The sequence below is a fragment of the Aethalodelphis obliquidens genome, unplaced genomic scaffold, assembly GCF_003676395.1.
Source record: "Aethalodelphis obliquidens isolate GAN/ISIS:26980383/991018 unplaced genomic scaffold, ASM367639v1 scaffold34, whole genome shotgun sequence".
Taxonomy (NCBI): domain Eukaryota; kingdom Metazoa; phylum Chordata; class Mammalia; order Artiodactyla; family Delphinidae; genus Aethalodelphis; species Aethalodelphis obliquidens.
This window is the reverse complement of record NW_020837978.1, coordinates 20,571,205-20,626,722: the sequence shown is the minus strand read 5'-3', so window position 1 is coordinate 20,626,722 and position 55,518 is coordinate 20,571,205. Positions and strand designations below refer to the sequence as shown.

At 40.0% G+C, this 55,518-nt stretch overlaps 3 protein-coding genes and 1 pseudogene across 3 annotated transcripts; 2 read left to right on the top strand and 2 right to left on the bottom strand.

Annotated features, from left to right (window-relative positions):
• Window positions 1–19,303: 19,303 nt before the first annotated feature.
• Window positions 19,304–19,686, bottom strand: LOC113631819 (histone H2A type 1-A-like; annotated as a pseudogene).
• Window positions 19,687–19,972: 286 nt separating this feature from the next.
• Window positions 19,973–20,356, top strand: LOC113631820 (histone H2B type 1-A-like). The gene has a single exon (XM_027128543.1). The coding sequence runs from the start codon at window positions 19,973–19,975 to the stop codon at window positions 20,354–20,356; it is 384 nt and encodes a 127-aa protein (XP_026984344.1).
• A 9,231-nt stretch (window positions 20,357–29,587) lies between these two features.
• On the bottom strand, window positions 29,588–29,971 carry LOC113631618 (histone H2B type 1-A). Its single transcript, XM_027128184.1, has one exon. It carries the CDS (start codon window positions 29,969–29,971, stop codon window positions 29,588–29,590), a length of 384 nt encoding a protein of 127 aa, XP_026983985.1.
• A 313-nt stretch (window positions 29,972–30,284) lies between these two features.
• Window positions 30,285–30,668, top strand: H2AC1 (H2A clustered histone 1). Its single transcript, XM_027128183.1, has one exon. The coding sequence runs from the start codon at window positions 30,285–30,287 to the stop codon at window positions 30,666–30,668; it is 384 nt and encodes a 127-aa protein (XP_026983984.1).
• Window positions 30,669–55,518: the final 24,850 nt, after the last annotated feature.

Here is a 55,518-nt window from a genome sequence, read left to right as displayed (position 1 = left end):
GTACCGAAAAAAAAAAAAAAAAAAAATTTTCAGAAAATTGGGCAAATTTGAAAATAGACTAGGTATTAGGGAATTATTGTTAATTTTCCTAGATATGAGAATGATACTGAGAATATCCTCTCTTAGGAGAGGCATACTGAAATTGAAGTTGCCATAATGTGTCAATGTGGGTGTTCATCACACTATTCTCTCAAATTTATATTTGCAAAATATAACAATAAATAGTTGAGAAAATTAATAAAATAACAAAAAGTGAATGACAGGGTTGGGAAGGAGATATTATTGAAAATAACATATTCAGGCTATATGTAATTTTTGTGGTCTACTCCTATTTAAAATTTCTGTGTAAATTTTATATGTTATATATACACAATTTTGTTTCCTGGAAAAAAATAGACTAACTGCTATCAAGTCAATATTAAAATGACTGGTGTTAAAAAATATAGTACCCCTTTACTGAATAATGGGCTTCAGGAACTTGTATTGGAAGACAGTGAAGTAAAGAAATGATTTTTTATGTGCAACTTAAGACGATAAAATGACTTGTAAAGGTAAGAAGGGTATTCTGAGGAACTATAGCACTGGTGTGAAAAAAGTGAGCAAATACTTTTAGGCACAATTTGTTAAAGCAAAGCAAACACAAAATCTATAAATACATTTGTATAAAATATTAGTTCTAAGAGAAGAATTGAGAAGTCTTTGTGCCTGCTGGGGTTTTTTGAGGAGGGATGATAATATATCAATCTCACCCCTACTTCACAGCTCTCTCATCACTTCCCTCTCAAATGAGGTTATGTCAGAGACATCAATAAATTATGTTTATTTTAAGTAAAAAGGATATCAAGTTTTTAAGAAAATGGCTGCTTTCAAAAAAGCAAAAAAGACAATTTCATTATCAGTTATGTGGCATGTGTTCTATAAATCTGACTTTACTCTCACTTTAGTTTTAGAACCTCGTGTGATAAACCATGATCCCGCTGCAGTTACCTGTGACTTCACTACAGCTCTTAGTGAAGGGCTTTGCTGTAGAGCTTTGCTTTTTCCATAGTTAGGCTTCTTTTCAAATCGTGGATCTTTTATATTTGCCCTCTCAGTGGAATAAGAAAATTTTATTTTCATAAATTTAAAACCATTTAAATATAAATTATCTCTCAAACTTGAAAATTGACGACCAATATATCAAAATTACAAGACCAAGTTGTTACAGTCTAATATTTACCCAAAGCAAAATGTTCGTATAATTCACTTGTCTGCTGTCTCAAGAGCCATAAGCCAGAGCAGAGTTAATTTTTATGGAGAAGAAAAATGAATCAAATGGGGATGAGGACCAGCTCTGGGTTCTCAATACTGTTGTTGAATTGGAAAAAAGGCGTTTAACACAATTTTTGGAATCTTTTTGGCTTGGTATTGTGGATCCCATATTATAGATGCTCTAATGTTAATACATGCTAAGTTTCTTGGAAGAATAGTCCTAACTAGATGTATGAAGAATGTACACAGCCTTGGAGGTGTGGTGTTATCTGCCGATATCCTGTGGGCATACACTCCCATCAGACAGTTGAGCTGAGAGCTGAAAGTTTACATGCCTCCTTCCGCCTCTTCTAATCCCATCGGCATTTAAGCCTAGCTCCTTACATCATTGAAATATAAGCCCTAAAATAAGATTTACCCACTCATCCACTATGATCTGTGTATTTATTCTCCTTTCTGAAGAGCTACGCTGCTGTCACAATGCATAAGCAATTGTACTTTACTCCAGTACCCTAGCATAGCTCCATGAGTGCCCTAACCAAGACCCAAATGGTAATATTGCTGCCAGATCCCGCTGGGCCCAGCTGCTCGGCCTACCCGCAGGAGGTGCTAAGATAGATCCACTTCCATACCCGCATCCCCTCTGAAGCCAGAGGCATCAAGGGTTCCTCTGTTGGTGATATTCTTGGTGAATACCTTCGGGAGGCCCCCTGTCATTCAAATCAAAGATTCTTTTTAGGTTACTGTGAATGTGTAAAAGACAAGTTGTGATAAAGTATCTCTTTATTGGCAGTCTATGGCTGGGAATCAATCAATTGCTCCCTCGATTCTCTTTCCTACTTTGTGACTAAAAGAAAATGCGTTATCTATTATAACCTAATCTCCACAGTGACATATTCTAACTTCTGCTGTATTGTATTTTCTGGGTCCCACAGACTAACCCTCGTACAACGTGGGAAGGGGGCTGCTCAAGGGTGCCAATACCAGGAGGTAGGGGTAATGGAGTGCCGTCTTAGAAACTGGCTACCACACTAGGTCTGCAATGAAGTCATCCAAAAGTATGAAATTGGCTTAGAGTTGACCATGGTTAAATTCCGTGCCTACTATCTTTGTCTAATATTTCACAATAAGACATGTGGTGGTGATAGGGACTTTTGGGGGCAGGTTCCTGACTCTAATGACAGTAAAATTATTACTGGACATACGATGCTGGGTTTTCTTTGGGGACGTATCCAATTCAACACCTTCTAGAATTTATGCCATTATCTTCAGTTTACCAAAAGTTTTTAACCGTACAGTAACTATAGAGAGTATTTTCAAATGCATGTTTAGTAACCATTGTTGTGAATATAATGCTTTATCAGTATTGACTTGCTAATGTGCTGAATCACCTTTATGGATGTGCCAGTACTGAATCATCCTTGGATTCTGGAGAGGAACTCTATGAGGCAGTCATCAAGGACGCCAGCTGCAGATAAGCCAATTAAAGATCATCAGAAACCAAAGTATTTTCAGAGCAGTTAAGTTTCCATAATAATAGCTGTAATTAACTGTGTTTTTCTTGTTTATATGCTCGTGGCTCTGAATCACATAGTTCATTGGATAATACATGATATATTTTTTTGGTTGAGTTTATTATTTGCAGATGTGGTAAACATTCAAGCTCACCAGGTAGATGACATTTAATTCTACTTATTATTAAGGTTGCAAAATCTTCTCATGAGTGATCCTCTCTGTCATTAAGTCAAACATGCGAATTTATTTCCAAGCGTGTCTTCTAATACTTCTGAAACGGTCTCGTGCAATAGGACCGTTTTTAGAAAGCCTCTGAGGATTTGTTTATTGGATGGAGTATAGGAGAGGCAATGTTTCAAATAGAGGAGGAGCTCTAGAGAGACAAACTAATGCCTCCATAGTGCCCATTTGTTTTGGCCTTTAGTACTTTCCCAGATATTCTGGAAAGAGGCCAGAGCATCTGTTTTTGTTATTTTGATGACTGTTATTCTATAAATCTGAGATAGAAGGATCAGGAGCCTGAGAACAAGCCTCCAACTTCGGAATGGGAATAATAAGCACCCATTTTCTTTAGTATAGGAAAAAGGAGTTTTTCCCATGATCTGGCCTCCCTCCCCTCAGGAAACATGGCGGGGTTTGAGGCTACAGAACAAGTGAGTGTTAAAAGTATTCCTTTGCCTCTCATTGCCCTCTGTACCTTTGTTTCATTTCGGGGCCTCTCTCAAATGTCTGGAGTGAGGGTTATAGACAGTGATGTGCTGGTAAATGTTAAACAACGGGCTCTAACAGAAAAACAAATACACACACACACACACACACACACACACGCATACATATACATGTTAATAAAACCCTTGATACCGCTCAAGGGTTAAGGTAAAAAAACTCTGTTAAATATTTTCATACAGTTTTAGAAATAGATTTTAGCTAAAACCTCCTTGATTTTCAGATTAGACCAATAATTTCAAAGGAATTGCTATTTCTTACAAAATCTACTTACCGCTTTATAATTTTATTGCCCACAATAGTGTCATAAAATCAGACTGCAAATAACTGCTTGATTACTATCCATTTCATCACAGAAGTCACTCACACCATTGACCAATGAATATAGTCCTGACATAAATGTTGATTCTTTTTTTAAAAATTTCACCACGTAAGAAAAAACTATGTCAGAGCATTGCTCAGATGTCATTGACATGAGGGACTCCTTTGCTGAATCAGATAATAGTTTCTGAATACTAGAAAAATATTTCCTTAATATTTGGGGTTATTCACAGTGTAACAGCTGCAGATACACCACACTTTTAAGTTTAATGCACATTTTCTCCAAGATGTTTTAAAATCTAGATAATCACCAAACTTAAATCTAGATAATCACCAAAACAATAAGTTAAGTCCTGCCTATATAGCATTTGTTGATTTCCATGGCGTAAAAAAATCCTATCGGGCTGATTTCCAGCTACCAGCACTTCTCTGAAATCAGAACTGGGAAGAAAGCACAATAGGAAGCCGTTAAATGGCATGTCTATCATTTAGACAGAATTAACGAAAATAACCTCAAGGGCATAGGTAATAGTAAACACTGGCAAAAATTAGAAGGTGATGTATATTTTTACCTGTTCTAAATTTATTTAATTGTAGTTTTATACGATTTAATTTTTAGTAATGGTCTTATTTAACACCAAAATTCCCCCAAATTTAATGATTGACCCTTGCAAGCAGGTTTGCTCTCACTGGAACCTAATCCGTCACAGCACTGGCTCCGTGAGTGACAATTTGTAGGGATTAGGGACAGAGTTCAATGCTTAAGAGAATCCCAAGTATCTGGCTGAAGCAAACGCATTAGATGTGTTTCTTCAAACCTCCCTGCCTCCCCATTACAATCCATCCGCATTGGTGCCAACAGTCTCTCAGTAACTCGCACATCTGACCATTTCACTCTCATACTCAGAAGCTTTGAACACCTACCCTTTTGATTAGCGGTTCCAATCTCTTTAGCATCCCCCACAAAAGTTTGCGTCAACCATCCCCAAGCTGCCATCCAGTCAAGTCTTCCTGCTGTGTGCCTGTGTTGTCTAGTCATACTGGACTCTTTATTACTCAAAGAGGCCATTCTCGCCACACCTCAGGGCCTTTGACGATGCTCTTCTATATCCCTCAGTCGGTCTTGCCCTTTCCTCCGCATGGCATTTAGTAACTCCCTCATCCGGGTCTGGCTCACATAACCTTCTCCTTGGAAAGCTTTTCTTTACCTTCCTCTCCCGAATGAACCAGACTTTCAATCCAGTAGCTCTCGTACACTTTTGTACATATTATCTGCTATACGATACGTTTTTTTCTTAAGCACTTATGATTTTTCTAAAATTATCTGGCTCATTTATTTGTTCATTTGCACATCCATAAGTTCTTTGAAACATTGTCTGGTTTGCCACCAATTCCCCGGGGCCAAGAGCAGTTATCATTGGCATGTGCATGCTCCGTAACCCTTGTTTAATGAGTGGGTGGAAGACACTTTAAGCCCTTAAGTATACTGGCGCTCCAAGGTCCAACCATCTAGCTTCACAAGGTATTTTTCCTTAATAAAATTCTTGCTTAGATTTTTTATTATTCTGTTTAGGACTTTTGCATCTACTCGAGTAATTGAGATTAGCTTTGAGTTTTCCTGTGCTACCTTTGTCTAATTCTGGTTTCAGAGTAATGTTAACTCATAGAACCCCACAGAAGTTGCTTCATTTTTCTGTTAGTTTACAAAAACTGGGATTAAAAATTTTAATTTATTTTCTTCTTATTATTTTCTTTTTAATTTCTGACAGACATAGAAGGCATCCCAATAAGAATATACCATCAGAGAACTGTGTTCAGAAGTCACTGGAAATAATCCATTCTTTGTGGATTCATGTTACCAATATGATATACAGTCACCTTCATTCATGTCAGTCTGTTTTCAGAATTTGCTTATTTTCCTTTTGATGTAATTTTATTTCTTGAACCTGTGAAGTATGAACATGGTTCAAAATTTCCATCCTTTACCCAAAAGTATCACTCAAGATGCATTTTTTCTGCATTCTTTCTTCACCTCATAGTATATCATGGAGCGCTTTCCCTACCGGCACATGAAGATGATTCTCATTCATTTTCATGGCTTCCCAGGTGCTCCAGTGTGAATCTGTCCTGGAGATGATTCAACCTTTCCCCTACGGATGGACATTAACATTATTTCCATTTTATAATATATCACAAATAATGCTGCCTGAGCAACTTCGTACATTTTTGTTAATTCATATATGTAGAATCATATCTTTCAGGTAGATTCTTAGAAGTGGAATTCCTGAGTCCAAGGTTAAGGCATATGTTACTTTGTTAGATATTACTAAACTTTCCCACCATATGTATTATATCATCTTACACTCCCACCAGCAATGTACATGTATGCCCATTTCTCCTTAGCATTGTCAGCTGGGAGGGTTGTAGGACTTTTGACTATCAGATAGGCAAGAATTGATATCCCAGTGTAGTTTTAACGTGCCCTTCATTTTGATTATAAATGAATATCTTTTCATGTATTTAAGGGTCATTTGCCTTTTTCTCCACTGTGAACTTTCTTTTCATCTTGTTAAATAAATAGGACTACACTGAATTTGACATCTTTAGGATGTTATATCATCCTGTCCACAAGTATAAGATGCTTTCTTGTTTATTTAAATCTCCTTTTGATTCTTTTAGGAATATTTAAAGTTTTTCTTATATAGGATTTACATTTCTTATTAAGTTTACTCCTAGATATTTCACATATTTTGCTTCTTTTGAAAATTTGGTCTTTTCCTTTTTTATAACTTCTAACTGGTTATAGTTTATAATTAATGCTATTGACTTTTGTCTTAGTTTCATATCCTGCCACTTTACTGAATTATCTTGCTTTTCATTGGTTCTCTTGGGTTACCTTCAAGAAAGTTCTGTTAGCCTGTTGCCTACAGATAGAGTGTGTCCTTTACTAATCTGATTCTTGGGCTCCCATTTGCTCCCTTTCCAATGCTCCTTATGAGAGCACTTATACAACACTTTCTATGTGTTGGTCAATGTTTGAAGCACTTTACACACATTTATACTTTTAATACTCACAACAAATCTACAAAATACTGTCATTATCCTTATTTCACAGAGAGGTTAAGTAACTTGCTTGTATGGAATGGAGTCAGGATACCAGCCCTTGACCCTGGCTATAGGGTCTGTCCTCTTACCCTCCACCTATTACAAAATAAAATCGTTTCCCTTAAATTTTCCTTTTAGTTCAACCACCTTGGAATTCTTAGATGGGAGGAGACAAAAGCAAGAGGAGTTTCTTTTCTTTCTTTTTTTCTTCGTTTTCTTTTTCTCATACCCACTGTTCTCCTTAAGAATGTCAGGCATCCCTTCAGACTCTACTTGAATACTTTCCACTACAACCGTTTACTTTAAAGCTTTTGAGTGGGTTTAATGCCATCAGGCTCCTCTCTCTCTCACTCTAATTTTCACTTCCCTTTCAATGAAAGATAAGAATTAAGAGCAAAAAACATCGGGGATTCCCTGGTGGCGCAGTGGTTGAGAGTTCGCCTGTCGATGCAGGGGACGCGGGTTCGTGTCCCGGTCCGGGAAGATCCCACATGCCGCGGAGCGGCTGGGCCCGTGAGCCATGGCCGCTGAGCCTGCGCGTCCGGAGCCTGTGCTCCGCAACGAGAGAGGCCACAGCAGTAAGAGGCCCGTGTACCGCCAAAAAAAAAAAAAAAAGAGCAAAGACATCAGTATTGTTGCTACAGAAAAAGGGCAGAATGCACTTATTTGTTCAATATGCTAGTAAGTGTGGAATTCTTATTGTGTTGAGTTAGTTTTGGCTTGGGTTTGTCACACAATCTCTTGTTAGTGACAGAAGTCAAATTGAAATAGCATTTTAAAAAGAGAGACAGACAAAAGTGGAGGGTGGTGGTTTGTGCTAAGTAGACTGAGACACCTCACATTATAAGAGCCTTTGGAACAAGCACACCTGTTGAGACTGGATATAAATGTATCTCTCCGTTCCTCATCCCAAACTTCCAAACTCATTTTTGTTGTTCCCCTTCACTTCACCTTTCTTCTCAATCTTTCCCAAGAGGCCGGAGACACTTCCTCAGCCCCTCCAGTCTCATTCACACCCTCATAAAAAGAAAGAAAAATTATGTTCAAGCCGCTGAAAATCTCAGAAAGCTCTTTCACTGGCTCAGCTCAGGCCACTTCCCTACTTTTGGGCCAATCACTGTGGCCCAGGAGAGCAGTTCTATTGGCAATAAGCCTGTGTAATTCTCCCAGCATTTTTCAAACGGCAGTGTCCTACCCTGCCTTGAAATCAATTTCGTGAGCACCCAGAGCATGGTTATGAAGAAATGTAAAAGGTTAGAACAGGATTAAAAATCTAATGACAATCTAAATTTCAAGAAAAACTAACTTTCACAGAGTAGTTACAAACAGAATTTACAAGGAAGGTGTCAAGATAACATTTTTAACTGGACTGTTTTATTGAAAGATTGTATATTGTTCTTTGGAATCTAGCCACAGCTCTTTCTCAGAAACTATGTGCTTAGCCTTTGGTTTTTGGTTTGTTGTTTCCGTTCCCCAGAAATACATATGACTTACTGGGCTTTGCTAACTGGAGACTTTACTGGCACTTGCCTCTGTGGTGGTGGCCCTTGGTTTCCCTTAATATCGGACTGGGCTTCCCTGGTGGCGCAGTGGTTGAGGGTCCGCCTGCCGATGCAGGGAACACGGGTTCGTGCCCCGGTCCGGGAAGATCCCCCATGCCGCCGAGCGGCTAGGCCCGTGAGCCGTGGCCGCTGAGCCTGCGCGTCCGGAGCCTGTGCTCCGCAACGGGAGAGGCCACAACAGTGAGAGGCCCGCGTACCGCAAAAAAAACACAAAAAAACCCAAATATCGGACTGAACGCCCGCCCTGGGCGATGGTTGTGCAGTGTCAGGCAGGATGATGCCTGACTTGTAGCTGCCATGTTGTCTGCCAGGCCTTGCATCGACCCTCGCTCCGAGCAGACTTACTCCTTGCCAGCCAGGGAGAAGACACGATAAACTTCTGCCTACCTGCTCCCCACCTCCAAAAGAGAGAAAGCTGAAAAACAAGAGTTAACACACGATTGAGGGAAATACCCGCAGGCTATTTTAGCTACTTGACTAAGGTATAAGGTGTGGTTAGTGTTCTGATTGGCTGATGTCAGGGAGGCATTTATCCAATCAGAGAGTTGAATTGGCAGTCCTACTTTTACTTTTATTCTACTATAATCATCCTCCAATCAGACCTGGTTGTTTCAAAGCTTAATTTGAATATATGGACTATAAATGAATCCCTCCCACGGCATCCATGTAAATCATCAGTCTTTCTTAGAGAGCAAGTTGCGTTACAATGACTGATTTTCTGAGGGGTTTTTGTGAGTCTCTAAGAAAGGCGATTGAAAAGCAAGGACTGCAAATGTTGACATTACAACAGGAGTTGTGTTTGTTTGGCGAGTTCCTAAAGCAAGTTTGCTTCAAAATCCAGCTGTGGTAGTAGGATCAAGTTTTCTGGGAAACACCGCAAGTTAGAATTCGGTGCCTCTAGTACTGCCCAGAGAACTGCAAGGCTATTGGGCTGTTTTACTAGAACCCAAAGGGTTTATTCAGAGCCATTTCAAGTTCTTCCGTCAAAGGAGTGTTTCCTGTTTACTGACCATCTAGGACATCAGCAAGAAGTGAGTAATAATTTATAATTTATCTCTATAATTTCGTTATTTTGGAATGTTATATGAATGAGATCATACAGTATATAACCTTTTGAGATTGACTTTATTTTCACACAGCATAATTCCCCAGAGATCCGTCCAAGGTGTTGCATGTATCAGTAGCTTGTTCCTTTTTATTGTCGAATAGTATTCCACGGTATGGATAAACAACCGCATATTTAACATTCGCCTATTAAAGGACATATTAGTGTTTTTCCAAGCTTTGACCACTACAAAATAAACAAATCAAAAACAAATAAACAAAACCCTGGTGTAAACATTCACCCGCAGGTTTTTGTGTCAATGTAAATTTTCATTTCTCTGGGATGGACGCTCAGTAGTGGGAGTGCTGGATCACACAGTAAGCATGTTTAGATTTTTAAGAAACTACCAAAATATTTTCCTCCACCTTCATGCCAGCATTTCATTTTTGTCACTAGTTTTAATTTTAGTTGCCTAATGGGTATATATTAACATTTCGTCATAGTCTTAATCTCATTTCTCTAATGGTTATTAATGTTAAACAGCTTTTCATGTGCTTTGCTTGCCATCTCTATGTCTTCTGTGAAATGTCTCTGACTTTCGCCCATTTTTTAATGGGATAATTTGGGTTTGGGGTTTTTTTTGTTGTTGTTGTTTTTAACTATTGAGCTTGGAAAGCTCTTTATATACTCTAAAAATAAGGCTTTTGTCATATATGAAGTTTGCATATATTTCTTTTATGTCTATAGTTTGTCTTTTTATCCTTTCCACAGGGACTTTCACAAAACAAAAGTTTTTACTTTTGATGAGATTTACCAACTTTTTCTTTTCTGGATCGTTTGGGTTTCATTTTTGCCTAGCTCTAGATCCCCATATTTTTATATCTTTTTTTCTAAAAGGTTCATAGATTTATATTTTACATTTAAATCTACCATCCATTTTGAGTTACTTTTTGTAAGTGGTTTGAGGCTTAAGTGGAGGTTCTTATTTTTGCCTATTGCTCCATCATCATTTGTTGAAAAAACTATTCTTCTTCATTGTATTTGTCTTCATCATTGTCTAAAATCGGTTGGCCACACTTACGTGGGACAATCTGTGGGTTCTCTGTTCTGGTCCACTGATACATTTATCTATCCCTTTCCTGTTACTACACAGCCTTGATTACTGTAATACATAATAAATCTTGAAATTGGGGAGAGTGATTCTTCCCACTTTATTCTTCTTTTTCAAAATTATTTTAGACATTGTACCTGGCAGCTATTAGTTTTAGGAGGTTTTTTGTTTGTTTTGTTTTGTTTTGTTTGTAGATTCTTTGTTTTCTTCTACACAGACCATCATGTCATCTTTGAACAGAAGGAATTTTGTTTCCGTCTTTCAGATCCATATGCCTTTAGCTTCTTTTTCTTGCCTGATTGTGCAATGGAGGACTTCAATGTGAAGTTGAATTTAATGGTGAGGATGGATATCTTTGCCTTGTTCTTGACCTTATGGGGAGGCATTGCGTCTCTTCATTAGTTATGGTGTTACCTGTAGGATATCTGTAGATGCCCTTCATTAGACACAGAGACTTCTCTTCTACTAATCTGTTGAGTTTTTAATCAGATAAGGTTGATGAATTTTGTCAAATGTTTTTTCTGCATTCACTGATATGATCATGTTGTTTTTCTTTATACTGTTAATATGGTGGGTTACACTGATCGATTTTGAATATTGATCCAGTCTTACATTCTTTGATCTACATTGCTGGACTTGATTTGCTAATATTGTATCAATGTTCATAAGGAATATTGGTCTAGTTTTTGTTTGTACTGTTTTTGTCTGATTTTAGTATTAGGGTAATTTTGGACTCATAAAATGAGTTGGGAAGTATTTTATCTTCTTTTATATTCTGGAAGAAATTGTGTGAAATCAGTGTTATTTCTTCTTTAAAGATTTGGTAGAATTCTCCAGTGAAACCATCTAGATCTAGTGGTTTCATTTCCTGAAGGGTTTTAATTACTATTTCAGTTTCTTTAAGATATAAGAATATTTAATTTCTATAATTTACCTTAGATGAATTCTGCTAGTTTCTTTTCCCTTATTATCATTTTAATAGTCTGTTATTTTATCCCCTGTTTTGAGATTGGTAGTTTGTGTCTTCTCTCTTTTATTATCAGTCTTGATACAGCTTTTTCAATTGTATTGGTCTTTTTAAAAGACTTTTTGTTTCAATGATTTTTCTGTTGTTTTTCTGTTTTAATCTCATTGAGTTCTCCTCTTGCTTTTATTTTCTTTATGTTTAATTGAACTTACTTTGCTCTTCTTTTTCCATGTCTTAACATTGAAACTTAGATTAATGATTTGAGAACGTTTACCTTCTCTGATATAAACATTTAGTGCTAAATTTCCCACTAAGCATGGCTTTCACTGCATTCTACAAATTTTTTAAATTAAACTTTTTTATTTTGAGATCATGGTAGATTCACATGCAGTTGTAAGAAATAATGCAGAGAGATACCATGCACCCTTTGCTCAGTTTCCCCCAAAGGTAACATCTTGCAAAACTTAGTACAATATCACAACCAGGATATTGCTGATGCTTTAATCAGGATATAGAATATTGCCATCACCGCAAGGATCCCTCATGTTGCCTTTTTATAGCCACAGATACTTCTCTGCTACCACCTCCTCAACTCTTGGGCCACTAATATATTCTCTGTTTCTTATGTCGTTTCAAGAATGTACCATAAATTGAATTTATAGTAGGTAATCTTTTGGAGTTGGCTTTTTTTTTAATAGACTTTATTTTTTAAAGCAGTTTTAGGTTTAAAGCAGAAAAATTGTGCAGAAAGTACAGCGACTTCTCATGTACCTCCTCTTCTTCTACATTAGTGTGGTACACTTGTTACAATTAATGAACCACTATTGATATGTTATTATTAAAGTCTAGTTTGTGTTAGGATTCACTCTTTGTGCTGTAAAGTTCTGTGGGTTTTGACAAATGCATAATGTCGTGTATCTACCTTATAGTATCATACAGAGTGGTTTCCCTGCCCTAAAAATCCTGTGTGCTCCACTCGTTCATCCCTGCTCCCTCCCACCACCAAACCCTGGCAGCTGCTGGCCTTTTTACTATCTCTGTCGTTTTACCTTTTCCATGATATGATTAGTTGGACTCATACAGTATGTAGTCTTTTCAGACTGGCTTCTTTCACTTAGCAGTATGCATTTAAGATTCCTCTATGCCTTTCCTTGGCTTGATAGTTCATTTGTTTTTATCACTGAATGATACTCCATTGTATGGGTGTAACATAGTTTATTTATCCATTCACCTGTTGAACAACATCTTGGTTGTTTCCAGTTTTTGGCAATTGTGCATAAAGCTGCTATAAACATTTTGTGTGTATGTGTGTGAATGTACATATAAACTCACTTGGATAAATACCTACGAGCGCTATTACTGGATCAAATAGCCAATGTTTACTATTGTAAGAAACTCTGTCTTCCAAAGTGGCCATACCATTTTGTGTCACAAACAGCAATGAATGGGTGTTCCTGTTGCTTTATTTCCTACTTAGCATTTCATATTGTCAGTGTTTTGGATTTTGGTCATTCTAATAGGTGTGAGATAATAGTGGTATCTCATTGTGGTTTTAATTTGCAGTTCCCTAATAAAATATGGTATTGAATACCTTTTCATGTGCTTATTTGCTGTCTGTATACCCTTTTTGGTGAAATGTCCCTTCATGCTTTTGCCCATTTTCTGATTGGATTCTTTAACATTTTCTAACTATTGGATTTTGGAAGTTCTTTATATATTCTAGATACTAGCCCTTTATCAAATATGTATTTTGCAACTATTTTCTTTGAACCTGTATCTCGTCTTTTCATCCTCTTAACAGAGTGTATTTCTTATGGTCACCGTAACAGATTTTCACAAACTGGGTAGTTTAAAACAACAGAAATTTGTTCTCATGTAATATTGGCAGGACGAAGTCCAAAATCAGGTGCTGGCAGAATTGGTTCTTTCTGGATGCTCTGAGAGATAATTTGTCCCATGCTTCCCTTCTAGTTTCTGGTGGCTTCTAGGAATCTTTTGTGTTGCCTGATTTGTAGCTGCATCTCTTCAATCTCTGCTTTCATCTTCCACGCAATCTTCTCTTCTGTGTGTCTTCTCTTCTGTCTCTTATAAGAATACTTGTTACTGGATTTAGGCCCTACTGGGGTCCTTGAGATGATCTGAGATCCTGGATAACCCAGAATGAACACAGATACCAACTAGAATCCAAGCAGAACCTGAAAGGTTGGGATTAAGGAGAATCAGAAGAAAGGTATCAGGAATGAAATGACTTATATCACACAGGGTTTATTTTTTATATTTCTTTATGGTAACAAGGGGAGAGACTATTCATTTGGGAAAACCTAAATTTTGCTGCCAGATATTTTTAAGCGGAAAACTGTGATCTAATATCACTATTATATTTCAGTGAATGCAGCAAGCTTAGCTCTTATTTCCAGCATCATGTTATTTGGGTGGCATTAGTATATGATGGTCATATACTATTGGTTGATTAACACACTGATGAGTTTAGTTGGACCATGTAAGAAAGTAAAGTTCAAGATGGAAAAGACAAGAGGGTGTCACTTTTATTTCTACTGGGTAGAAAGGGCTTGGAGGCAAACTTAGTTAAATGTGATCCAGGTCTGATAAAATTTCAAGATTTTAGATGACTCATTGGGTAAGAGAAGGAACCATGAGTAACAGACTGACGTTATCTCACTGCCCTCATATGGATTCTGGCAGTAGAGGTAAGGATTGAAAAGATGACTCCATGGAATGGATCCCCACCCAGAAAGGATGACCCCATCAGAATGTTCTGATGATCCACAAATACTCTCAAAGGGCCAGCCATACTCCTTTTTTGGTGTTAAATTTGTCTTTTAATTGCCTTATATCATTAGAAAAAGGAGGAAAATTCCATCCTTTAACTAAATTTCATCCTCCTCTGCCTCTCTCTCCCTTATTCTGTATTTATCTCTCAGTGGTACACCATGATTAAAAACAAGGCCATTTTCATTTCAGTACTAAAAAAAGTACTGAGATGAAGGACCCAGATTAATGACCAAACACATTTCATTGACAGTGGTGCTGGACAGAGGGTTTTCGTTGTGCCAAGTTGAAAGCTGTCCCTTGAATTTGCCAGACAAATGTGCTTGCAAGTGAAACACGTAGTTGAAATATATTAAGGAAAGATAGGGGAGACATTAAAAGTAACCTGAATAACCCTGAGAACAGAAAGAAAAGCTACTGGGACTAAGTCCTTAGAGCGTGGAATCTCAGCAGCCACAGAATTTTTTTCTGATGTTGCCTTCATTTGCTTAATTTGTTCTAAGAACAAGAGATTAGTCACTGACGGCTCTAGATTAATTTTCTAAAGTCTTCAGATTGCCCTGCACCTATACAAATGCGTCCCTTCAATTTCCAGGTCTGAGAATCCCAGGAAAGATTGGGTGGCATTCCCACTCTTTGAATGAATATTTTGGCCCAGAGAGTGCAGTTTCTTTATTGGCTAAACCTGTGTGCCTCATGAGCTGCTTGGATCAGCCATTCCTATCATTTCAGCGTTCCAAACAGCAAATCATGAACCATTTGTGAAGTAGGATACTCAAGAGAACAGTTGAACAAAACGGAATAATTAAGAACAGTAATCTCAGAATCCTTCCACAGTGGCATATTGTTTATGAAAACTTTTAAGTTATTTGTATGCATGTGTATTTCTGAGTGTGATTTTGCTCATATAGTAAAACGGATTTCTTAATGTGTTGTAGGAAAAAAAAAGAAAAACTCAGTGTACTGCATTGAATATAAATTTGTGTATTTGAATTCTGTCAGTGCTGCTGCTTGTGTAACTCATTACTCACAGCAGCAAGGCAGTTTCCCCTGTTTTGCGTAACAGACTGCATTAGAGCATGATTGCTCACTTAACCCCTGGGCTCCTCATTTACCCATTTAGATAGTAATCAGATGTACTTATTTCCCCTTCTGGGCTTCAGCATCAAGCCTCATTTATCCTTGTTTCTCCTGATTTCATATGTCTTTAACCCCCCTTCTTCTCCCCAATTTTTCCATAGTCTGATTCCAGTGGAATATTACAATTCTTTTACTAAGTGTTTGGTATGGCTTTCTGAAATTATAAATGAAAAACTGCTATCAATCACCAAAAAGCACGATTTTATTTTACTTATTAAAATGGCTTCTCGTATAACAGTTTGCATGAACTGAGGATAAAAGATTAACACCAGCATTTTAAAAAATTCTTTTTTAATTTTTATTCTATTTTGGAGTGTAGTTGATTAACAAATGCTATGTTAGTTTTCGGTGTACAGCATAGTGATTGAGTTATACGTGTATCTATTCTTTTTCAAGTTCTTTTCCCATTTAGGTTATTACAGAATATTGAGCAGAGTTCCCTGTGACATACAGTAGGTCCTTGCTGGTTACCTATTTTAAATATAGCAGTGTGTATATGTCAGTCTCCAACTCCCAATCTATCCCTCTCCCCTACTCTCCCCCCTCTCCCCCCTCCCCCGTAACCATAACTTCATTCTCTAATTCTGTGAGTCTGTTTCTGTTTTGTAAATAAGTTCATTTATATCATTTTCTTCTGGATTTCACATGTAAGAGATATCATATGATGTTCGTCTTTCTCTGTCCTACTTACTGCACTTAGTATGATTATCTCCAGGTCCATCCATGTTGCTGCATATGGCATGATTTCATCTTTTTAATGGCTAATATTCCATTGTATATATGTACCACATCTTCTTTATCCATTCATCTGTTGATGGACATTTAGGTTGCCTCCATGTCTTGGCTATTGTGAATAGTGCTTCAGTGAACACTGGGGTGCATGTATCTTTTTGAATTATGGTTTCCTCCAGATATATGCCCAGGACTGGGATTGCTGGATCATACAGTAGCTCTATTTTTAGTTTTTTAAGGAACCTCCATACTGTTCTCCTTAGTGGCTGTATCAATTTACATTCCCACCAACAGTGTAGAATGTACTGTTGGTGGGAATGTAAACCAACCTTTTCTCCACACCCTCTCCAGCACTGATTATTTCTAGACTTTCTGATGATGGCCATTCTGACTGATGTAAGGTGATATCTCATTGTAGTTTTGATTTGTATTTCTCTAGTAATTAGCGATGTTGAGCATATTTGCATGTACCTCTTGGCCATCGGTATGTCTTCTTTGGAGAAATGTCTAGGTCTTCTCATTTTTTGCTTGGGTTGTTTGGGTTTTTGATATTGAGCAGCGTGAGCTGTTTGTAAATTATGGAGATTAATCCCTTGTCGGTCGTATTGTTTGCAAATATTTTCTCCCATTCTGTGGGTTGTTTCTTCGTTTTGTTTATGGTTTCCTTTGCTGTGCAAAAGCTTTTGAGTTTAATTGGGTCCCATTTATTTATGTTTTTATTTCCATTACTCTAGGAGGTGGATCAAAAAAGATATTGCTGCGATTTATGTCAAACAGTGTTCTGCCTATGTTTTCCTCTAAGTTCTTTAGTAATCCGGTCCTACATTTAAGGCCTTTAATCCATTTTGAGTTTATTTTTGTGTATGGTGTTAAAGACTGTTCTAATTTCAACACCAGCATTTTGAAGTAGCCATAATTAATATTACATTGAATATAAATGACTCATTGAAATGTTTTTTTTGAAACTTGGTCACAGCTCCTTTTCTGAAAGATGGCTCTGAAGAGAACTGTTGATTTCCAATATAATTATTTCCCAGTTAATTGTGAAGCATTACCCTGCAGGTGTTACTTGCACCTAATTTTATTTCCCTTTTGTTACAGCAGAATCCTTTTAATATTTCTAAATGATTTGTCTAACGTAGTCCAGAATAGTATTAAAATATGATAAAGGGCTTCCCTGGTGGCGCAGTGGTTGAGGGTCCGCCTGCCCATACAGTGGACAAGGGTTCGTGACCCGGTCCGGGAGGATCCCACATGCCGCGGAGCGGCTGGGCCCGTGAGCCATGGCCGCTGAGCCTGCGCGTCCGGAGCCTGTGCTCCGCAACGGGAGAGGCCACAACAGTGAGAGGCCCGCGTACCAAAAAAAAAAAAAAAAAAAAAAAAAGATAAAAAGTCTGCTAACAGTAACTACTATTATTCTACTAAGAAACAAAAACTATCCAACTAAACATACTAGCAAATGTTAAGCATCTTCTGAGTTTAACAAGACTATTTTTCCCTTCGGCTTTATAAAGTGAATTGTTTGCTTTCACTCAACATTGAAACAACCTCACATTCTTAGATCCCCATTTGTCATTGTTTGGTAATTTTTTAATGGGCTGCCAAAGTTAGTTCACATTTAATGGAGATTTATGGGTTATTTAAAACATATTGCACTGCACTTAGTAGCATGCTTTTTTCATTAAATTTTATATTTCTTCAAAAATATTTTTTCATAATCTGGACCACTTCCTTAGCTATAGATTTCTCTTTTCCTTAAATATCTAAGAGGATGGTAGCTCATCGACTTTTTTTCCCATTTATCTTAGTCCTCACTGCTTTCTAGGTTCAATTTAAGCAATTTATATTTTTCCGGAAACTCTTACATTTCATCAGTATTTTTAAATGTTTTTTTTAAACTATGTTTTTGTAATTTTAGAACACTTCGATTCTATATATAGGTTTGGGTATACGTTTATAGACAAGAGTAGTGTTCAAATTTTAACTTGGCAACTGTTTAAGGAATTTTTAAATTATAAACATGTAGATTTTTGTTTTGTGTTTGGAAATTTTTGATGCTTTCATTTTCGTACAAAAATTTTGTATTTGGCTGCTTTCTTATTTGTCAGTTGTCTCTGTGGGTGTTTACTCCTAGGCAGTGCTAAAAGATCAACAAAATATTTTGCTTCATTTTCAGTGGTTAAATCTGTTGAATTCAGTGCCTACTATTCCTGAATAATTTGGTGGTAGAAAGCTGCCTTGTCACATTACTTACCCACTCTAATACTGATAGTATTTTACCATTAAAATGGTACGTTTTGTTTGAGATTTATCCTACACACTATCAACCTGTTTGCTGTTTTTCATGTAATTAGCTGTCAAGTATGTCTTTTATCTTTTGGCTTAACATGTCATGCTTAGAGATTTCAGGATATGGAACCACCCTAGAACTCTTGGAAATCCCTTGCTAGAAAGCACTTGAGAGAACAAGCCGCGATGCATACTGACTTGCTAGCTGCTTGGCTGACATTCTGTTGACATGCTCTCCAAACATGAGTTAAGCCAAAAGCTGCAACTTCACAAGTCTTTCTTTGCTTTTAATCCACTCATTTAGTCTAACTTTATCCTCCCTAAAGATCATGCGTCTTAATTCTTTCTTGGGAATTGTGTTCATTGTCAGAACAATCCTAAACTTGCTTCTTTCCCCAAGGAGAATGGCATCTCCTCCAACCCCACCCCCATCCCGCCAGGAGCCCGCTAGGATGTTTGCTTTATCTACTCTGAAATGTAAAAAATTTACACCCAAGTTCACGAGTTTTGTTGGGAAAATTTTTATGAAGTTAAACTGTTTCAGGGGTGTCACCGGAGCTACATACTTTTCAGGGTCTAGAGATTAGCGTTAGTTGTGGTGAGTTCTTTTTTGGTACCAATTACTGCTCTGTAGTCTCTTTCTAAACCTAAGCTGTTTCTCAGTAATTGTGAGTGGCTTTGGTTTCAGCTTGGGGCTTTTCTCCTTTAGACATTCAAGTTACTCACTTGGCTTTGCAACTTGTGAAGTGTTACTTGCACTGAACCTTGTGGTGGTGGCTCTCGGTCTTCCTGGGCAGCAGCACTGCCTGAATGCTGGGTAGGACACCGCCCTGAGCGATGGTCACACCGCCCAGCAGCTTGTTGAGCTCTTCGTCATTACGGATGGCCAATTGCAGGTGACACGGGATCATGCGCATCTTCTTGTTGTCATGGGTCGCATTGCCCGCCAGCTCCAGGACCTCGGCCGTCAGGTACTCCAGCACCGCTGCCAGGTAAACCAGTGTGCCGGCCCCAATATGCTCGACGTAATTGCCCTTGCGGAGAAGGTGGTGGACTCGGCCCGCAGGGAACTGCAGGCCGGCTCTGTACGAACGAGATTTGGCCTTAGTACGTGCTTGCCACGTCCAGACATTACTGTGAGAATACTAATCTGTTATAACGGAAACAAATACCGTTAGGACAGGTACGGGGTCTATTTATAGTCTCACGGTGGGTTGTGATTTACTATTTGATTGGCTGATACCCTTATATCCAATCAGAGAACCATACTGGAATCACCTCATTTACATACACGTCACTATCCGTTATCCAATCAGATGTGAGCTGCCCAATACGTCATCTGAACTCCGCGCATATAAATATCACGCTTCAGCAGAACAACTGCTGCTGGTTTTCTGTTTTAAAACTGTAGGTTAGACATGCCGGAGCAGAGTTCTAAGAGCAGTGCTAGTTCCATGAAAGGCTATAAGAAAGCCGTGACTAAAACTCAGAAAAAGGAGGAGAAAAAGCGCAAGAGATATCGTAAAGAGAGCTATTCAGTTTATATCTATAAAGTACTGAAACAAGTTCATCCGGATACTGGTATATCTTCGAAGGCTATGAGTATTATGAATTCACTTGTTACTGATATGTTTGAGCGCATTGCAGCGGAGGCGTCCCGCCTGGTGCGTTACAACAAGTGTTCGACCGTCACATCCAGGGAGATCCAGACAGCAGTGCGCTTGCTGCTTCCTGGGGAGTTGGCCAAGCACGCAGTGTCCGAGGGCACGAAGGCTGTCAGTAAATACAGTAGTTCCAAGTAAAGAAATTCAGACTTTTGTAACCCAAAGGCTCTTTTAAGAGCCACTTAACTTTCTAGAGAGTTGTAGGCTTTTTACTTGGCTGCTCAGTGTGTGTGGACAGGCTTACTCTTAGAGTGAGCTATAGCTGTTATGCTAGTAACTGTCAGATTCACTTTGCTGCCTTTAGTGTGGTTAAGAAATACGTAGATAACTCGTCCGTCTCACGTGACTATTAAACAGAATGATTTCAGGTGAAATCCCGGATCTCTTAATCATATCAAAGAATAGAGCTCTCTTGAGTTGAACAGAGCTCCTTTAAGTCTGTCTTAAGAGAGGGTGGGTCGAGTGCCATGAGAAACGTGGCTTGCTCTTCTCTGGGTTATGTCCTGTTTTAAGTACTTTCTATCAAGAGACTGAAAGGGAACTGAAGCTGTGGAAAGACAAAGAACATAGGCAAGCTCAGCATGGGAGTGTTAAGGCTGTTTTGCTTCCGGTCTACATTTTCTGTAGTGTGTGAGAATTCTATAGATCAGGTTAGGTGCCCTACATCTGCTGAGATTTCGAGTCCAATAGTTCCTTGGTCTGGTGATGTCATCTGTACATTATTGGGGTGTCTAAACTAGGCTGTTTGTTAAAAACAGCTTGATATTGGGGAGTGGAGGTCTTGCCATACTGGAGTCACACAATCTGGCTAACCACAACTGACTGGCAAACAGAAGTAACGCTGACTGAATTTTTTGGGGGGCGTTACTTTTCTTCCAAGTTATAATAGGATCACTTGCATTTTGTTTTATGAGAAGATAATTAAATTGGTGTTTGTGTCCTATATTACTGGACTCCAATACTAACATGTTCCAAATTGGGTCATAGGGTGTTTATCAAGTCAAGGGACTTTGGGTGGAAGATCTACTCTGTCACGATCGTCTGGACTCTTAGCAGACAAGCATTAAAAAGTGACAAATGACACTGAAATTAACATTAAAAAAGATCAAGTTACTACTTCCCACAAACCAGTAGTTTAGCTGGACTCAATTCGTTAATTTATATTTTTCATTCTTCCCTTTTAATAACAAGATTTCGTGCTTATGTGTGTCTACCTTACAGTTAAAAAATACTTTAGTATCATTTGGTAGATATGTGTACTAAAACTCCACAGGAAAAAAAAAAAGTGCCCTACATTTCTGCACAGAAACAGACCCTACAAGAACCTCTGAATATCTTAACTGGGAATCATCCAAGGAGTTAACAGATGGGGCATCTGTGCCACATTGTCTGGGAGGGGAGGCATCATCTCCAAGCAGGGGTCCCAGCTGCCCCCATAAGATCTTGTGAAACAGCAGATGTCTGTATAGCTCCCAAATCCTTGTCAACTCTTGAGTTGAAAAGCAAGCAGTTTTTCCATGCTGGTTTTTGCCTTAGCAGTAGGTGTTTAGATTCACCCATTTTGTTATGTGAATTAAGAGCTTGTTCCTTTTAATGGTTGACTAGTATTCCATTGTATGCATAAACCACAGTTTGTCTATCCATTCATCTAACGAAGGGATCTTAGTTGCTTCCACTTTTTAGCTGTAGTTGTTATATAACTATTCACATGCAAGTTTTTGTGTGGACAGAAGTTTTCAAATCAGTTGGGTAAGTATTACCAGGAGCACAGCTGCTGGATGGTAGGCTCAACAGTACGTTTAGCTTTATAAGAAACTGTCAAACTGTCTTCGAAAGTGGCTGTGTCATTCTGCATTACTACCAACAATGAATGTGTTCCCGTTGCTCCATGTCCTCCTCAGCATTTGGTAATGTACAATATTTTGGATGTTATCCATTCTAATCGATGTTTAATATCTCATTGTTTTAATTTGCATTTTCCTAATAAATGACATTGAGGATCTTTTGGTATGCTAATTTACCATCTGTAAATTTTTTTTTTTTTTTTTCTGTACGCGGGCCTCTCACTGTTGCGGCCTCTCCCGTTGCGGAGCACAGGCTCCGGACGCGCAGGCCCAGCGGCCATGGCTCACGGGCTCAGCTGCTCCGCGGCATGTGGGATTTTCCCGGACCGGGGCACGAACCCATGTCCCCCGCATCGGCAGGCGGACTCCCAACCACTGCGCCACCAGGGAAACCCCCATCTGTAAATTTTTTTGGTGAAGTGTCTGTCCAGTTCTTTTGCCTATTCTTTAATTGGGTTATTTTCTTATTGTTTAGTTACAAGCATTCTATTTTCTTGGACACAAGTCCCGTTTCAGATAAATGATTTGAAAATATTTTCTCCTGGTCTGTGGTCTATTTTTACAGTATCCTAGCAGAAGTTTTTAATTTCACAAATGTCTGGTAGAAATATAATGCAAGCCACAAATACTGATCACATATGTCACGTTAAACGTTCCAGTACCCACACAGCATAAAAAAAAAGTGAAATGAATTTGAATCAAATATTTTGTTTAGTCCAGTTTATCTAAAATGTCAATGTGTAATAAGGGTTAAATTATAATAATTTACATTTTAAAAAATTAGGACTTTGAAATTCAATGTGTATTTTATACTTACAGCATATCTCATGCAACATTTCAAGTGCTCAGTAACCACATCTGGCTAGTGGCCACCATATTGGACACTGTAGCACTGAACTCTTTCTCTAGGCAACCTAAGTCATACCCTTGCTGTAAATACCTACAGCAGATGATTCACGAATTATATCTGCAGTCCAGGGCTCTCCATGAACTGCAGACCAGTAACTGCTTACTTAATATTACCACCCTGATGGTGCTCATGCATCTCTAAACATTTCTCTCCACAAGGGTTTCCAATGTATCCTGACAGACCTGTTTTCAAATTCCAATGTTCCCTATATCCATGGGGCCACCCCAATCACATGGTTGTCCAAGCCAGAAATGTATTTTTTCCTTGATAGTGCCTCTGTTCAACCTCCATTTCAATCTTTTGACAACATATGGAGATTTTATTTCCTAAATATTTTATTATTATCTGACTTCTTTTGTCATCTCCACTGCCAACATTTTTGTCCAAGCCCCCATCATCTCTCGCCTGGGTTACTGTCTCTAACTAGACTCACTGCTCCTAATGTTTTCTTTCTAAAATCCACTCTCCACACAACTGACAAAGTAATCTTAGATAAAACAATATTGTCACTAACCATTAACTGAAAGTTAGTATTTCTTTCAGTTTTGACTATAGCAAATAGACCAGTCACATTAGCTATAACTGTGACTTTATTGCCAATGAAAACCATAGTTATAGTCCTAGCACTTAACCAGATATATCAAAATATTGTTTATGCTCATCCCAACCTCAGAATATTATAATTTTGATCTTGCTATTTGAAGCACAAAGAAGCACAAATATTACTGTATCAAACAATATTTGTAAAACTGTTTCAACCTGGTATTGTTTTATTATTAAAATTCATATTTTACTTTATGTACTTAGAAATTTATTTTAAGAAGATGTATATAGGATCAACTAGACTTTCAAAGAAATCCATAATACAATAAAAGCTAAGAGCCCCTGTTTAAGGATTCCAGCAAATACCTTACATATAAAGTAGACTAGAGACAGATGATATAAAAATCAGATGGCAGAATTCCACTAATAATCCAGTTGGGAGCAGATAACTGAATCTTCCTTGGCTGTTAGACTGATTGCTTCATCAGGATGCCAATTCTACAGCCACAGGATACTGGGGTTACTAGGGTATCCCACTCAATTCATGCATGTGTGTCTGCTGGAAACACACATCTTGATTATTATTGTTTTTATCACTGAAACAATTTCTCACATTACTTCTGCTAACCATCAGCCCTCTAGTGTGATTGGAGATGAAGAGCTAAAGAACTTGTAGTGGGTGAAAAGAACTTGTAGGGGGTTAAATGATGACTAACCTTTTCTGGAGAGTGAATTCCTCATTAGAAAAGTCCATTTATTAGTTTCCTAGGGCTGCTGCAACAAGTTACCGAAAACTGGTTGGCGTAAAACAGAAATATATTCTTGCACTGTTTTGGAGGCCAAGAAGTCCAAAACCACAGTGTCAGTAGGGTTGATTCCTTGTGGAGGCGCTGAGGGAGAATCTATTCTATGCCTTACCTGGCTTCTGGCGGCAGCTGGCAATCTTCGGTGTTCCGTGGCTTGCAGCTGCATCACTCCAATCTCTGCCTGCCTCAGTTTTCATGTGGTCCTCTGCTTTGCATCTCTGATGCCCCTCTCCCTTCTCTTATAAGTATACCCTAAATCCAGGATGATCTCATTTCAAGATTCTTAACTACACCCTATTTCCAAACAAGGGTCACATTCATAGGTGCCAGGGGTTAAGACTTGGACATGTCCTTTTTCAGGACACTCAACCTACTACATTTCACAGATCCTAAGGTTTACCTTAACATTGACTCACACAAAATTTACATCACACTATCTGGATAGAAGTATTTTAGAGTAAATTACAGACAATACAAAGCTTTCCTTAGGCACCTTATTATCTCTCTCATTCATAATCAGCTAAAGTGACCTTGTGTGTTTATATCTGCCTCACTAAACTAGAAAGGAAACAGTGAGAGTAAGGACCTCCTCTCTTACACACACAAACACACACACTCTCTTTCTCTCTCTCTCTCTCTACCAGTGAATGTTTGAAGAGTGAAGAAAAAAGAACAATTTTTTAAAACCTTTTTGGAAAACAAAATAAGGAGAAATAACAAAATGCAGCCACTTGTCTATGACCAGCCCTGCACTGAAGAGCTAGCAATGTCCACCTGCCGGAACGATGCAGTAAGGGCTTGGTGTGATCTAGCTTCCTCTGGCCCTGCTCCTTGAGAGGGTTTCCCTTGCCCTGTAGACCTCAGGGACCCATCTGAGATGAGAATAGAAAGTCTCTTTTTTGAGGGCTACACCAGCCCTCTTCTTTTCTGAATTCAGAGGCACTGTGGTGGCTTTTGGGTAATTACAGCATCTGGGTTTCTAAACAGGCCTAGTTGCTCTGCCCTTTTTCCAGCCCTCATCTTACTGGCATCCATTATGTTCTCTGTTCTGTGGCACAACAAAACCACAGCCTAGAATCAGGGAAAGACAGCAAATATCTCCCCTGCTTCCATGGCAAATCCCAATGCGTAACCATCCAATGCACCTAAAGGATCTGCTTTCCCCAGTTCCCAAACCAAACCTTATCATATTTAAAGCAGAGTCCTAACTTTGCTGTGGCCCTTTTCTCAGAAAATTCTGTCTTGCCAGTCCTTTATGACTTAGGGATTGAGATGTGGGTGGACAAACAGCACCTTTCTTAAGCACTTTAACCTAAAAACAAAAAAACCTGTGTTTTCTCTGCTTTCATGAATTGTCTTGGATTAAAAGTTTACTCTTGGGCTTCCCTGGTGGTGCAGTGGTTGAGAGTCCGCCTGCCGATGCAGGGGATACGGGTTCGTGCCCCGGTCCGGGAAGATCCCACATGCCGCGGAGCGGCTGGGCCCGTGAGCCATGGCCGCTGAGCCTGCGAGTCCGGAGCCTGTGCTCCGCAGCGGGAGAGGCCACAGCAGTGAAAGGCCCGCGTACCGCAAAAAAAAAAAAAAAAAAAAAGTTTACTCTTATTTCTCTGACATCATTAAAGTCTTTGAAGGTTGCAAACCCATCCCAACGTCCTGTGTTTGTCCCTCCAAGTTCCGTAAAGCTGGGTCCTTGGTCTGCATTTGGTCTGCATCTCTGATGGAAGGAGAGTTTGACCAGCTGCTTTGCTGGTCGATAACAGTGATTTCCAGGTTCCTAATAGGAAGTGAAGGAATCTGCTTTTCCTAGCACCTCTCTCACATTAATGAAAATTCAGAATATATACAGAACTTGTGGGAATAAAGTGAAGCATGGCCCAAAGGAAAAATGATAGATTTAAATGCTGCTTACATTAATAAATTAGAAAGTGTAAATGCAGGCAGTCCTTCAGGTAGTGTGAAATCTTAAAAGTGACTATGCAAAGCAGTCTTAATAATCAATGGGAAAAGTCATGATTGTTCCATGATCTTTAAAATTTTTTATCAAAACATTAAAAACTCACCATGTATCATAAATATAAAGGGAAGTGAAAAACTAATATTAAGGACATTGTAATTTTAAATATTAAAACTGAGAATTAGTGTCATTTCTTTTTTAAAAACTTACCAAAAATAGTTGAATGGTGCTTGATTTTTTTTCTTATCATGCAACTTATGATACAGAGTGAGTGTCCTTCCTATGCTTTGGGGAATTGTCATGTTTCTTTCTAAGCTTGGATTAGCTTCCAATATTTCATCCTTTGCATTTTTAATGCCATGAAATATCTCTGAGAATTCGTTTAATATGAAGTATTTTGCCAGTGTCACTTTCTTTGGAACTTCTTCCTTTTCATCACAACCATTTTCTACATTTATATCAGTTGGCCTTTACTGAGTTCCTCTGGTTTGCATAGCTAGTCTCTTCATAGCAACAGTGTCAACATTTCCCCGGTCAACTGTTACTTCAATAGCTCTATTTACCTTCGATTCAAATTCTGCTTCCAGGGTTATTACTTTCTCTTGTCTTGCTGTACTTTCATCTTCTTGGCCAAATCCCTCTTGACTTGATTTTTGTCATGTGAGTTTATCACTGGAAGACACGGAGGCAACTAAACTACATGCTTTCTCTTTTTGAATAAACTGAATAACATGTGCAGTAACCATGCCAACAAATTTTGGCCAACGAATTTTAAAATAAGTGACACGATTAGGTCACTGATCACAGTGTATATGTGTTATTTGTGCAGTGACTTGTGAACTAAAAGCGAGCAGTGAATTTTGTAGTTTATGCAATGACTCACCATGCAATGACCTTTGAACTGTGTTTTCGGGCAAGTGGTGTTATTTAACTAAACTGTGGTAACTGAAATTCATTTATATCAAAACTGTGCAATGTAAAGACTGTCGCTATAAAGTTAGCATCCCACTAAAGAAGCTAGGAAAAACAAAAATAAAGTGAACTAGTGGAAGCAGAAAGGCTAAATAATGGAAAATGGAAAAAAATAATTAGGAAAAAGAAAACAGTAAAACTAAATGCAAGAGTAAAGAAATAGCAAATAAATAAACACACTTAAAAAATAAAAGATTAACCAATAACCATTGTGGTTTGTGAAAAATCAGAAGACACAAGTACAAAATTTAGAATAATAAAGGAGCTGTAGTTACAAAGACAGCGGAGGATAAAATCATTAGAGACCAATTTGCTGATCTCTAAGAGAATATCTTTAAAAAATTGTCTTGAAAAATATAATTTACCAAAACTTATTACAAATTATTAGCAACTCTAAATAGAAAAAATTCATTAAAGAAAAATAAAGATAATTGTCAAAGAACTGTCATCTGAAAAAGGGCACCAAGTACAAATTGTTTTAAAAAGGAAGTTTACCAAAGTTTTAAAGAAAAGGGAATTCCAATGCTGTTCAAACACTTACAGAGTATTAAAAGGACATCTATCCTCCATATTATTTTTATGAATTGAATAAAAATTTGTACCAGAACCTGAACATCAGTGCACACACAAAAAAGGGAAAAGAGATCAATTTAATTTATAATATTGAAGTATAAATTGTAAATGATCCATTGGCAACCAGAGTTCAACAGAACATTAAATGAGTAACATACGATGCCCAAGCAGGGGGTTATATAAAAAAATGCAAAGGTGACTATTAAGAAGTTTATTTAAATAACTCATCATAATATACATAAAGAGGGAAGGCCTATGCTCATTCTTCAGAGATGCTCAAAAGGCATTTTATAAATTTCAACATGCATTCTTAACAATTCTCAATAAAGCAGACATAGAATTCTTCGTCATTGTATGATATAGCTAATGAGGAATAGTGTAGATCTTCAGCAAAGTGAAGGATAAAACAAGAATAGCCACCCTATTTAACATTGATATGAAGGTATGCGGCACTGAAATCAGGTGAAAGGAATTAGAAGTGAACTAAATTGAAAGGAAGCAGTGAAATGTTTACTATTTTCAGACATCATTGCAAACATGTAAAACCCAACAGAATTATATCAGAAAGCCAATGCAAAAATTAGTCAATTCAGTAAGATATAATAAGATATAAAAATGTACAAAAATCAGTACTTTCATATAAAACAAGATGCTGGAAGATATGAATTGGGAAATACACTATTTATGGAAATGAAAACAAAATACCTAGAGCTAAATGTAATAAATGTGCCACACATATTAAGTAAACTGGTCCACATCAATCACATTGTCCCAATTTCCCTGCAGATGAATGACTCAAGCAGCATGTGGGACTAAGCTCAATTCTAGAGAAGGGACTTGAGAGGAAGTCCTCCTCATTTGCTCTCAATTGGAAACCCAGGGAGATAGACTGTCTTCCTACCACTACTTTGACCTGAGTGAACACTTGGAACTGTGACCAGCATGAGGGTGTAATGCCAGGGTCGGGAGAAGAGCAGTGAGACTGCAGGGCCTTGGAGCCTGGGCTCTGATCCATGATTGTTACCACTGATGTTTAATGCTTATCTGCTGAGTGGAGTCCAGGTAGTTCAGTAATACAGGACACCAACACCTATTTAAATGATTCATCATACAAAACACCCACAAATGATCACACCGTTATTTATAGAAAAAACCAAAAAAGGAGTTTGAGTTACTGTTTTCTAGTCAATTGTGGTTAGCCAGATTGCTGGCTTCCGGTGAGACAGAGAGCAATATTCCCCCATCCCAGATCAACGTGCCCTGGACAACGTAGGTCACCAGGGCAAAAGGACCCCAAGTTGAGGACCTCAAACCACTCGAGCTTTGAAACAACTTCGCTGGCCTACAGAATCCAAACTTTTCAGATACAGAAGTAGAAAAAAACCAGGATAATGTACTTTACAAGATCTCTCCACACCTTCAGGCCCTTTATAGAATTTTCAGTCATTTATAGAGACAAATGCGTCTTTTATACTTTACAGCTCCTGAACTCTAAGAACACTTTCTATATGTATTAACCATAAACTTTCCTGTAAAAAGCATTCTGAAGAATTTCTTTTGCTGCAGTTGATTTCTGAAGACCGTTGGAGCCTCATGGGGGCTTCTATACAGTAGAAAGTCAGTCACTAAATTACAAACGGCAGCTAAGTAGTAAAGTTTATAACGTAACTATCCTACTTACGTTGAGTCCACAGCTCTTTCAGAAACATGACTGGCTCTGAAAAGAGCCTTTGGGTTGTAACTGGAGCCTGCTTACACTTTGCAAATTTACAGGGAGGTAGTGTACTTCGCTACAGCCTTCGTGCCCTCGGACACAGCGTGCTTAGCCAGCTCTCCTGGCAGCAACAGGCGCACGGCCGTTTGAATCTCCCTGGACGTAATAGTCGATCGCTTATTGTAGTGAGCCAAGCGGGAGGCCTCGTTTGCAATACGCTCGAAAACATCAGCAACGAAAGAATTCATAATACTCATGGCTTTCGATGAGATACCGGTGTCCGGGTGTACTTGCTTCAACACTTTGTAGATATAAATCGAATAACTCTCTTTCCTGCATCTCTTGTGCTTTCTTTCTTCTTTCCTTTGAGTCTTTGTTATGGCTTTCTTAAATCCTTTCTTAGAAACAGCAATACTTCTCGAAGCCTGATCTGGCATAGCTAATGTTAAGCTCTATACCGTTAACAGTTCTAACAGCTCCCACCAACGCCAAGGAAACGAAGACACGCTAGGCGGAAAGGGTGGTATTTATAGGGGCAGCACTCAAGTGACGTGTGGAGAGGCCAGTATCTGATTGGATATCTGGGACTCTCGTGTATGTAAATGAGGTGATTCCCGTGAGCATTTCTGATTGGATAGATGGCCATCAGCCAATCAGAAAGCAAAGCACACCCTACCGTCAGACTATAAATGTGCCCAGTCGTAGGTGTTACAGATCACCGTATTGGCGTCGCGGTTTCTCGTTAAAGATATGTGTGGGCGTGGTAAACAAGGTGGTAAAACCCACGGTAAAGGTAAATCTCGCTCATCCAGAGCAGGCTTGCAGTTTCCGGTTGGTCGGATCTATCGTCTGCTCTGCAAGGGTAACTATGCCGAGCGCCTTGCGGCTGGTTTGCCTGTGTATTTGGCAGCGGTGTTAGAGTCCATAACGGCTCAAATCTTGGAGTTGGTGGGCAATGTCTGCTGTGACAAGAAGACGCGCATTATCCCGTGCCACTTGCAGCTAGCAGTCCGTAATGATGAGGAGCTCAACAATTTGCTGGGTGGTGTGACTATCACTCAGGGTGGCGTTTTGACGAACATCCACGCCGTGCTGCTGCCCAGGAAGACCGAGAGCCACCATCACAAAGTGTAGGGCAAGTAATCCAAGTGGAGGTTACCGTTGAGCAATCTAAACGTCTGGTGAAGGAAGATACCATAAGGCTCTTTTCAGAGCCACTTAAATTATCATTGAGGGCTGTGCCTGGGCTGTCTGGGTCTGTGATTGTGACGTATTCCAAAAGTAGGCAGCCGGAAAGATCCGTTAACCGTAACTTTATCATGTTGATTCTAGCACGTGAGGTTCTTTGCAGCTTTTTTTTTTTATTACTGAAGGGCAAGTTCATGGGCCTTCAAGATGCCTATCGGGTGAGAGAAAAAGAGCAAAGCTTCAGCATTCTAATACCCTTTTAAGGCTCATTTTGATAAGTATTCGCGATGCCTGTGGTTTAACACGTGCTTAGAAAATGTTTCTTAAATGTAATGTCCATCAAAAACCTAAGTGGCACATGTGGGGGAGGGATACTAGTGTCTCACTAGAGGTAGGAATGTGACATGGTATACCATAATTGGAATTATTAGGGAGTTTTTGTCAGATCTTTCAAATGGTTTCATTTGATCTGTATTATAAACACCAAGAAAAATTGGAAAGCAAATGAACAGGTAGGCTGTCATAAAGTTACAGAAAATTCAGCAGTTTGCCTTATCTCAAGGAGAAAGTGTCGCTGGTTATTCTTTTAAAGTCATTGTTAGACACGTGAGAGCTAAACACATAAGACATACAGAAGCAGGCACGAAGTATAGAGTTCTGTAAGAAATTAAAAGATGAAAGTAAACTACGTAATATGTTGAGCAATCGAGTTACGAAAAAGCCAACCATGTTTTGAATTAATGTACATAGATAAGGCATGTGATTAAGAAGGGCACAGAAGGACGGGAAAATTTCGAAAACTGAAAGGAAATTGTACGGATATATTGAACAAAATTAGATTATGTTTAGAACATGGCATTAAAAACTAAAATGTGAAAATTTAAAATCTGAGAATGCTGATGTAAGTGATTGACTAAATGAGGGATATGTGAAAAATCTTCTAAACAGAAGAATTTCAAATCATTTATATAGATGTTCCCCCATCAAGCAGCTGGAACTTAACTCCCCAGACTTACCAAAGTGGAGTATGGAAAGGCAGGGGAAAACAGGAGTGACTTTACAGTAGAGAAAACGGGCAAACACTACCGCAAATGATCAGTGTTAAGATCGTCAGTGATAAACGACGTGGTTTGCATGTGCCATTAATATGTGTTGAGAAGGGCAATTCACTTCTCTGGTCTTCCTCCCAGCAACACATAATCTCAGTCTAAACATGAGAAAAACGTCAGACAAATACAAGTTAGGAACATTCTAAAGAATATGAGTCCTCAAAATTATCAAGTTCATCGAAAACAAGGAAATTCTGAGAAACTGTCAGCCCAGAGCAGTTAAGGAGACATTACAAGAAAATGTCAAGTACAACATGACACGGGTTTAATCAGCATATTCTTTATTGTCGGATTCCATATTCAAGGTTCTTCCACATCCACATATTCAACCACAGACTGTATAGCACTGTAGTATTTACTATTGAAAAGTATCTGCGTATAAGTATACGCGCACAGTTCAAACCCCGAGTTGTTCAAGAGTCAACTGTATTTTGGATTGGATCCTGGAACAGACAAAGAGCATTAGGGAAAATCTAATGAAACCCAAAGTTTAGAGTTTAATTCACAGTAAAGTACCAGTGTTATTTCCTAGGTTGTGACAAATGCATAAATGTTGACAACAGAGGAAATGGTGAGGTATATGGGAACTACCTTTACAACTTTTATGTAAATCTAAAATTGTTCCAAGTTAGAAAGCTTATTGAAAAAAAAAAAAACACATTTTTTTTAAATCAAAGAGTCCCAAATCCATAACAAATGAAATCTCAATAGACTATCGCTCATAAACTGAAAGTGTGAGTGGCTCTGAAAAGAGCCTCTGGTTTCAGATGTTGGTGTCCTAAAAAATGCTCTCTTGTAGCTGTTGTACTTGGTGACGAGGCATAGTGCCTTGCACACAGCGTGCTTGGCTGGTTCCCCAGTCATCAACAGGCATTAGTTCTCTGGAATTCCCTGTAGAGCAGGGGTCCCCAAGCCCTGGACCGTGGACCGGTACGGGTCATGGCCTGTTAGGAACCGGGCCACACAGCAGGAGGCGAGTGGCGGGCAAGCAAGCGAAGCTTCATCTGTATTTACAGCTGCTCCCCATCACTCGCATTACCGCCTGAGCTCCGCCTCCTGTCAGATCAGCAGCGTCGTTAGATTCTCATAGGAGCGCGCACCGTACTCTGAACTACGCATTCGAGAGATCTAGATTGCGCACTCCTTATGGGAATCTAATGCCTGATGATCTGAGGAGGAGCTGAGGCGGTGATGCCAGCGCTGGGGAACGGCTGCAAATACAGATCATCATTAGCAGAGAGGTTTCACTGCACAGAGACCATAATAAGTCAATTGCTTGCAGACTCATATCAAAACCCTATCAGTGACTGACAAGTGAAAACAAGCTCAGGGCTCCCACTGATTCTGCATTATGGTGGGTTGTATAATTATTTCATTATATATTGCAATGTAATAATAGAAATAAAGTGCACAATAAAGGTAATGCACTTGAATCATCCTAAAACCACCCCTCCCCCCACCACCGTCCATGGAAAAGTTGTCTTCCTTGAAACCGGTCCCTGGTGCCAAAAAGGTTGGGGACCGCTGCTGTAGAGGATAGTAAAGAGTCTGTTGTAATGAGCCAAGTAGGTTGACTCACCGGTGATGTACTCAAAGGTCACAAACGAGTTCAGTATTCACATGGCTTCCATAGAGATGCCAGGGTTGGGGCAAACCGCAGCACTGTCTGTGACATCTCTGGTGATTCTTGCCTTTCTTTTCATCTTGAGGATAGCTTCTTGGAGCCTTTCTTGGACATGACAGTAAACTTAGAGAAAGACTGGGAGATAGGAGACACAGCCATTATCTACCTTGAGAAAAGAAGGATGGCAGGCTGTGAAGCCACAGAGCTTATTTATATACTGTGTATTCAAATGAGGTATTGAATAAACCATTTCTGATTGGAATAAAAGCAAGAAGCAAATGAATGCAAATAAGATATCTCAGGTCAACTCTGATTACATAGTACTCCTACTGGCATCAACCACTCAGAAAGCAGAAGGCTATCATGTGGGGTCTTGCTCAAGGGCATTTGAACCCAGGGGCCCCTACAGCTGCTCAGTTTTGTAGATTTCAGCCTCAGCTTGTTTTGAGAGAGACCACCTTCCTTAACCCAAGTTTAAATTTCCAAAGAAATGGATCTGGCCCAGTGTGAATCGTCTGTCCACTCACTGTCCATCAATAGTAGTCAGAAGAGAATGATCCTGAAAACAATGCATCAGAATTGACACATTAATGTTAGGATTATTTGTTCTCAGTTTCCCTGATGCTGAATAGTATTTGCTTATACTTGCCTGTTTTAAAAACCCTGTCCTGTGGTCAAACATGGTTCTTATCTACTACCTGAGCAAGTGAAGGTGACTCACTGCTATTCAAGTTATTAGCCTGATTGAATTTCCATTTTTTTAATAGTGAGATGAGGCATCATTTCATGTTTGGTGGTATCTTTTTGACGTTTTTCTTCCTCCTGGTTTTAAAGACTACCATAATGTAAGTACTTTTTGTCAAATGGTGTAAGTTGCCTTTTGTACTTTTCAGAATCAACCTATGTGTTCTCTTTTTTCATATGCATTTCTTAATCCTTTTCCCATTGTAATGAAATCCTATTTGAGTTAAACTAAAAGCTTATATAGAATAAAATATTTGTAAACAACGTGAGTACGTGTTTAGGGTGACATGTGCCTTGACTTTTTCAAACCTTTTGTGTATGTCTTATAAAACTTTATGATTTTCCTTATAGAGCTTTTACACATATTTCATGGAGTTTATATCCAGGTGCCCTTCTTTTTATTTTAGGGGCATCTTGTTGTTGTTGTTAGCTTATACCTTTATTTCTTAAAATAATTTTTCACCCGCTGAAAGGAAACAGAGCACCTTGAAAGACAGGCTGATTTCAGGCCTGTGGCAGGAAATTAAGAGGAGTCTGGGACATCTTGCTGTACTGGAAAGCAAGGAAGCTATCAAGAGCTAATGGGTCAGGTCAGGAAGACACAAGAACCAGCAGGGGTAAGATACTGGTAAAGGAATGAAAGGAAAGAAAGGAAAAAGGGAGAGAGGGGGCAAATATGGCAAAATCTTGATCATTGTTTAATCTGGGTGACGTGTGTGTGGGATTCATTTTAATATTCTTTCTTGTATTTGAATTTTTTCATTATAAAATAAACATTTACATTATTTGCATTAAAGAAGGCCTAAATATTTAGGCCTTCTTTAATGCAAAGCAACACATATGTGTTATCAATAAAATTAAGTAACACAGATGGGTAAAATAAAAAGCATTGATAATTCTATCACTCAGATAATTACTGTACTCCTAATTTGTTGTGATGATTTCTCAATATTCTTCACTACATATGCAAATTTTTTTAAACTAATTTTGTCTTCAATTTCTCATATCATCTGTGGCCTAGAAGCACCACTTTGATTATACTATTGCCTTGCTTTCTAATCCATTAGGGCTTTCCACAATTACCAAGTACAGTCTGGGATCCTTGACATTAAAGGTCTTCCAACGTTCTTTCCAGAATTCTTTCTACCTTGTCTCCATAAACCCCCCTAGGCTCTAGCCACTCTGGATCTCCTACATTTGAATTCGTATTGGTTTCTGTATAAAGTTAATAATTTATCATCTGAACGAGCACTCAAGACCTTTAAAATAATATATTTGGGGATTTCAAAGTTTAAGACTCCTGATACAACTAGCAACTTGTCCCAGCACAGAGCCTAATTTCTGTCAAAAGGCCAAGCTGTTACATAAGCATTGAGCCGAGATCCATGAAAAGAAATTAAGAGACTGCATCTCAGCCTGTAAGAGATGTCTTGAAAACTAAAAAGAAAGTGAGAATCTGTCTCCACAAGTCACAGTGCTTCTGCAATATTTGTTTCTGCTGGTGGTGGTAGAAGAAGAAATAACATGCCTGTTTTGCTGAATACAGGGAGTGTGAGGTCCCCCAAAGGTCCTAGGCATCACACTCTTTCAGAATTGGGAATTTTGGTCCCAGGAATAAGCTTGTCCCTTGTTCAGCTATGCTGCATTCACTGCACTTCTGCAGCTTTGAGAGGTTATAGTTTTGGTCCGAAAAAATGTAATTCCAATGTTGTTTCTAAACTTAAACAGTCTTGTATGTCAATTTTTTTTTTAATATCTGTATTGGAGTATAATTGCTTTACAATGGTGTGTTAGTTTCTGCTTTAAAACAAAGTGAATCAGCTATACGTATACATAGATCCCTATATCTCCTCCCTTTTGCATCTCCCTCCAAACCTCCCTATCCCACCCCTCTAGGTGGTCACAAAGCACCGAGCTGATCTCCCTGTGCTATGTGGCTGCTTCCCACTAGCTATCTGTTTCACATTTGGTAGTGTAGATAAGTCTATGCCACTCTCTCATTTCATCCCAGCTTACCCTTCCCCCTCCCCGTGTCCTCAAGTCCATTCTCTATGTCTGTGTCTTTATTCCTGTCTTGCCCCTAGGTACTTCATAACCTTTTTTTTTTTTTTTTTTTTTAGATTCCATATATATGTGTTAGCATACGGTATTTGTTTTTCTCTTTCTGACTTACTTCACTCTGTATGACAAGACTCTAGGTCCATCCACCTCACTACAAATAACTCAATTTCGTTCCTTTTTATGGCTGAGTAATATTCCATTGTATATATGTGCCACATCTTCTTTATCCATTCATCTGTCGATGGACACTTAGGTTGCGTCCATGTCCTCGCTATTGTAAACAGAGCTGCAATGAACACTCTGGTACATGACTCTTTTTGAATTATGGTTTTCTCAGGGTATATACCCAGTAGTGGGATTGCTGGGTCATATGGTAGTTCTATTTTTACTTTCTTAAGGAACCTCCATACTGTTCTCCATAGTGGCTGTATCAATTTACATTCCCATCAACAGTGCAAGAGGGTTCCCTTTTCTCCACAGCCTCTCCAGCATTTATTGTTTGTAGATTTTTTGATGATGGCCATTCTGACTGGTGTGAGGTGATACCTCACTGTAGTTTAGATTTGCATTTCTCTAATGATTAGTGATGTTGAGCATTCTTTCATGTGTTTGCTGGCAATCTGTATATCTTCTTTGGATAAATGTCTATTTAGGCCTTCTGCCCATTTTTGGATTGGGTTGGGGTTTTTTTGGTATTGAGCTGCATGAGCCGCTTGTAAATTTTAGAGATGAATCCTTTGTCAGTTGCTTCATTTGCACATATTTTCTCCCATTCTGAGGGTTGTCTTTTCATCTTGTTTATAGTTTCCTTTGCTGTGCAAAAGCTTTTAAGTTTCATTAGGTTCCATTTGTTTATTTTTGTTTTTATTTCCATTTCTCTAGGAGGTGGGTCAAAAAGGATCTTGCTATGATTTATGTCATAGAGTGTTCTGCCTATGTTTTCTTCTAAGAGTTTGATAGTGTCTGGCCTTACATTTAGGTCTTTAATTCACCTTGAGTTTATTTTTGTGTATGGTGTTAAGGAGTGTTCTAATTTCATTCTTTTACATGTGGCTGTCCAGTTCGCCCAGCACCACTTATTGAAGAGACTGTCTTTTCTCCATTGTATATTCTTGCCTCCTTTATCAAAGATAAAGTGACCATATGTGCATGGGTTTATCTCTGGGCTTTCTATCCTGTTCCATTAATCTGTATTCTGTTCTTGTGCCAGTACCATACTGTCTTGATTACTGTAGCTTTGTAGTATAGTCTGAAGTCAGGGAGTCTGATTCCTCCAGCTCCAGTTTTCTTTCTCAAGATTGCTTTGTCTATTCAGGGCCTTTTGTGTTTCCATACAAATTGTGAAATTTTTTGTTCTAGTTCTGTGAAAAATGCCATTGGTAGTTTGATAGGGATTGCATTGAATCTGTAGATTGCTTTGGGTAGTATAGTCATTTTCACAGTGTTGAGTCTTCCAATCCAAGAACATGGTATATCTCTCCATCTGTTTGTATCATCTTTAATTTCTTTCATCTGTGTCTTATAGTTTTCTGCATACAGGTCTTTTGTATCCTTAGGTAGGTTCATTCCTAGGTATTTTATTCTTTTTGTTGCAGTGGTAAATGGGAATGCTTCCTTAATTTCTCTTTCAGATTTTTCATCATTAATGTATAGGAATACAAGAGATTTCTGTGCATTAATTTTGGATCCTGTAGCTTTACCAGATTTGTTGATTAGCTCTAGTAGTTTTCTGGTAGAGTCCTTAGGATTCTCTATGTATATTATCATGTCATCTGCAAACAGTGACAGCTTTACTTCATTTCCAATTTGAATTCCTTTTATTTCTTTTTCTTCTCTGATTGCTGTTGCTAAAACTTCCAGAACTATGTTGAATAATAGTGGTGAGAGTGGGCAACCTCATCTTGTTCCTGATCTTAGAGGAAATGGTTTCAGTTTTTCACCATTGAGAACGATGTTGGCTGTGGGTTTGTCATATATGGCCTTTATTATGTTGAGGTTAAGTTCCCTCTATGCCTGTTTTCTGGAGACTTTATCATAAATGGGTGTTGATTTTGTCGAAATCTTTTTTCTGCAACTACTGAGATGATCACATGGTTTTTCTCCTTCAATTTGTTAATTTGGTTTATCACTTTGATTGATTTGCATATATTGAAGAATCCTTGCATTCCTGGGATAAACCCCATTTGATCATGGGGTATGATCCTTTTAATGTGCTGCTGGATTCTGTTTGCTAGTCTTTTGAGGATTTTTGCATCTATGTTTATCAGTGATATTGGCCTGTAGTTTTCTTTCTTTGTGACATCTCTGTCTGGTTTTGGTATCAGGGTGATGTGGTCTTGTAGAATGAGTTTGGGGGTGTTCCTCCCTCTGCTATATTTTGAAGAGTTTGAGAAGGATAGGTGTTAGCTCTTCTCTAAATGTTTGATAGAATTCGCCTGTGAAGCCATCTGGTCCTGAGCTTTTGTTTGTTGGAAGGTTTTTAATCACAGTCTCAATTTTAGTGCTTGCGATTGGTCTGTTTATATTTTCTGTTTCTTCTTGGTTTAGTCTCAGAAGTTTGTGCTTTTCTAAGAATTTGTCCATTTCTTCCAGGTTGTCCATTTTACTGGCATATGGTTGCTTGTAGTAATCTCTCATGATCCTTTGTATTTCTGCAGTCTCAGTTGTCACTTCTCGGTTTTCACTTCTAATTCTATTGATTTGAGTCTTCTCCCTTTTTTTCTTGATGAGTCTGGCTAATGGTTTATCAATGTTTTTTATCTTCTCAAAGAATCAGCTTTTAGTTTTATTGATCTTTGCTGTTGTTTCCTTCATGTCTTTTTCATTTATTTCTGATCTGATCTTTATGATTTCTTTCCTTCTGCTAACTTTGGAGTTTTTTTGTTCTTCTTTCTCTAATTGTTTTAGGTGTAAGGTTAGGTTGTTTATTTGAGATGTTTCTTGTTTCTTGAGGTAGGATTGTATTGCTATAAATTTCCCTCTTAAAAGTGCGTCTGCTGCATCTCATACGTTTTGGGTCATTGTGTTTTCCTTGTTATTTGTTTCTAAGTATTTTTTTATTTCCTCTTTGATTTCTTTAGTGATCTCTTGGTTATTAAGTAATGTATTGTTTAGCCTCCATGTGCTTGTACTTTTTACAGATTTTTTCCTGTAATTGATATCTAGTCTCATAGTGTTGTGGTCAGAAAAGATACTTGATACAATTTCAATTTCCTTAAATTTACCAAGGCTTGATTTGTGACGCAAGATATGGTCTATCCTGGAGAATGTTCCATGAGCACTTGAAAAGAAAATGTATTCTGGTGTTTTGGTTGGAATGTCCTATAAATATCAATTAAGTCCATCTTGTTTAATATATCATTTAAAGCTTGTGTTTCCTTATTTATTTTCATTTTGGATGATCTGTCCATTGGTGAAATTGGTGTGTTAGAGTCCCCTACTATGATTGTGTTACTGTTGGTTTCTCCTTTTATGGTGTTAGCATTTGCCTTATGTATTGAGGTGCTCCTATGTTGGGTGCATAAATATTTACAATTGTTATATCTTCTTCATGGATTGATCTCTTGATCACTATGTAGTGTCTTTCTTTGTCTCTTTATTTTAAAGTCTATTTTGTCTGATACGAGAATTGCTACTCCATGTTTCTCATGATTTTCATTTGCATGGAATGTCTTTTTCCATCCCCTCACTTTCAGTCTATATGTGTCCCTAGGTCTGAACTGGTTCTCTTGTAGACAGCATTTATACAGGTCTTGTTTTTGTATCCATTCAGCCAGTCTATGTCTTTGGTTGGAGTATTTAATCCATTTACATTTAAGGTAATTATTGATATGTGTGTTCCTATTACCATTTTCTTAATTGTGTTGGGTTTGTTATTGTAGGTCTTTTCCTTCCCTTTTGTTTCCTGCCTAGAGAAGTTCCTTTAGCAAATGCTGTAAAGCTGGTTTGGTGGTGCTGAATTGTCTTAGCTTTTGCTTGTCTGTTAAGGTTTGAATTTCTCCATCAAATCTGAATGAGATCCTTGCTGGGTAGAGTAGTCTTTCTTGTAGGTTTTTCCCTTTCATCACTTTAAATATGTCCTGCCACTCCCTTCTGGCTTTCAGTTTCTGCTGAAAGATCAGCTGTTAATCTTATGGGGATTCCCTCGTATGTTATTTGCTGTTTTTCCCTTGCTGCTTTTAATATTTTTTCTTTGTGTTTAATTTTTGATAATTGGATTAATATGTGTCTTGGCATGTTTCTCCTTGGATTTATCATGTATGGGACACACTGCGCTTCCTGGACTTGATTAACTATTTCCTTTCCCATATTAGGGACGTTTTCAACTATAATCTCTTCAAATATTTTCTCAGTCCCTTTCTTTTTCTCTTCCTCTGGGATCCCTATAATTCGAATGTTGGTGCGTTTAATGTTGTCCCAGAGGTCTCTGAGACTGCCCTCAATTCTTTTCTATCTTTTTTCTTTATTCTGCTCTGTGGTAGTTATTTCCACTCTTTTATCTTCCAGGTATCTTATCCTCAGTTATTCTGCCTCAGTTATTCTACTATTGATTCCTTCTAGAGAATTTTTAATTTCATTTATTGTGTTGTTCACCATTGTTTGTTTGCTTTTTAGTTCTTCTAGGTCCTTGTTAAAAGTTTCTTGTATTTTCTCTGTTCTATTTCCAAGATTTTGGATCATCTTTACCATCATTACTCTGAATTCTTTTTTAGGTAGACTGCCTATTTCCTCTTCATTTGTTTGATCTGGTGGGTTTTTACTTTGCTCCTTCATCTGCTGTGCATTCCTCTGTCTTCTCATTTTGTTTAACTTATTGTCTTTGGGGTCTCCTTTACACAGGCTGCAGGTTTGTACTTTCCATTGTTTTTGGTGTCTGCCCCCAGTGGGTAAGGTTGGTTCAGTGGGTTGTGTAGGTTTCCTGGTGGAGCGGACTGGTGCCTGTGTTCTGGTGGATGAGGCTGGATCTTGTATTTCTGGTGGGCAGGACCACGTCTGGTTGTGTGTTTTGGGGTGTCTGTGAACTTATTATAATTTTAAGCAGCCTCTCTACTAATGGGTGGGGTTGTGTTCCTGTCTTGCTAGTTGTTTGGCATAGGGTATCCAGCACTGTAGCTTGCTGGTCGTTGAGTGGAGCTGGGTCTTAACGTTGAGATGGAGATCTCTGGGAGAGCTTTCACTGTTATTACATGGGGCCGGGAGGTCTCTGGTGGACCAGTGTCCTGAACTCGGCTGTCTCACCTCAGAGGCACAGGCCTGACACCCAGCTGGAGCACCAAGACTCTGTCAGCCACACGGCTCAGAAGAAAAGGGAGAAAACACGAAAGAAAGAAGGAAAGAAAAAAAGAAAGAAAGAAAATCAAGTTATTAAAATAAAAAAGAATTATTAAAAATAAAAAAAAATTTTAAATAAAAAAAGAAAGAAGAGAGCAACCAAATCAAAAAACAAATCCACCTATGATGACAAGTGCTAAAAACGATACAAAAAAATAATAACCAAAAAAAAAAAAAATACACGGACTGACAGAACCCTAGGACAAACGGTAAAAGCAAAGCTATACAGACAAATTCACACACAGAAGCATACAGATACACACTCACAAAAAGGGAAAAAAGAAAAAAATATATATATATCATTGCTCCCAAAGTCCACCGCCTCAATTTGGGGATGATTCGTTGTCTATTCAGGTATTCCACAGATGCAGGGTACATCAGGTTGATTGTGGAGATTTAATCCGCTGCTCCTGAGGCGGATTAAATCTCCACAAAAGAAAAACATTTCCCTTTCTCTTCTGTGTTCCCACAGCTCCCGGGGTTCAGCTTTGGATTTGGCCCCGCCTGTGTGTGTAGGTCGCCTGAGGGCGTCTGTTCTTCACTCAGACAGGACGCGGTTAAAGCAGCAGCTGATTCGGGGGCTCTGGCTCACCCAGGCCGGGGGGAGAGAGGGGTTCGGATGCGGGGCGAGCCTGCGGCGGCAGAGGCCGGCGGGACGTTGCACCAGCCTGAGGCGCCGTGTGTTCTCCCGGGGAAGTTGTCCCTGTGGCGGGCTGCACAGGCTCCCCGGAAGCGGGGTGTGGATAGTGACCTGTGCTCGCACACAGGCTTCTTGGTGGCGGCAGCAGCAGCCTTAGCGTCTCATGCCCGTCTCTGCGGTCCGCGCTGTTAGCCGTGGCTCGCACCCGTCTCTGGGTCTCCTTTAAGCGGCGCTCTGAATCCCCTCTCCTCGCGCACCAGGAAACAAAGAGGTAAGAAAAAGTCCCTTACCCCTTCGGCAGGTCCAGACTTTTCCCCGGACTCCCTCCCGGCCAACCGTTGCGCACTAACCCCCTGCAGGCTGTGTTCACGCCGCCAACCCCAGTCCTCTCCCTGCGCTCCGACCGAAGCCCGAGCCTCAGCTCCCAGCCCCGCCCGCCCCAGCGGGTGAGCAGACAAGCCTCTCGGGCTGGTGAGTGCCCGTCGGCCCTGATCCTCTGTGCGGGAATCTCGCCGCTTTGCCCTCCGCACCCCTGTTGCTGTGCTCTCCTCCACCGCTTCGAAGCTTTCCCCCTCCGCCACCCGCAGTCTCCGCCCGCGAAGGGGCTTCCTAGTGTGTGGAAACTTTTCCTCCTTCACAGCTCCCTCCCACTGGTGCAGGTCCCATCCCTATCCTTTTGTCTCTGTTTATTCTTTTTTTTTTTTTTTAACCCTACCCAGGTACGTGGGCAGTTTCTTGCCTTTGGGGAAGTTTGAGGATTTTCTGCCAGCGTTCAGTACGTGTTCTGTAGTTGTTCCACATGTAGATGTATTTCTGATGTATTTGTGGGGAGGAAGGTGATCTCCACATCTTACTCTTCCGCCATCTTGAAGGTCTCTCACATTTTAGGGACATATTAAAAGGGACTTTTTATTATGTTTTCTGACTGTTTTTTATAGGTAGAAACTTATCGAGTTTTGTATTGTAATTTCGTATTTAGCTTCCTTATTGAATTCTGTCATTTCCATTTTCTAGCTTATTTTCCCCTAGGGTTTTCAAGTAGGCAAGAAAATCATATAATGTTGCTCCTGTCATTTTCAGTAGTTAACTTTCTTGTCTCAATGAATTGTCTAATAGTCAGGAATGATGATAAATAAAAGTGGTGATTGGGGTCTTTCTCATCTTACTGCTGATTATAATCAGAATAATATGACATTGGTGCAGTTCTTGGATTGTTTCTCCTATTTCCTTACCACCCCCACCCCCCCACGCAATTTATATTGCTTCACAGTTACCACTCTACTTGGGGGTGGTAGACTTACTGGTTCCCAGTTGGCATTTCCCCTCAGTACTGGTTTGATTAACCGGAAGTGGGAGTCACAGATAGAGGTTTGCAGATTTTGACCTTGTAGAATATCAGTGTCCAGTATGTGCTCTGAAATTGGAGAGGTAAAATCCTCATATTCTCATGGGGGAGATTGCTCAATGTCAGTGTCAAAAGGACCTTCCTGGCCATAATTGTTTGCCATCTGTAACTATCGATGGCACTGAGGGGCCAGAAACTCCTGAGGGTGACAGTGTATTAGAGTACGTTCGGTTCCAGTGTCAACCAGAGCCATCACCTTTTGTTTACTTCTGGGGGACAATGAATAGTGAGCACAACATGGGGCCTCCATTCACCTGCAACGGCCCTCTCCTGGAGACAGTCTTGGCCACATCCTAAACCCAGTATGTGGGGACACCCACCACGAATAAGACCGTGTCTCTGAGGTCTCCACTGGAGCAGGTGGGACATCAGGAAAGGTAAGGGCAGGAGGTGGGGCAGGTCTGAACTGTGGTTCAGGTTTTAAGGCTTTTTACAGGCTGACCAACACAGCATTGGGTTGTTGGTCTATCTTTTCAGGTGGAGCCCCTGCAGCAATGAGGTCAAACCCCACTTGCTTCCAGGTTACTTTTACCAGAAGCTTTACAGCTGATTGGGATAACCTACTGGCTTCTCCAGCTCCCTCTCTGTCTCAGGGCTTTCCCACAGCCTGTACCCGCTCCCAGGGTTGGTCAGTTTCCCCTAAGATTAGCAATGGATCGCCCAACATAAATATCTTGTCCCACGACTGGACCCAACATGGACATCGGTGTACATACCAGGCGCTGGGGGGGAAACTGGAGTATCATGGTTTTCACTCCTGCAGTGAATGTAGCCCAGTCAAGGCCTTCAGAGATCAGGGGCATAGATGACCTGACTCATTCCTAACTCCTTAAGAATTTGTTGTACCTTCTCTATAGATTTCTAGAATCCCGCATACCTGGGGATATCTTCCCCCTCCCCCCAATTGGGCCAAGCCTCTCTGTAGGATAGAATGACTCAATCTATGAAGAAGCGAGTACCTTGAACCCCCACATGATGCAGGTGCTGCCAGAGGGCAGGGTGTGTGGGGATGTTGCTCATCTTCTCTGCCTCCTGCCCAATCAGAGAAACACCATTGCCCCCTGTACCCCATAGCTGTGCTCATTAATAATGCCTGGATACTTTCCTTGGCCTTTGGCTGGAACATTGCAGCTATATTAATAAGCTCAGCAGGTATATAGTCTCTCATCATGAACGTTTCCTGAACTGGGGGCTGCCCCGCTGGCTGACATTGTTGTTGCTATGCTTTTGCTTTTTTTGAATTAGGGGTTGGACAGCATGGGACATTCTGTCTATTTCACTGTCACTCACCTCTTCATCCTCTTCATGAACATCCTCTTCGTTCTCCTCACTTTCCTAGGCATTCCACCTCTTAGTGTCCCAATCTGGCTTTGTCAGTTCTCAGACCTTAATCTGTAGTAGCTTGTGCCCTCCTACCTTTGCAAAATGGCACCCTAAAGTCTATACCTTATCCTGCTCTCCTACCTTGACTGCCAGCTCTGAAGCCAGCAGAGTAGTGGACACCCACATGTCCTTCCTAAATCTCAGCTCTTCTTCCAACTTTCTAACGGTGCACTCTGTGCAGTACCTCAGTTAAGCAAATTCGATCAGACTGAGTTTTTAGGGCCTCCCAGTACTCATGCAACAGTCCACAAGCATCTAACGTACAGGCCACCCTCCCCACACAGAGGTTGATGACCAACCTGGGATTCCCCCCAGGTGCCCCTTTCCCAAGACCCATTTCTTTAGTCTCCTGGTCGGCTCACCAATTATTGGTTCGCAACCTTGGTAGTTCCCCGGGTGAAATTCAAAACTGGCCATCGTTACAGAGGGCAAGGGGAGACAGAAAAAAGAAGCAGACAACTCCAGATTGGTGGGTGGCAGTTTTAATAAGCAAGGGAACTTACATACGAGGCTTGTCTTGTGCAGCTGCAAGACGAGCAGATCCCTGCATCTGCCCACCAGAATCTTAAAGAGTTTATATAGCGGCCTTAAGGGGGTTCAGCCACGAATACAGTCCAGGTGGCCTCGGTAACACATTACTCTCTCAAGGCTGCATCTTTGAAGTGGCTCCTAGTACAGGGACAGTGGGTGGAAAGTTCATTCCAAGGACAGGGGAGGGGTGAGGAGTCTCCAGTTCAAGGGTCAACTAGTGGTCACATCCTCTTGATGACCTCCTCCAACATCTCTCAACTGCTCCCCCCTAGCTTTCAGGACAAAATTCAGATTCCAAGCTAAGCTGTGGAATCTAGCCCCTGCCTACCTCACTGGGCTTTTTTCTTATCACAGTCTCCCATTTGTGGTTATATCAATATACTTGCAGTTCCGTGAATTTAATTCACTTTTGTCTTTCTTAGTTGTATTTCCCCCCGGAATGTTCTTCCTGCCCTTCTTTATTTAGTTTCTGTAAATCATTCAAGATTATGGTCTTGTAATAATATTTCATTATTTCAGTCAATGCTGTAATGAACATGTACATGCAAATAGCTTTGCCTCCTTCTGAAGTAGTTGCCTTAAACCATTACTAGATATAGGATGATTGGATCAAAGAGTATACATGATTTTAGGGCTTTGTCTGCGATTGTTAAATGATTCTTCCAAACGGTTGCATCAAAATGCCACAGGCAAGCATGAAAGTATATCTGTTTTATTTCGCTCTCAGAGAAGTTGGTGTTGTTTAAATAAAGATTTGCCTAAGTTTTAGGGTAAAGTGCTACCACATTATTGTTTTAATTTGCATTTCTTTTTATCATTGTGAGACTGCACGTTTTCATTCATATATATATGTTTGTTTTTTCCAGTTAGTTCCATCTTGTGAAATGTCTCTTTCGATCCATTAAAAAATAATTTAAACAATTCAAACAATTGTTTAAATAATTTAAACAATTCATATTTGTTGTTCTCTAACACTATAAAACCTAAGTTATGTTGGACCCTTAATAGAATGTTTGTGAAATCTGAATAAAACAATTTACAATGTAGTCAGTAAGAGCCAGTTGAAATTTCTGAATTGCCGCTTGACGAAGAACATATTCCTCATTAACTTGAAATGTGGTCACTCATGAGCTTGTTTAAAGGCAAATATCTTAGCTGACACCAGAGGGAGCCCGGTAGGCATTCCACGTGAAAGTATGTCCAATTTTTAGTGCATTTCTGAAATGACACTGGAGAAAATATACAGTGAAATTATGAGTACTGCACTTAACAGTCCTACAGAGAAAAACAGAAATCAGTTCTTAAAATATATTTTCAGACTTCAACCTTTCTTGAACTAGGAAAGATATAAAATAAGAATGGTGATTAAATGAACAATTGTAGAACACCCACAAATGCCTTTATTGATCTTGTTTTAATTGTTATTTCTGGCTCCTGTGAGCATGGGAATCAGTCAGACCTGCTTCACAGCCCAGCTCTGCTGCTTCTGAGTTGAGTGTTTTTAACCTCTCTGCCTCTGTCTCTTCACTTGCACATTGTAAAGCACCTCACAGGGTTATTGTGAAGGTCAAATTGTAGATCACATCAATGAAGCATCTTGCGCATAGCACATGCTTCAGATATGTTAGCTCTTCATCTAGTGCAGTGGTTCTCAACCGGGGGTGACTTTGCCACCCAAAGAACATTTGGCAATATCTGGAGACACGTTTGGCTGATGGAGCCTGGGAGAAGAAGGCTTTGGGTCAGAAGTCCTGAGTTTGAGTCCTGGCCCTGCCCCTTTCTACCTGGGTGACCTCTCTTGATATCTCAAGCCTCTTTCCCCATCTGTGGCATGGAAGGAAGAATCCCTCATGAGGTTTATGTGGACTTTAACCATTCAGTGCTTCACAAGCATCACCTATAATCCTCTCCTTTGCTTGTCAGGTTCTGCCTCACAAAGGAGTCTTGTGGCCAAGCTCAGAATTTACCACAGAACTACTATTGTATGGCCTTAAGTTGCCAGCGAGAGGCAGGTGGAGTCACACTTACTGAGCATCTACTATGTGAGGATTCCGTGTTCAACACTTCAAGCCCATTGTTTAAGATGCAAAACGTGGCAAAGCATTAAAAGGCAGCCAAGGGGCTGATCCAAGGAGCGATCTACTTTTTCAGTGGACGAAGGGTAAGTGACTAAAATGTAATTGATGGCTTCCTAGGCCTTAGAATGGGAACGTTAATTTAGTTCCCTTTATTTTCTTTGGTTCACCTGCCCTACTCACCTCAAAACTTGCTTAAAGGAGGAGGCCACAAATTAATCAACTAGATGCCTGCGAAGTAGGAGATAGGCTGAAGAAAGGAGATCTTAGTAGAGGGCCCTTTCCTCCAGCAGCGGGGATTCCAGGGCTGGGGACAGAGCTGTAAGTACACAGCCATTCTACTCCCTCCTCATCTTGGATTCTCTCTTCTCCTGAGCGGACCCTCTCTGCCCATCTACCTCCCTTGTCTACGTATGTCTCTACCTACAGATCTACCTCTCCCAGGCTCAAGCTTATCAAGAGTAGCGGGTTGTGGGCTTCCCTGGTGGTGCAGTGGTTGAGAGTCTGCCTGCCGATGCAGGGGACGCAGGTTCGTGCCCCGGTCCGGGAAGATCCCACATGCCGCGGAGCGGCTGTGCCCGTGAGCCATGGCCGCTGAGCCTGCGCGTCCGGAGCCTGTGCTCCGCAACGGGAGAGGCCACAGCAGTGAGAGGCCTGCGTACCACAAAGAAAGAAAAAAAAAGAGTAGCGTGTTGTGGTGAATGCTGACAGAAAGAATGAGTACGAAACACATGGGCAGCCTATTTTCAAAAGAAGGCTTGGGGCAGGGAGTTTAGCTTTACATTCTCACAGTTAATGGATTTAATCTTGTTGGAGGGAGAGGGGGATGTTTCTCTCCAAAGAAAAGTGAAAATGAAATATCAAAAAATGGTTTAAGGGACTGGCAAAAATGGGAGTGGTTTTGGTTGATCTGAGCTCGGGGATACCCAAGCAGAAGATCTGCTGGTGGGGCTGCTGGTCTGGCTCCTTAAAAGTTTTCAACCAAATATGCTTATCCAAGCAGAGGTGGAAAGATGAGGCAGCCAGCTACAACGCCTCACTCATTTATCTGGTCTGGACTGAAGGGTTTTTATATTGAGAATCTACATCTGTTAAAGGTCATCATCGATCCTAGGGCATGTGAGCCAGGCCTGCCAGCCCCCTGATGGCAGCATGTTTGAGATAATTGCAGGCTGTCCTCTTCGACAGCTCCTTTTGACTGAACAAGTGCTGCCTTTCCCAGCACTGGCTTAAGTTGGAGTTAAACAAATGCTGTAATACTGATGCAACAGCTGAGAGTGGTTCTCAGATAATCACTGCGCAAAGCGAAATTATTAGCAATATTAGCGCTTGTTGGCAGATTACTATAATTGTGCCCGTGGTAATCAGTGCTGACTCAGAATGACACAGATTCATAAATAAGACAAAAAAGTGCGTGCCAAGCAAGGATTTCCATGCCAGACAGCCTCTCCCTCCCCCATCATATGTTCAACAACATTCTCAGTTCTTCTACCATCTGCACTCAGATAACTATGGAAGTAAAATTTTTACTGTCTAGGAGAAAATGATCATTATATTTTGATAGGTGAAATTGGGCTGCCTCATGAAGTGGAAAATGTTGATCTCAAGACAGTGCAACAGAGCGGGACAATGGAAGGATTTGAGGGTCTCAAGTCTCACAGTCAAGGCTGGCCATGCCATGAGGCGGAGAAGACTACTGCCCACTTTGGAAGGTCTGGGAAGGCCAGAATTCTCCAAAATTATTCTTGCAACTGATTATTGAAGTCTGAAATGCCTTTAACCAGGGACAAAACCTCTCATACTAGCAATAAGAAATGAGGTTGTTTTCTAAATACATTATTTCACTAAAACGTCCTAACAATCTATGCTCTTGTTCTTTCATTATCCCCCACTTTGCAAGAAGCTTAGAGAAGTAGAATCCCACACAGCTAATTATATGATAGTAGCCAGGATAAACCTCTTACGTGCTGGTTCCTGACCCCATCTGACTGTTCTGCACCCCGATTTTACACTAGTGGTACCAGATTTTTCCCTGAAACCTGGCAACAAGGAGAAAACGTGAGAGAAGAATGGGTTTCTGAAGCAAAAGTCCCCTCAAAGGAACAATAAAATAGAGGCGGAAAGAGTAGGTGCCCCTGGGGACCATGAGGACAAGTTCTGTCACTTCCCACCTGTGCTGAGGACTGACCCTGGGCAGTGTTTCCCTCCTTGACTTTGGCAGGCGTCATGAAGCACTATAGTCCTGCAACAAAAGCCACGGGAGGCCTGCTTTGCCTGGGCACATTCTTTTGGAGACCCGCACTGCTGGGACTAAATAGACCCCACCAGACCTCAGAGGCCCCAGCCTGGGGAAAAAGGAAGTCTTGGTGATTTCTTTTATTGTGGTTATTTTCTTTACATTTTTCCCTTTCCATTTGTCCTCAGATACCTTTCTTTAGTCTTTAATTGACTGGAACCAGTTGCCAGTAAGGAAGAGAAGTATATTGTAAACCATTTGTAGGGATTCCATATTTGTCCAAAAATTGCTCTCTTGCTTCATTTCTTGCAGATAATTTTTGGCCCCCATTTACAATGGCTGCTTGGTCCTCCCCAGCAAAATTCATGGTATAATATTCCATTGTATATATGCGCCACATCTTCTTTATCCATTCATCTGTCACTCAGCCATAAAAAGAAATGAAATTGAGTTATTTGTAGTGAGGTGGATGGACCTAGAGTCTGTCATACAGAGTGAAGTAAGTCAGAAAGAGAAAAACAAATACCTTAAGGTAACACATATATATGGAATGTAAAAAAAGAATAGTTCTGAAGAACCGAGGGGCAGGACAGGAATAAAGATGGAGACGTGGAGGGTGGACTTGAGGACATGGGGTGGGGGGCGGAGTGGTGGGCTGGGACAAGGTGAGAAAGTGGCATGGACATGTATACACTACCAAATGTAGAACGGATGGCTGGTGGGAAGCAGCCGCATAGCACAGGGAGATCAGCTCGGTGCTTTGTGACCACCTAGAGGGGTGGGATAGGGAGGGTGGGAGGGAGAAGCAAGAGGGAGGGGATATGGGGATATGTATGGCTGATTCACTTTGTTACACAAAAGAAGCTAACGCATCATTGTAGAGCAATTATACTCCAATAAAGAAGTTGAAAAAAAATTCATGGTATAAAAGACTATGGGAGGGCTTCCCTGGTGGCGCAGTGGTTGAGAGTCTGCCTGCCAATGCAGGGGACACGGGTTCGTGCCCCGGTCCGGGAAGCTCCCACATGCCGCAGAGTGGCTGGGCCCGTGAGCCATGGCTGCTGAGCCTGCGCGTCTGGAGCCTGTGCTCTGCAACGGGAGAGGCCACAACAGTGAGAGGCCCGCGTACCAAAAGAAAAAAAAAGACTATGGGAGTTCAGGTCTTTCGAGCATGAGATGCCCATTCTCCTGCTGAGCCCTGCAATAAAACTTTCTCTGCTCCAGACTCCAGTATTTTGGGGTTTGGGGCCTCACTGTGTGTCAGGCACACAAACTTGTGTTTGTCAAGGTTTCCTGTAATAATCTATGCTGGTTAATAACCCTCAGATGGAAGGGAGGAGGACTCAGGTGATTTCAATCTCTTTTCTTTGGTATTTACCCTGTATGGTGTTCTCTGTGCTTACTGGGTCTGTGGTTTGGTATCTGAAATTAATTGCGGGAAATTCTCAGTCATTATTGTTTCAAACATTTCTTCTGTTCCTTTTATCTCTTCTCCTATTTCCCTTACACGTATGTTACACCTTTTGTAATTGTCCACAGTACCTGGAGAGTCTGTTCTGTCTTTTTAAGTCTTTGTTCTCTTTGCTTTTATCTTTTAAAGTTTTTTTTGGATATCCTCAAGCTCCGAGATTCTTCTTTCCTCAGCCATGTCTAGTCTGCTAATAAACCCATCAAAGGCATGGCATTCTTTATTTCTGGTACAGTGTTTTTGATCTCTAGCATTTCTTTTTGGTTCTTTCTTAGGATTTCCATTTCCCTGCTTACATTGTCCATTTGTTCTTGCATCCTACTTTATCCATTAGAGCCCCTACCATATAAATCATAGTTTTAAATTCCGGGTCTGATAATTCCAACATCCTTGCCATGTCTGTTTCTGATGATTGCTCTGTCTCTTCAAATTGTCTTTTGTGATGTTTGGTATGCTTTGTCATTTTTTTCTTGGTAGCTTAACATGATGTACCAGGTAAAAAGAACTGCTATAAATAAGCCTATAGTCATGTGGTGGTGCGGTGTGGGGCAGGGGAAGCATTCTATAGTCCAGTGGTCAGGTCTCAGTCTTTTGGTGAGCTTAGGCCTCTGGACTGTGAATTTCGCAAGAGTTTCTCGGTTTTTTCTTCCCCCCTTAGGTGGAACAGGGTGGCTAGAGTGGGCTGGAGTTGGGTATTTCCCTTCCCCCAAGTCAATCAGGCTCTGATAATAACCCAGCAGGTGAGGCTCTGGTTAACTAGTTTCCCCTGCGGGCAGGCTTTTTAAGCAGAGCAGAGTACTCTGGGATAGTTCAAGATGGCCCCTTTTCTCCTTCCCTCTGCTAGAAGCAGGAGGGGATTTTTCTCCGATGTTTCCTGAGAGAATCTGGTCGGGTTTCGGAGGTAGAGCTCACAGTATTACTGGGTCCCTGTGGAGTTTTAACTCTCAGACTTGTTCCTGCTGAGCCTCCAGCAATTCGTCAATTACAGTTCCTGGTTTCCGGCCCTGCATGTCGGTTCCCAAAGGTAATCCCTTATATTTGCCTGTCTCTCTAATCTTGGGGGCAGTGGTTTGCTCTGCGTTCTCTCCTCTGTTATGGATATGAGTTGCTTTTTGTCTGTTCAGCTTTTTACTTGTTTAAATGGGGTTGCGGCTTCCAAGCTCCTTACATGGGGAACCAGAAATCAGACCCCATCCCGCACTCCCCCTCCATCCCAGTTAAAGCAGAGAGCTGCCTGAATAGTCGTAGGGAAAAAAAAAAAAAAAAGGACTAAGCATATGTGTGGGAGTAGGGAAGTGTGGAAAAAATTACCTAAATCAAGTGTCTATTATGTTTTAGATCTTTAAACAATGTGTCTTTACTCATCACAGAAGTCATATGCTGTGTTTTACTGCCAGACATACCCCTTCCTTTTTCTGATAATCAAATGCTCTGTTGTGAAACATTCAGGGTCTTTTAGGAAGGTCAAACTCTGCATCAGAGGCAGCTGGACCTAGACAAGCAATCAGCAAACTTTTTCTGGAAAGAACATGAAAAGACGTTCAGCACCACTAATTATTAGGGAAATACAAATCAAAACCACAATAAGATATCACCTCACACCTGTTAGAATGGCTACTATCAAAAAAACAAGAAATAATAAATATTGGAGAGGATGTGAAAAAAAGGGAAACTTTTGGTAGGATTTAAAATTGATGCAGCCACTATGGAAACCAATATGAAGATTACTCAAAAAATTAAGAATAGAGTTACAATAGAGTTACCATGACCCAGCAATTTCACTTCTGGGTATTTATCCAAAGAACATGAAAACACTAATTCAAAAAGATACCTGGGGGCTTCCCTGGTGGCGCAGTGGTTGAGAATCCGCCTGCCGATGCAGGGGACGCGGGTTCATGCCCCGGTCGGGAAAGATCCCACATGCCGCGGAGCGGCTGTGCCCGTGAGCCATGGCCGCTGAGCCTGCGCGTCCGGAGCCTGTGCTCCGCAACGGGGGAGGCCGCGACGGTGAGAGGCCCGCGTACCGCAAAAAAAAAAAAAAAAAGATACCTGCACCCCCATGTTCATTACTGCATTATTTACAGTAGCCAACATATGGAATCAATCTAAGAGCCCATCAATGAATGAATAGCTAAAAAAGATGTAGTATATATACATACACAGTGGAATTCCACTCAGCCATGAAAAAGAATGAAATCCTGCCATTTGTGACAACATGGACAGATCTTGAGGGCATTATGCAAAATGAAATAAGTCAGAGAAAGACAAATATCATATGATTTCACCCATATGTGGAATCTTAAAGAAAACAAAACAAGCAACTCATAGATACAGAAATCAGAGTAGTGGTTACCAGAGGGAAGCAGGGAAGGAATGGAGGAAATGGGTGAAGTGAGTCAACTGAATGGTGATGGATGGTAACTAGCCTTGTGGTGGTGATCATTTTGTAGTGTATATAGATATAGAATTATAATACTGTATACCTGTAACTTATGTAATAATAATTATACACACACACACACACACCAGATAGAACATATTTTTGGCTTTGCAAGACATACTGTCTCTGTCATAACTACTCACCTCTACTGGTATAGCATGAAAACAGCCATAGACTATATAAATGAAGGAGCATGACCAGATGTGGCCCATGTGGGGCTGGATTTGGCCCCAGGGTTATACTTTGTCCGCTCCTGATCTAGACCTTACCAGTTGAAGTGCCCTGCCCTCTGGCCACAGTGATTGGCTCAAGGATAGTATGTAATCCAAGCTAGACCAATCAGAATACACCCTGGAATTTTTCTATTGAAGCTACAGAAAAGTTGGCCCCGCAGTTAGTTGTGAAGATGTGGATCTGGAACTGCCAAGGGCCATCTCCTTTGCATGTTTGAAAGGTTCTGGCTGAGAAATGGAGAAAAGAGAGAGAATTATTGGTGTTTCTTGAGCCCCTAATCCCAGTTAAGTATCCAGATCTTCCTTTATGATTTATAGTTCTATGAACACAACTTTTTGTGGAAGCTAGTTTGAGTCTGATTTTGCTCTTAAAACTAAAATATTCTGGCTAATATACTATAAGAAATCAACATTATTCCTGTTTTCCAAATTAATTTGTATTCTGCTCTGTCACTTACCAACTGGGAGACCTTCAACAGTTTAATTACCCTCTCTAAGCCCAAATTTTCTGATTTGTAAAATAGGAATAATAATGTACATTCATCCCATGATTGAATGGGATAATTTATATGTAGCACATATGAATTTCTGTTCACAGATTCAGGTGATCAAGGAATATTACTTTATTTTCTATGACTTCATTTTACTCTGAGGCCCCTCTTTTCCTGGCTAGTTAAAACTTCTCTGGCATTCTTGGGTGTCCCTGCCCCTTACCATTATTTTATTACAACTCCAGTGAGTGAGTGTGTGTGTGTGTGTGTGTGTGTGTGTGTGTGTGTGTGTGTGTGTGTATTATGTGGAGGGTATTTGTCATTTGGTCTCATAGAAATAGGACTTAAGAAGTGGCCAAAGGAGGCAGCTTTTATATTTTTTTAAGACAAAGAAACAAATTTGAGGGGAATTGACAGGACAAAGAAACTAGGTTTGGGCTTTTAATAAGGAACATCAGCAGAGTTTGGTCTTGTGTGGTAAATTAAAGCAGTAACAAGGTTTGTTCATAGGGGCTTCTCACCCAAATTCTTCTGGAGATAAGGGTGTCCTACCTCCAGATGCACGGAGGGCACCTTCCATATGGAAGATTTATTTCCTGCTTTCAGGGAGACAGAGAGGAGGATAAGAGTGTTCTTCTTGCATTGGCTCTTTCTTTAAGTAACTTTAATTCAAAATAATGAATATGCCGTTGAGGCACATTTTGGGACCACCCACCCTGAGTCCCAGAAACTGCATGGTTACAAAATCAAGACTCACAGTCAGCATGAATGTGTGATGTACGGACCCACAAGGGAACGTTGAGTAACTGTAAGGGATTTGGAGAGCAGGGATGGGTCAAGGGAATGACAGGCCTTTTTTGTTTGTTTTTATTTTGTTTTTACGTACAGTTGATTTACAGTATTGTGTTCATTTCAGGTGTACAGCTTGATGATTTGGGTTTTCTGCAGATCATATTCCATTATAGGCTATTGTAAGATATTGGATATAATTCCCTGTGCTATACAGTAAAGCATTGTTCCTTATC

What these genes read in the sequence shown, in the direction of transcription:
- LOC113631820 (XM_027128543.1), top strand. Translation starts at nt 19,973, where the DNA reads ATGCCGGAGCAGAGTTCTAAGAGCAGTGCTAGTTCCATGAAAGGCTAT.
- LOC113631618 (XM_027128184.1), bottom strand. Translation starts at nt 29,971, where the DNA reads ATGCCAGATCAGGCTTCGAGAAGTATTGCTGTTTCTAAGAAAGGATTT.
- H2AC1 (XM_027128183.1), top strand. Translation starts at nt 30,285, where the DNA reads ATGTGTGGGCGTGGTAAACAAGGTGGTAAAACCCACGGTAAAGGTAAA.